Here is a 72,089-nt window from a genome sequence, read left to right as displayed (position 1 = left end):
CTTCACTGGGAACTGCCAGAGCAAACAATTAGGAATACAGCAAGGATATTCACACGACCTGCTTTCTCCAGGACAGTTTGGAATTCTCTGCCATGAGGAGAGACAACTTTGATACTTCAGAAAAGTGATAACAGTGATTATTCATCACTGGCTTTGTCCAGCTGGGGAAGTAAGGCTAAATATCTTTTTGGAAGAAAAAATAGCTGAAGCTTCCTCAGACAGCAGGGCAGTTCATGAAACATACATTGCCTGAGCACTGAACATGAATTAGACCCTAAGTGGGAAATTACCATTGAAGGCAAGCTGTTTAGGAGGTTAACCATCACTATCAAAACTGAGGGGACCTGAGTTGTTTTTATCAAATGGTTTTATAAATGAAAGTGGGAGGGATGGACACAAGTTGCCAAATTCAGCCTCTTTCTACTAAACTTCATGTGGGTGCACAGACTGCTTTGCTGGTGTGCTCTAGCATGCGTAACACCCCCATCACTGTCCTCAAATTAAGAGAGGCAAAGTGGAGTCAGCTGTGCTCAGGGGAATCACTCCTGAGGTTAGAGTGAGCACTGAACCTGTTCCATAAAACAAACCACCTCCTATGTTAGCTTGTGAAAGAGCTCCAAAACTGACATTACTAGAATTCCCTAGAGTATTTCTGTATATCATCTTTTCATCTGCCAATGCACTTGACTATACTGTGCTTCTTCCAGGGAATATCACTTTATCTCAGTACTTGATGGTTATTGAATAAATCCTACAAAATTGAAATAACCACAGTTTAAAAAAATGCGCAGTTCTTCACAAATGTCAATGCCTTGGCAGAAATTGCAGAAAATGTTACAGAAACAAGAACAAAAGTATTTGTTGGTCACAGCTCCAAAATCTCATAAAAAGTGCTGCCAGAGAAACACCATTCAAGCTGAAAAATATGAGATTTCTGAAGAGGCTAACAACAAATTAATTGTGTACCAGCTGCATAATCAGATGCTCAAATTCATATAAAGTTTTTCCCTATGGATGGCGAAGCATCAGGACATGAACATTGTCTAAACCTCATCTAACTCTTGACCTAGACAGTGACCAAATCTTGTGAGGGCATAACTTTCGACACAATTTCTAAACTCCCTGGTTCTATCTGGGTTGAACACTTTCATGGAAAAACTTTTCCTTTCTGCAAAGCTGTTAAATGCTGCTTGCTATTTATCACTCAAGCTGTACTGAGTGTTCCACTATCAGTTTCAGAAACCTGTTCTTGGCAATGACAATTCTATCTCAGATCTTACCAGAATATTATCACAGGGACCTAAATGCAAATAAGAAGAGTGTGTCTCACCAGAGTTTCAGCAAAAATAGGTTTTTAATTTATAGTCATTCAAATGTTGTTGGTTTGAAAAATTATCCAAGTGCAGCAGTATTTATGTTCCTTCAACAGAGCTAAAATACTAATCAAATAAGCTATAGGAGAGAAAGAGAGCAAAAATATAAAGGACAGGGAAAAAAAAGAAGAAATTATTTTATCTGTATTCATGTACTACTAATTATTAATTTTATAGATACAGCTAGATGAATAAGGATGAAAAGAAGGCGAGGAGAAAAATATATGATTGCACAAGATACAAACAGGGATCACTGAGGAGCTGATCTTCAGACCTTTTCCCAGATCATTTTAAATGATCTCACATGAACTACCCACAAGTGAACCTGCCAATTTCACCTCCATTCAGTGCATATTTGAGCCAGGCTTTTACTGAAGCGTTTCTGATTTCTGATCAGAATATTTTTTTGCTTTGCCCTTCTGTTAATGACATTTGGCACACTGCTGAGCTGCTCTATGAAAAACACAGATATTAAATTACTAATGAGAGGGGAATGAACAGTTCAACTAAACAACATAGATGCTTGAAAACCAAAAATTCTTCATAGGGGTTACTGAGAAGGTGTTATTTCCTAGGTTAGTATTTTCAAGATAGCATTTCTTAAGATGAACTTTCTTAAATAGAATTTTTGTCAATTTTAAAAACTCAGCATAATACCAAACCAGTTATCTTTTCTATTCTAGAGTAGCATCTTCTTAGAAAGGGTGGAAAAACACATTTTGAAAGAGATCTTTCCTGAGTTGTGCAGGCAGAGCTATAGATAAGTGCTGTATTTGAGAGCAGGCAGAGAATGATGGTTTCCAGTAAAGGTTTCAAAAGCATTGAATCCACTTTAAGAAAACTTCTGAAACTTGGACTTTTCCTGTGAATATATGGTACATGTCTCAAAAACATAAACCCACATAACTCAATCAAAAGCATAAAATCAACAATAAAAAGCCATTCAGCAGGAGGAAGACTGTTACTAGGATCTGTTTGTAGAAAATGAAAGGCAGCTTTGCACTCTTTCTCTGCAGGCTGAACATGCACTTTGGGTGCCTCTGCATTCTGGCAACATGGCAAGAAGCCAATAAGATAAAACATCCCGTGAGATCATATTTTGTAAATCAGAACTTTTCCAAAGAGTACTGGTAATACAACAGATCTAGAAATTAGTAAAAAATATCAGCAGGTTCCATCTTTAGAAGTTCAGCTTATCTTTAAATCTATTTACCGTCATCTAATGTTATATGAAATTAATAAAAGTTATAAATGCAACAGTTAAAACAGCATTGAAGAACTGGACTGGATAATTAACCTGTCTAGGGACCTGGATGACTAATGCATTAGCTCTGAATGCAAATATAAAGGGATAGAATTCTGCTGGTGTTATACAACCATAACTCTGGAACAGCCCTTCTGAGGCCCCTGGAAATTCTGAAATGTTATAGGAATATAGCAGAGCTCAAAATCCATCCAAAATCACTGTAATGCTATAATTCCTTTCTAAACTACATGAGAATGTATGTATTTACAGGCACAGGAATGGCAAGATTACAGAGAGAAATTCACAAAAAAATTATTTCAAAGGAAAACAAACCTGCAGATACTCCAGCTTGAACACTTTGGAGTTTTAAATAATAACAGCTAACCAATTTTTCATTTTCTTTCAGGTTGACAAGCAGGTTGTGCTCCTGAATTATCTCTGGATGCTATACTCAAAGTCTGTAAACAATGAAACGTAATTAAATTGGTTTGAAAAATGTCTGGTGAAATACTAATGATTAAATTATTTCATCTGTAGATTGGGGCAGCAAATTTCCCAGGGTTGTAAAAAGTACCTACATTATAACATGGATCAAAGTATTTGCCATGTAAAATGAGAAACAGGCCAGCACAAAACTGACAGAATTAATTCACAGTATACACTTTTCCATCATAATAAATGCTGCTTCTGTGCACTGAGCCATCAATAATCTCAATTCTTTTTCCTGTAAGTACTACATTACTGGCTGGATCACTTTGTCCTTTCAAGGTTATTGTACTTTAATTTGAATTGTGCTTTAAACTTCCTCTGCAAGATGCAGTTTAACAGATTTTTATGAAGATGCAACTACATGAAAAGAAAATTATTGTTATGTCTTCATAGTAAAAGCTCTTGAGCCAAAGAACTTTATCTCCTGTTGGCTACATACATTAAAAGTCATAGTTTCTGTAGTGCTTCAGAGCATTGCTATGATATTTCTGTGTCACCATAAATAAATGCTCCTTTGTGGAAAATACTTAGTCAAGCTAATGATTTCTTATTTTTTATTTAATCATCACAGTCACTGCAGAGCCTGAAATACATGATAAGGAAGTAGTAAAAATAATGACAGCAGTGCCTATCCATAGCGCACTGACAACAGCCCTTCAGGTCCTGTGCAAACAGCTTGTGGAGTGAAGCAAAAAAATAACTGTGCTCCATCCCTACAAGGGGATTTGAGAAATCTGGTCTAGTGGATGGTGTCCCTGCAAATGGCAGGGGCATTGGAACAAGATATTTAATGTCCCTTCCAGCAGAAATCATTCTGTGATTCTGTGATTTATTGAAATGTAGCTTTAACTTGACATACACTACCTGCACAAGCCTGCACACAGGCTCACAAATCTCACTTTAGGCTGTGAGATACCACACCTGAATTACCTGTTGCTTTCATAGCTTGGCAACCATTTGTTATGACCACTTGTACAAGCTCCTGCTGATTCTTAGACTGGCCAGGAAGATCCCCTCTTCTGGATGACAGAGACTGTTCTGTTTAACACTCCTTTAAAAGGCTGTGATTGACACCAGTTTTTGTCACTGCACAAACATTAAATGTAATTCCATTACATTAATTTCATACGTGCTTGCACCCAGCCCAGGGACCAGAGATAATAGGGTAACATTAATTCACCTGCATGGTTCCTGCCCTGGTATATGGAAAGGGCTGTCTGTAAAACAGGGACTACAACCTGGATTGCACCATACCTCTCATATTAGTCAGACACCTCTTCCTCTCCCTATTTGTATGAACTGCTCACTGAAAACTTGTTTTCTTCAAAGAAAAATCAAGGACCTCACTTCCCTGTTCATGCAGCAAATTACTGAGCTAGTCTTGAGCCTCCTCCACATTTCTGTTATTGGCTTTGTAGTTTGATCCTTATTGGCATCCAAAAGTTCACTAAAGATGAACTTGAAACTTTGTCTTGAAACTGGCAGAGCTGTTCCAATTTCTCCACTAGTTATGCAGAAAAAAAAAAATACTCAGAGAGTTAAAGAGACGGTCAGTTGCTCTTTTAGATGAACTCCTTCTCTTTTCTTGGTCATTTGCTTTAACTGTATGGAACAGTACTCAAGGAGTGAACGAAAGAGATGCAGGAAAACAGCTTGAAATTAATTAATGCCTAAAACCTAAAATCACACTAGAGATGATTTTCTGGATATGGATTCTGTTCTGTCCCTCTCCAGACAGGATCCATTCTCCCAACAGTGGTCCAGCAGCCATTGACATGGACTATCTGCTCCAGTGATATTCCCCCAGCTAACTCCCGCAGGCCAGCTGCAGAGAAGAGTTAAAATCTGTGACAATCTGAGCATTTTGCAAAGGTCCAAGGATCCTCACAGACTGGGTGAAGCCAGAGTCTCCTCTGCTGCAATGGCAATGGATTCTGAAGTTGCTCAGAGAAGGAAAGGATCAAAGTATTAATCTAGGCTACCCCAAGAAGAAAGAGACTAGATTGAGAAGATGCCAGTCCGTCTGAAATTTTTAGATCACATTGAATGTCAGCATATTCATAGGACATGGGACATTTTTGCAGATGATATATATTGAAAGTGCTCTCCCTTGCTGTAGCTTGAAAAACGTGAGGTAGGTGCTTAAAAACACAACATGCAAATGTTAAAGCAAGTAGATCAAACCTAAAATAAGAAAGAAAAGAACAGGCAGTGTGAGTTTCTTTGAACCTGGTCTAAGCTGTAGGCTGCTTTACTGTTATCTGAATGGGATCAGATATTGTTGGTATAGCAATATGCAAACATCATATTATACATGCACAGTCTCTTTTACCAGTCAGTGCTTTGCAATACTACAAATCACCCTTTCCCCTCTATGACCTTTCTTGAAAAGTCAGCAATCTAAAAGAGGAATTCCTTGCACAGGGAATTTTATACTAGATGAAAAAATAAAGAGGATTCCTGCAAATGTTCCTTCCCATGTTAAATAAAAGGGCACAACATAGATGATACAGCTGAAACTCTCCTTTGGTACTGTGACCTTTCTTGAGGAATTCAATCATTTATTTTACAAAAATAAATCCAACTGTAAGTATCCTGAGATATCCAGAACTGAAGCAAACTACACCTTCTGACTTGAAAAGGTTAGAAATTAAAATCTGTCAATCAGTGCTTTATCTAACAATATTAGAGCTGCTCTCTCATTTTTTTTTCTCTCTAATAAACTACTGGACAACTAGCTAAAAGAGCTCTGAAGAAGGCACTTGGAAAAGCCACTTATAACCAACGGTGAAACCCAAAGTTAGATGCAATCCTGCGGACAAGGGCTCCCTCTGTGCAAGGACACTCCCTGTCACAGGACAGCAGCAGTGTGCCACAGTGAAAAGGGCCAGCAGTGGGAGGAAACACATAAAACAAATTAGCCCTCTCCCCTTTCCACCAGTAAATCCATCTGGTAACAGCTGTTACCTATCCAGTTTATACAAACTCTTCTCCAAAATCTTTGATGTCCAGAAGACTGGAAAATCTAATAGTGTCTTGGAAAAGAGGATAACAAAAATATTGAGAAAGTAATAAAAAACACAAACAATTCCCTTACTGCAATACTTGGTGAGAGAGAAAGTTCTTCAGATCTGGTTAGTTCGCAAACTCTTTTATAAACCAGTCATGAATGGAGGAAATTTACTATTCATGGCTGCAGAAATAAAATTTATAAAAAGGACTTGCTTCTTTCAGCAATCTTGAGAACAATGATGTATTTTCATTTGCTTTCCCAGGGACAAATACAAAATGAGAGCTTTGATGCTTCCTCTGGAAATCTGTAGTTTACAGCCAAGGCACAGTTCAGTCCCTTAGCCCAAGGACTTGACTCGCCATTACATCAGCCATGGTGGAATGACACTTGTGCAATGAAGATGGTAATGAGCTAAAAAAATAAATGACGATATCTCTGGCTCTACTAGATAGCCAAACTGGCCAGGAACCCCACGGTCTGGGAGGTCTGTGGTCAGGCATCAGAAGTGGAGCAGCTTGGCTGCTACCTGCCATGCCAGAACTTCCCAGCTGGAGACGTGACATCCCCAGGGAGGTGCACCAAGCCCAACCCCACGGGCAATGACATAACTGCTCTCTTTGGCTGCTGAAAGCATCTCTTTGGGATGTGCCACCCATGACATATGCCCCACAGTAGTTAAAAGAGGAATGAGAGTCCCCTCGTGTCCCTTTTGCCCCAGACAAGGAGTTGCAGCGTTGCGCAAAGCCGCCCCGCTCGGAGCATGCTAGCAGGATGGGAGCGCTGCCGCTGCTCCCCCTGGGTCCAGTGGCTGCCCAGGGCTGTGCTCAGCCAAGCCTTGGCCAGCGGAGCGGGAAACAAATGGCAGCACCTTCTGGGAAACAGGGAGGGGGCCACTCTCCAGGCACCTGTTGAAACAAGATTATAAGATATAGGTTGGGAATGCCAATGTGCTTTTCCTGCACGGATCCTGCCGGCACAGCTGCGGTACCTAGCAGAGAGTGCAAAACTTCTCACAGAGTGGATCAGTCTGGCTGCTGTAAAATCAGAGCAGTGCTCATACCAGATCAGATATGCAAAGTGAGAGAATATGAATTTTGAATATGAATTTTGAAGCTCTCCCTGTAGCACAATCTCATTCACCTACAGCTCCTGTGCACACAAATCCCCCCAAAAGGCACATCGGTTACACATCAGATAATACTCTCAGAGCATATTTTTTTTTCTGTTTGGAGAATGCTCAGTGCAAACCCTCATTAGCTTATTTTTGTTTTAAATAACTGCAAAATGTCTCTCTGTTTTTGAGGGGGACAAAGGTAGAAAGGGGGGGGGGGCACCAATGTATTTTAGATTTTAAGTGAAAGAGCCCATCCAAAGTGCAAAATCTTTCAAAGACAGTCTTACACACTCTGTGAAACTTGGTTGTGACTGCTCTCTGTAACTCGTACCACACTCTGCCTCCTTCACCCTCTGACACATAACAAGAAAACTGGATTCAAAATGAGATTGCACCATGGTGAATTCATTCCTTGAATTGCATAGTAAGTTTCAGCAATACACAGCGTGGGAACACGTCGATTAGCTCTCGCTTTGAAGAAATTGGATTTGCAAAGGTCAGCAGTGGCTCGGCCCATTTCTCAGCAGATCTCTGGCTTGCTTTTCATCCCAGGACTAGCAGGGAGGAGGTCAGAGAGGAGTGACAAAAAGAGCTTTTTGAAGAGAGCCCAAAGAATCTGACTGTGCTCCCAGCAGTGTGGAGATTTCTTTTGCTCAAAGCTAATAGAAAGGTAGATTTTAAACCAAATTTATGTGAATAACTTTCTGGTTTTACTTTACATATTAAACAATTAATTATTTTGGTATAAACTAAGAAATGCTTTCCAATGTAACTTTTGGTCTGGCAAGAGCTGCCTGAAGCTAATCTGCAGAAAAGCCTGCTCGCCCTCCCCCATCCCTCCCACTTTTTGTGCAAAAGGGTTCAGCCAGCCTGGAAAAGAGGTAGAAAGAGGCAAAGCTCAGCCTCCAGTGGAAGTGTGAGATCCAAAAAGTATGTGCTCTGTATTTTTTCTCTGAAACATGTTTCTCAGTTGTTTAGTTTGCTCCTGTGCCAGTGCACTGAGACAGAGGTAGCTTCATTACCCTTTTGAGCCAGAAAATTCACAAAATATTTTGGCCACTCTCTGCACCTTATTAACAGAAACTGGACTTTCCTTCTGCTGCTGGCAGGGCAGGGTGCTGGGAGTGTGTGATCAAGGCATTTCAGCGGCTGTCACCAACATCTCCTGAGGCTGGCAGTGAAGCATTCCTCCTGGATCCTGAACAGGGGTTTGCTGTGGCCACTTACACTGGAAAGCCACAAAAAAGGGAAGGAGGTGGGGAGAAAAAAGAAAGCAGGTTAGAAAGGAATCTAAAAATACCAGCAAGCCTGAGTTCCTTCACCTCTCAATATTAAACATTTCTTGCAGAAATACAGAACTCATAGACTGAAACATATCTCCTACAAAACTGGGAATAATGGACTCATCTGCTTTGTTAGTGTATTTTCTTTGGCAGCTCACTTTCTCTGGCTTTAAAGCTTTGCAATGTGGGGAAGGAGTAGGCAGAATAGCTCCAGCTGCTGTTGCAGCTCTCCTCAAATTGTAAAAATTTGCTTTTCCCTAGTCTTCCAACAAGCAACATGGCAGCATTCTGACATAAAAATATAATTTAGAAAGTATCCAAATCATAGAAGGCCAAATCTTGATGCTCTGTTGGTTCCTATTAAGTAGCCAGTACTAATCCAGGTGGATTTTTCTTGTTATTAAGTGAGCAATACTGACCTTTGCCCTTGCTAATTTGACTCAGAAAATTCCCTCTGAGTCTGTCCCAGGAATGCCCAGAGGTCTGCCTGCTGCAGAAGGTGCCAGCAGGAGCACAGCAGAAATACTGCTGGAGGAGGGGCATTTACAGCATGTGCAAAAGAGATGCAGGACAGAGTGTGTTAGGCAGATGAAGATGAAAAGGGTGTGGTTATTGTCAAACTGAAAGATGAGTGATGTTTCTGTGACCTAAGAGGAAGTAATAAATGCTGGGTTTAGGCTTTTAGTGAAGAAATGACTTGTTCATCTGCTGCTTCACAGGCTGCATCAGACTTCCACCAAAATGTGATCACCACCACTACAGAGTGAGTCTATGGAGAGCTGGGTAACAACTCTGCCAAGGAGATTGGGCCAGTTCCCCTTACAAGTGCTGTCACCACAGATCGTAAGCCAGACCTTAGAATTTCTCATTACCTCCCATGCCAGCAAGTCTTTAGAAGTGTCTTCACTTTCCAGCCACAGAGGTAGAAACAAGTAGGAGACCTGAGTAAGGTTCTGCAGCTAAGGGGATCTCTCTTCAGATACAGCACTTTGCTAAATATTAGATCCCATCTAGAGGTTTTGTTGAAGAATCCTTTCTAGGAATATAACTTTTAATTTGACAGATTTCCACATCTGACCTGAAGAAGGTTGTGATTTATGAACACATACCTCATTTGCAAATTTTTATCTGAGTAGTTCAGGTAAATATCCACCTAACCCGGAGGAGAGCTTAGGCCTTAGGACATGTATCTGGATTACCTGTGCACAGTTGTTCATGGCCAGCCATCAAATCCCAGATCCAGCTTCTTTTCTCTATTTAGCATACTCTTGTCTCTGTTTTCATTTTAACACTCTTTTATGTGTGATGTTTCTATCAACACTTACTTCAATATCCTTCAGTGGAGAAAAGAGTCCCTGTCACACCTTTCACGTATGAATAAGCTTGGTAACTGAAAACACAATTACGAGGTTTAACTTTGTTTTTTGCAAAAACAAACCAAAGAAAGTCAGGAGGTTAAACTGCTACAGTTGAGGGTACCTTGCTGAGCTGCAATAAAAAAATAAAAGATCATTCTGAACACATATTTTTTTATTAAAAGAGAATGAACATAAATTACAGCTGCTGACCATGTAGCCATTCTTTTTATGAGGTGTTTCCCTATACCCACATATGATTTCCACATATAAATTCTTTGTTGGACTGAAAAGTCCTCACATGAAACTGGTGCTTTTCTTAATAAATTGTCCACAGAATCAGTATTTCATTTCGGATGTAAAAAGTTCATTAGGGAAAAAAAAGCATCCCCATGTCCTTGTGGAAAGCAATACCAGACACTATTCAAGCTAAAAAAATATCTGCCTGCAGATTGTGTAGCCTTTTCCCTCTGCTTTTCTATTTAATTATTTTCCATAATTTAATAAAATCCAATATAACATAGCATACTATAACAGTGCCTGCAGTAACAACCACTTAGGCCAGAGCAGAAAAAAGCAAATCTATTCCATTGAGGATTTCAGTATTTTGAGTTTTGTTTCCTTTGAAACTTTCTTGAAGAAGGGCATCTAGCTCTGAATCAGTGTGAGCACAGAAACCCTGAACTCCTCTGCTCTGAAAGAGCTTGTTTTATGGAATGCCCTCAAACCATGCACTGTGGAAGCCTGGAAACTGCTCCAGGTCTGCGTACTGAGGGCTTCTCACCAGAGAAAATCACTTCAACCAGAATCAGATGTTCCATATGGGGTGCTCAGCTGCAAATCTGTGAAAGCACTAAAAATATGAAATTGTAAAAAATGTCCCCAGAGCACAAATGAAAATCCACGTTGATGATTACCTTTGTTACTCCATGCAGAAAAGAGGCAATGCTGAACTAACCCGGATGGCCATCGATTCAGGGTCATCTGCTGCTGCTCTCACTCTGGAAGCACAGCTGTCTCCTCATGACACCAGGGAGTTCAGCAGAGACTGGGTGAAGAAAGTGCTCCTGAAAGATTCCCCCTTCCCCAGAAGAAGGCTTGGTTTGACAAAGTGCTGGATGTGTGTCAGAACCTGACAGAAGGGGGACATTTTTAGCAACACTTCGCTGAACCAGTGTGCCAGAGTGTGGTCCCCAAAAGCACAGTTGCTTTCATTCCCATAATTTACTTTCATTTGTCTTTTTCAAAACCTTCCCTAATTAAGCTTAATTGCCATGCAGTCACACATTAGTGCAACATTCTGTCCACTTATGGACCACCCATAAAATCCTTCATAGCATTAATCCCGGAAAGTGGTAGACTGCTTGTTTTGTTTTGTTTTCTAATGTGCATAAGTGCCTATAATGCACAGCAATGGCTTTTTGGAACTGATACTTGACTGATTATCATGAAAAAGATTCTTAGTTTATGTCAGAAAATCAGAGAGGTCAGAAGGGTGTTTGTGTTTTGGGAAAAACAAGCATTTATGATGATTTGGAGTCTAGGAACTCTGGTGCGGAACTCAGGCCTGGAAATTCCCACCTCTTTCATATACTTAACTCCTTCTTAGGACAGTTATGAGTTAGTCCATAACAATTTGGATAATTTTGGCTTTGGGAGTTAGTCAGCTTCTCTGCCTCACTAAAGTTTTCAGTGAGTCTTCATCCAAAAAGCAGTGATCTCACGCAACATATGCAAACTATCATTTTAAAACATGGACAAAGGGCTAGTCTGGAGGATGCTTCTAAATAGTTTGTAGGAGCTGAAACCTAACAGAATATTTAGAAATAGTAAACCAAAACAAGAAAACACAATCACAGCGACGTGAGCTGAAATATTCTTGCAAGCAGCTGATTATTTAGAATTGTGGTTTATCTGGGTGCAATAACTCCCATAATGTAGACGTCAAAAAGATCGTTGAATTTCTAGGATGCTGAAGCAAAAGATGCAAGTACCAGGTACCTCAGAAAAGTGTTGGATGAGCTGAAAATTCACATGACTAGAAGGACAACAAACCTAAAAGACAAGAAAGAAGTAGTGTTAGAGAATAAAATCAAAACTTCTGTAGCAAAGAGACAACACCACAACTTATAGCAGAGAGATATAACATGAGGGAATTTCAGCCTCACTAACTTTGGTGAGTGACTCAGGGAGTTGGAGATCACACCACATGGCTAAATTTCATTTACCACTTGCAGTGACATGGTTTCTGGGCACTGGACAATGCCAATATTTTTGCCACTGCTAGAAATACTTTTCTTCATCTAGAAATGACAAAAAGAAAGAGAAAGGGAAGAAAAAAAATTAGGTCCAAGTAAACATTTCTAAATTTTTATTAAATTATTAAGTTACATCTAGTCCTTTCCAAAGCTTTCAAGCTTGGTAGGATGTACATATTGGATAGGGAAAATGAAAGGAGAAATAACAAGGACTCTCTAACCAGCAAGGATTTGTTGCCCATGTAACTTATTAGCTAAGTTTGTCCAGCATACACACTACTGGAGATGCACATTCTGGGAGAAAATTAGGGCTCTTCCATTATGCCTGTGAGACAAAAGTACAATAGAGAACAGGAGATACATAAATTATTGTCTGTGAGTCCAGAGGCAAGTTCTGATGATGACTTAATATTTTAATGTCAGGGAAAATAATTCCTTTCTGTCACACCTTTGTGAATTTCAAAACTAAGCAACCCCCCCCTACTTATAGCTTAATTGATTACTATAAAAATGAAAATATATAATTTTTTATTGTTTAATAAAAGCTAGAAAATTTCAAGTGATGCAAAATTTGTTCAAAGTTTCTTTCTTAACCCCCCCCCCCCCACAAACTCTCCTTGTTATCTAAATTGATACTATCTTTATTTACTGCCCTGCCCTAGCATTATCTCAGTGGCAACAGCACAAGGCAAACACTCACAGGCAAACTGAAGTGACAAGCAAGCAAACAAAACAGAGGAAAGAAAATGAAAAGTGTGTACTTGCTCTGACAATTCTGCTGCAGGGTACTGAGGGTATCATAGCTGCATTGAGTTAGTCCTACAATTATTTCATCATTACAGGAAAAATCTGACAATTATTAAAGAGAACCCCCCAACTCAGAAATGCTGGGATAAATTAACATCCTGCAATCCTACTGACACCACCAACATCACTGTCAAGGAGAAATTAGTGACGTTCTTTTGTTCTGTTGAGTAGGAGTCATTTGTTAAATTTCAAATTCTCTTCCAAACATTAACATATCTAGATGACATAAATGTAGCAGTCCTGGAGACCACCAAACAAGGGGGACAGGATGGTTTGATATGAGGCTTCTGCACCTCAGGTCCCCAGTGTCTGGGGTGCAGCTTAATCCAAAGGGCATAAGCAGCAGGGATAGGATATGTGTGTTGTGGAATATGGTAATCTGGAACACTGTGGGTATTTACTCAGAGAAAACATGGTGCCACCTCTGTGATTGTTTCTTTGCATCTTTCTACTTGCTTTCCAAAATAAGCAAAATATCCATTCGCTAAAAATACTACTAAAAAGTACACAGTTCCTTAGGGAAATGAGGTTTCAACATAATTGTGTCATATGAATGTTTGCCTGTCATCTGCTTGCTCTTTCCCCCCAGTTTTAACTCCCTGCTACAGAAGGGCAGAGGTCTCAGTGAGTCAAGTGTGACAAGTCCTGTGCAAACTGGGGATAGCTGATGGCTGCACACACAGCAGTGCCACCCTGGCCATGGGGACAGAGCTCCCTGCCAGGTGCTGCAGGCACAAAGGACGGGGCTGATGGTGGATGAGAGCTGGGAAGCAGACAGCGAGGCAGGAGAGACAGAAATCCATAGGAAATGAGTTCTCTTTAGCATGGCTGCCTGTGGGCCAACTTGTTACTGGTTTATACAATGGTTTTCCTCTCAGTTCTTGAGTTCTACTGAAAATTATTTTTCTTGCCAGTGGTGCTTTCCAGGAACAGGTTGAAGTGCTTGCTTCAAAACTCCTGACAGCATCATTTATTTGCTGAACAAGGGGGCACAGCAAACAAGCTTTTTCTTATGTTTTGCTTTAACCTTGCTCATGCCTTTTCGGTGAACTACGAGCCAAATTCCTCATTTCACTGCTTTTACAATGTGTAGATACTGACATCTCCAATCCCACTTTCCCAGGTCAAGGTCATGTTTCATTAGAGACCAACTGAACCTGCAGAACCCTATTTTCTCATAAATGCTGGACTCACTGATCTTAGTGGGAGAGCATGTGTGAGCTGGGGGCTTGGTACCCACCTGTGTATGTGCACACTTATATTCAATTCAGAGATGCAGCTATCCTGATGGTTATAATTCTGTCCAATGGAATGCAATAATAAATACAGAGCCTGTTCCTATAGACTCCCTTTGAATGTGGCTAATCAAATGAAGTCAGTACTCCTTAAAGTAACAGAATTCCAGAGACACCAACAAACCATGATTAAAAGTGCAGGAAGCCTCATTAGGGAATGATTGCAGCTTTCCTACTTTGTTTTGCCTAATAAATATTTAATTTCTGCTACAGGCAGAAATAAGTTGAGGCTTAAAAAAAGCATTTGTCCTAATGAAAGTATTTTGCTTGCTAATAGTATTACCACCCAGTTAATAACAAAAGAACTGTGAACTCCATTGATTTAAAGAAACCCCAGAACTATTCACAGAACCAAATATATATTTAGGGCACTAGGCAACAAACAGCAGACACACCCTAGGACAGTAACACACATTCATGATTATATACAATGATACCATTTCATGGCTTGTCTGGACGAAATGAATTAATTAAGTTTGTATTTTCCACGTCCAGACCCTGTGATCTGAATACAGGCAAATATGAGAAATCTAGTCCAAACAAAAAGCATCACCTTTTCACCTGGGAGGAAATAATAAATTCTCTCACCACTCAGCCACTGAGTTCGTGGGGTAGTTTGGATATCCCTGGTGCAGACAGCAGGCAGGAGAAGGCTTCTCACTGCCCACCCTTGCACCCTCCCTGGCAGTCATGGAAGCCCAGAGCTCAGCTCTGCACTCTGCCACTGATGGCATCTAGGTAAGGGAAAAATTACTGACATGAATTGATTAACTGTCAATGCTTCCCTCAACACCTTTGGATTTATGCAAATCTTTGATTTAGAGTAATGGTGCCTCATGTTCAGTAAACGACATCCCGCATCATCTTTCCAAAACTTTAGTTTTGGAATGACCTCAAAACTAAAGTTTGAGTTAGCTGCAATAGCAGACAGAGGATTTCTACCATTGCTTGCACTCAAGCAGCCAGGAGGAGTTACATTCACTGAAGGCAAACCCTAGCCTGATGCAGCTTCTGACACAACTGAAAGTCTATAAACTGAAAGTTTCCAAAAAGCCCGAGATCAATAAATTATTCCTATCTTCTAATAATAAGAAAAAAAAATTGGTGCTGCTGTAGTTTAGGAAAATATAAACTTTGATGACCTACTTCTGATTCTGTTTCAGAATTGCTGTAATGGTTTGCCTGCTCTCCTTATTGTAATGGTTTGTACCACTGCCCAGGAAAAATCTACTGCAGCAGTGTACTTCTTCATGATGAAAATTCCACATGAGTAACACTCAGGAATATTAGAAACAGCCTATATGCATATGCACTTAGATTACAAAATTTAAAAACAAAAATAATAAAAAAGTACCCCAGCAACTCTGTCTTGACCTCAATAAGCAGAGGAGCATCACCAGACTAGAAGTGTATAACTTTCATATCTAAATATATATGTATCTCTGTCTAAATATTCATCTGAAGAATTTTGTCTGCTTCAAGAATACAAGAAAAAAAAATTCAAAGAGCAATTCTTTGGCCTTAGGTGGACTTCAACAGTTAAAAATAGCCCAGAATCCAGAACAACACCACAACCCCCACAGAAACAACACTTATTCTTTGTGCTGAAGCCATTGCCCAACTTCCCAGCACTAATGCTGAGCCTCGCTGTGCTGTAAGTACGGCAAAGGGCAGACGGAGCCGCGGCCGAGATCAGCACCGGGGCTCCTGGAGCGGAACCGGAGCCGGAACCGGGATCAGCTCCGAGGCTCCTGGAGCGGCACCGGAGCCGCGCTCCGGCCGGGCCGGGGCTGGTGCTCCGTGCCCAGGCAGCTCCCGGGACACAGCTGGGCTGTGCTGCCTGCCCCGGGCACAGCCGGGACAGAGCTGGGCTGTGCTCCCTGCCCCGGGCACAGCCGGGATCCGGCGCTCCGTGCCCCGGGCACAGCCGGGATCCGGCGCTCCCTGCCCTGGGCACAGCCGGGCTTGGCACTCCCTGGCCTGGGCACAGCCGAGATCCAGTGCTCCCTGCCCTGGGCACAGCCGGGATCCGGAGCTCCCTGCCCTGGGCACAGGCGGGGTTGGCGCTCCCCGCCCTGGGCACAGCCGGGATCCAGCGCTCCCTGCCCTGGGCACAGCCGGGGCGGCGCTGTGCCCGGCCAGTCCTGCAGGGCAAACCGCAGCCGCAGCAGCTGCGCTCTGTGATTTCACTCGGGGAAAGCCAGAGTTCCAGGAACAGCAGACTCTGTTTAGGGAAGGGACAGACCCTCCGGACCCACAGAGCACTGTGGGAACAGTTCTGGCGCTTTTATTCCCACTGAGCAGGCCTGTTCCCCCAAGCAGACCCAAACACTTCCATGAACTCTGCATAAATAAGGTTATAAAGCTACTAATGTTCTTTAACTATGAAGAGATAATACCAACCATGAAACCTGAGCGGCTTTTTCTTGTCTCCTGCACATATGAAAGATGGCATTAAAAGAGATTAGTTTAAACCACTTGCAATTTCCTTTATGCAATAAAAGATTTTCTTTGCCTGGAATTTTCCTATTTATGGCGTGTATTTGGACTCAGTATAGCATAATACTTTTCTCAGTATCCCTGCTTTTAATGATGCTCACAGCATTTGAGCCATTCATCAAATTTGACAACTGAAACAGCTAGGAGTTAATGGGAGCATGAGCAGTTTGACAAACACAGTCTATTTGACAAGGCTGAGGTCAGGACTAAAAGAACTGCTCTTGGTTAAATAAATAGAAAAGTAACAAAGTAAAGCAAAATCTCTGCAGCCATTTATCAACTTTAAAAGCCTTTTGTTATAAGAAACACTAAGTGAAACTGCACACAGAGATGGGAATTGAAAGGGGTTGGAAGAATTCAGCTGGCTTCTTTTTTAGGTGAAATTAAAAAGCTCAGTTAAAACTGAGGCATTATGTCCATAAAACTGACACACAGCTACATAATACCTAAACCTTCACTTTAGGGCCGCCTGCTTCTGAACTGACTCGCTATTTTAAAGAACCCAGGCTTTTCCTAGATAACAGATTGATTTGGCACTGAAAGTAGAGCAGTGTCACAAGAGATGACTTTGCTGACATCTGCAGAGCTGGAGAGCTCTGTATAGGCATGCTCAAGGGCACAGCTGAGACTCCATGCATCCATTGCTGCTTCCATAAGGAATTTACCTGATAGCAACCTCTGCAAGGGCCCTTCCAGAGAGCCTGCAAAGTAACAGAGCTTTGCATTTAGGCACAATATCGCCTGTAGGAAATTCTTGCATGTCCAATGACTTCTGGAAGCTAATAATTAGTGCAGCCACTAACTTCCTGGCTTTGCTTGGTTCATGGAATTTTTCAATTTTTTCTCTTTTTCACTTGGGGAGATTGGTTTGGGCTCATCTGGTTTTTCCTCTGTCCAAGACTCGAGAGGTTCTAGGAAAGATAGAAAGACTGAATCTATTCTCGTACTTCCTGATTAAAGAGGCTTTCAGAGCATTGCAGCACACTTAGAGAACAAAGGATAATTTCTCTAACTCAATTTTTTTTGTTTTTGAATGAAGTTCACATTGGCAAGCAAAATCAAATCCTTGCTGTTCTGGGTTTGGTCTTCCATTTTATGTACCAAAGATGGTCTCCAGGCATTACAGTGTTGACTTCAATGAAAACAAGACTGATTTTCCTGTGACTCAGATCTCATACTCTTTAAATTTGGGAGTGATATTATACTCATGACCAGATAAGACAATACAAATTAAAGCACTGAGAAATTCTTGGATATTACAGCTGTGCAGAATATTTTCTGATCATTTTCCTACCATCACATTATGTAATCATGTCTATCATTGCCCAGAAACCAACAGTACCATTAGGGAATTTCCATCAGAAATTAGTAATACAGCAAAATTCAGTACACTTTTGCAGTCCTAAAAGTTTCAGGAAAAGTCTTTATGGCTTTGGGGCTGGATCTGTTACCGGATGAAAAAATTCCTTTTCTTTAGAGGCTTCTCCACCTTTTCTATTGCTTTCATGCTTTTATGACTATTGGCACTTCAGAGATAATAAAGAAAAAAGGCAGGTATTGAGTCACAAAGACAGCAAAATGACTATAAATAGTTATAAAATTTACAGATTAATTTTGTGTGTCTTGTTTCTTTAATAACTTTTCTTTTTTTCTTTCATAAAGCAATTTGTACATCGAATTTATATACTTAACAACTCCTATTGCTGCTGGAAAATAATGAAAGACTTCTTTTCCTGGAAGTGATTGATTATAGTCTGGATAAATGAAATAATTTTCCCTCTTCTCTTCTCATTATGCTTTGAGCAAAACACCCATTACAGGAGTACTCTGCAGCCATTTGGAGCTAGGAAATGCATTCCATTTAGCCTGTCAAACACAGTTTAATTCCTGTTGCAACTCTGCCTCTTTTCCAAACCTTCTTTTCAAGACTACTCTAATGTAACCTAATTCTGACAGAGCATTCTGGACTCCGGGCAGCTCTGACTCTTGAGCTCTTTTCCATCTGGAATGTTTTTTTCATTTGCTTAAAACCAGAGCTTTCTGGTTTGTTTGGTTTAGTTGTTTTGTCATATACAACCTACAGTCATCTTATAAAATAATTTATAGCACTCATTTGGCCTCCTTTTTGGAACTTTCTGTTTGGGAAAGAAAATCAAAAATAATCAAAGCATACTCAACCCTAGTTTCCCTTTTAATAAAAATGTTTTTACCCAAAATACTGGTGTGGATGTCTGAAGATTGAACTCTCCTTTCCAATGTCAACAACACAAATGTTTTTTCTAATGGACATAATTGTTACTTTGTGTCATGGCTACATTGTATTTGGGGGGGGGGCGGTTTCTGTGTTAAAAAATGTTCAGTGGGGCAAAAATTAAGTGATAGGATTTTATCTCATCTTCAGTAAAGTGGAATACTGGAACAGACCACAAGAAATGTAACCTTTACCTTAAGATGAAACTTCATGGGTTCATGTAGAGTATACAGAAATTGCATTATTAACATATTTTTTTGCTCATGGAATAACATAATAGTGAGGTCTGGATTCAAAGATTCAAGAGATCTTTTACAGTTTCATATCTCTTGTAAATGTTTTATGGACGGACTTATTTCTCATTGCTATACAAAGAAAATACAATTTCACAAAGGTGGGTTTGTTATCGACTTGAATATTGGGCAGCTTTCTTTGTTTTTGTGATCTGTCCTCAGCATTGTGCTAGACTGCTTAAGGAAATCAACCCCATTCATATTTTCGCCCTCTTTTCTTAACCAAATGGAGTTGGTACTGAGGGATTTTCACCGCAACAATAAAAGTCTCCTCTTTAGACTAGTCCTGGAGAAGTGGAGGCTAAATGGATCAAGAATCTACTTTCACTTTACAACATTACTGCAAGCAAGTAATAATAATAAAAATAATGTTAGCAAAGCCATCATTAGAGATGGTGGTGTATGAGAAAAACCCTGAATAAAAAGCAGCTTGCTCAAATCACAAAGAGTAAGGGAGACAGAAGGACAGAGCAGTTTAGGAGAGTCTTGCTCTGACCAACCCCAGGGTAACACTGTCAGACCCTTAATTGGCCAGATCAAGAACTAAGAAAATATGCAAGATATAAAATATGAAGTGCATCTTTCTGGTTCTCAGGAAGCATTATCTCAATTTTTCTTGTATTTTACTTTAAGAATAGTTATTCAGTACACATCAAACACACTGTTTGCTACCTCTATAATTTAGGGCATTACTAGAAAATACTACTTTTGTGCCAGATCAGGTTATATTGAGTAATAAATCTTATTTTTAAGATATGTGTCTGTAAATGCACTTTTTCAGTGAGAGAAACCATAAAGTAAATTTCCTGGACTGTTACTGATCTCCTAACAACTACTCAAAGTGCTACATTAGAAGCTTTCACTGTTCATGCTGCACAGGCCACAGAGCTGTGTGCAAGTCAGGCATCTCACTTGTCAATCCTGCTGCTATTTATTGTCACTAAAGTCCCAGCAATGTGCTGGGTCTTGTCACACTGCCAACATTGGCAGCCCTTTCCCACATTTAAGAAGCCTTCTGAGTTTCAATTTTACTAAAACTTCTAAGTCACACAGAGCAGGTAACGACAGACACAACAGTAGGTAAAAATTTTGAACTTGGGGTGTGGAAGCCAAGAGAGGAGGATATAAAAAGACACAATTTAGTAGAGGAAAAGAAGGGGCAAACTCTTTCTTTTTCGATTTTATTTTGCTTTTTTTTATCCTTTGGGGGTTTTTTTTGGGTATTATTCCCTGCAGGACAAGCCACGGAGTAGGATTTTACTCAATAGGAACAGAATAATATCCACTGCTCGCCCCCTCATTGTCTCCAAGCAGCATGGATGGACTGACTCTTCAAATGGGATGTGAAAATGTCACATATAAATGAGAGGGACTGCACACACATGGTTTCTCTGAAATTGCCACAGAGATTAAGTTATTCTGAGTAAGTGAGGATATATGATTGCAGATACCTTTAAAGCTGCAAGCAAATGAATGGAAAGCTTTCTTGATCAAACTGTCTTTCAGCCCAGTTTACCTGGTTTCTATGGCAAGTCATAGTATGATCTCTTCTTTTTCATCAAAACATGATTGGGCGGGGGTATCATTATTTGACTCATCTAGGTATTGACAATATTTCAGTACTGTCCACAGAAAATGAAATTATTCTTAAAGATTTAAATGATGGGATGATGTTTAAAGTGCAGTGACTCTGCTTTTTCTATGACAGCAGCCAGAGAGAAATTTTTATCAGAATTGCTACACAGTCACAATAAATTATTTGCTTTAACCTCAAAATATTTTGTAGCTTGAAATTTTCAGCCAGACTTCTGTAATTTTATAACTTAATTATGGTTGCCTTCTTAGAATAAGAAACATTTATTAAATGAGTTAGACATTGATCTAGATTCATTTAATGTAAAAATTTACATAGAAATTAGTGATTTGAGATGGTAATCACTTCCCCCCTCCTTAATCTATTCTGTTAGGTCAATTAATGTGGTCTTTAGAGACTACTTGCCCTTTAAGCCAGCTCTGAGAAAGACCAGAACAAAACCAGGCTGCAGTAAAAGACATTCTGCAAGGATGCTGGCACTTGGGTCATATGTTAGAGCTCTGAAACCTTTCTTAATGTACTGCAGATGTTACTAAGTTTTGAGCCTTTTTAGCTGTGTTTTCATTTACTGTTTAGGTGGTCACTGTGTTACAGTGTTGCCAAGAGAGCTTTTGAATCAGCTTAATATAAGAATTAATTATATTCATTTGTTCAGAAGTAACTGAAATGACTTAAAGGGTCAAAATATCAACTGAATGCATTCTATCCTGAATTCAGTGGCTAAACCAACAGACAGGACACAGTTCAGCCCCTCAGCAAACAGTTTTTATTTGTGCGCAAAAATTGTCACTGCTGGTTAACCCACTGAGGTGTTTGGCTGGAAGAGAACTGTTACAACTGGAGTCTCCAGAGTCAGTCACGAAACAGATGTTCCAGAGAGACTGAAAAAATATTAAGTAAAGACCCATAAAAGCTTCCTTTTCCTTGTACCCAAACCTTTCCAGTGAGAGAAAACTGTGCTTACTGTATTTCTACTTTTGTATTTTTTAAATTCAGTTCTCAGCCTTCACAGCTGTTGTCTTTAGGAGGAGTAGGGAACTGAATCCTTTTGTGCATGAAAGGCAAAAAACACTGGGACAAAGATTTTACCAAACACTGCTTCTCCTTTGAGTGTTAGATGGAAGTGTGACTTTTTGGAAGTGTGACAGGCATTTTGCCTGTAGCTGCAGACATAGCTAAGAAATCTTATATTGAGTTTAATGGAACTTTTCCTTATTTTACACACCAGGGCACTGCTGATGTTCAGACTACTGTCACTGTTCTTTTGTGCTGCCAAGCACTCCCCAGAGGTTTTGGCTACTAAATCAGGCTCGTTTGAGGGGAATTAATTCAAACACCAATAACCTGAGCAAACACTGAAGGAAGCTGAAGGAACATTAGAAAACATCCAGGAAGAAAAAAAGAAAAAGGCTGGTGAAAATTTACTGTCCCCAGTTCTGTTAATAAAATAGGCTACTGAGATAATTCTTCTGATTATTTTTTCTTACAAGGGAGAGGAGTGGTTGGAAGGAGAAAGTGACTCTAATCCAGAGGAATATCCTAGTGAACAACTCCAAAGCATCTGATTTTAGTATTAATAGGGATATCCTTCAGAGAATGACACAGATGTAAAACTTGGGGCCTGCTGCACCAAAAACTGCCTTTAACTTCACCCAATTAAAAAGTAACATTTTACCTACAACCCAACTCTGGTTTTATGTAAAGGACTGTACAATCTGCAAAGAAAGGAGGAAATCAAGTAATGATATTATAATAGAAGCACAGTACAGTGCAAACCAATGACAAATGCAAAATTATTCTTATATATTTGTCTGTTCAATAAGAAATTCAGAAATAAATCTGTATTTACAAAGAAATTAGCGAAAATTCAAATGTGCATATGTGTATTCCTATGGGAGAGACTGCATGTATCATGCACACAGGCTATAAAAATATTCTACAAACCATTTGCAATCGAGCCCTCAATCTCCTGCCACATATGAAAGTCAGATCAGTGTTGACTCAATGGTCAAAACTGTGTTGGGAGAGCAAACATCAGTTTTTCTTATAACATTTATCTGCCTTGGTCATGAAAGATCACCCAAGTATTAGAGCTGAAAGAAATATAGTACAAGAATGTTTTATGCCAAATCTCAAAGCACTAGTACAAAAGAGTGTAATTTATCAGATGCAAAGGAAAACACTATCTGACAGTGCTACAAAAGTACTACTATTCATTACATATCTAAAGGCTACTGATCAATAGAGAGCACTATGCTCTTTCATTCAATAGGTTCAAACTTAACTGATTTTCATGGCTTCTTGAGTGCTTTTATGACTAACAAGGCATGATCCACACAGTGCTTTATCACCCATTTGCAAATAATCTAATAAAGTGACAGTAATAAATCACAAGTATCATTAATAAACCACCATCAAACAAAGCAGCACACTGAAAACAATGTGGAAAATGCACAGATAATTCTCCAACTACTTTGGGGAGTAAACAGGCTAAACACACAGTACTACTTCAGAGCTGTGAGTTCAATTCATAGTAAACATATAGATCTGAGCTGTTAGAGATTTCCTATTGCAGTTGGCAAATATTGCTTCTATGTTTCTTCAGGACAGGTTCATATGGAAAAAAAAAGAAGAGAAAAGGAAAAAAGAGATGAGAGAAAACAAAAATCAAATTGAGTAAACCAGTGCTTGGAACACAAGAATATAATCAGCTTGGTGATGCTTGAATACTGTTAAAATAACATTTTATGCCTGTTTACTTTATAATTTTGTACCTCATAAATACCTACAGTAGCTAAAACTGTCAGTGGTGCCACTTCAAAGGGCAGTGGCCCTAGGAACAAGATCTTTGAGGTTTGGCCTAGCCACAGTGTGGTTAAAGTTTTGACAATGTTTCTTTAAATCTAAATTCTAGCTGGCATAAATCCACAAAAAGCACAAATACCTTCAAATGTGAAATTCAGGATTCATTTACTTACCCTTCAGGTGTGGATTTAATGAAAGCTGGGCATTTAACATGGTAACAAGCTTCTACAGACTTCATAGAAAAATCCATCTCCAACCAAAGCAGTCATTTTGACTCCATCATCTCTACAGAAAATTCATACAAAGAGCAAGTATTTACTTGAGGTGGAATCCTAGAAACGAACTTGCAGCTGTCACACAAGTTATGGTTGAGGTGAACTCTAGACCTTAATAGCACTTTCCTCTATAGTGAATAGAAAGTCAACTTACTTAGCTTTGGATCATTTTGAATGAAAAACTAAAAAAAATGTTTCTTTTGCTTTTAGTTCCCAAATTTAGCAGAGAAGTGTTACAATTACAAGGGGAAGTCATCTTCCCTGGAATTTTTGCCCTGACCAAAATTTTTTGTAAATACCACAAGAAAGCTTTTGCCTGTGTTATTTGCAAATCAGTATTTTAAGGCTTTCCTTCTTCTGATAAAAGGATGAATTCTTGAACATCAACATAAATCAAATTCCAAATAAAACCTTTAGGTGCTTTTCAACCACTTCTCTGGTGATCCTTGAGCAAATAAATGTTTGTGTCAGTGGCATGAGGTAAAATATATGATTAGAGCCAATACTAAAACCATCTTTCCTCTCAGCCTCAGAAACAAACTTTGATTCAATACTAATAGCCATGGAAAAGAAATAAATTAGGTGGTGGCTAATAGCAGAGTGAATAAGGGTTTTCTCTCTGAAGACCAAAGGACTAAACCTTGGTTTGTTACAGCAAAGGGGACAGGTATTACAGATGGCTATTTACAGGCCAAACTCCCAGACTCCAAGGTAAACCGTTCCCTTTTCATCTATTTTGGAAAAATACACATCCTAAATAAATACTTAGTTCTTCTCTTTTAAGGAGGAGGAAAGCTGGTGAGGCAGAACTGAGGAGGAGCTGAGAGTGGTAAGGAAACCACTGAGCTGGAGGTAGGAGGGAGGGACGGAGGGAGGGGAAATCCCAGCAAGCCCTTTTGGCACCTTGGCAAGCGCAGCTCCTCTCTGTAGCAGCCTGAAACAACAACTGATGTCCCCAGCAGCTGCCACATCCCAGTGTCCACATCTGGGAGTCTTAAATGGGTGCCTGTGGAGCTCTCTTCAAGATACCAACACACTGAGACAGCAGTGGGAGAGGGGCTTACCCCTCCCAGGAAAATGCTGGGGTATGTGGGGCCACAGCAGCAGTTCCCACAGCCATGTGCTGGACCTCAGTATCTCTGCATGGGTTTAAGGAAAGCAAAAAACACTTTTGCCAAATGTAGTGCTTCTAGATACATTGATTTTTACCAAAAGAAATTATTGGTCAAAATTCTTGAGAGAAAATTAATTGAAATTAAAAAAAAACAAAAAAACCAAAAAAATCCACACATTTATTAAAAAAAAAAAAAAAAAGAAGAAGAAAAAAGAGGCCCTAAGGAACATTTATTAAAAAAAAAAAAGAAGAAAAAAAAGGAGGTCCTAAGAAACTTAGTGTTAACAAAACAAACCTGAAGCTTAAAGTCAGTGTCACCGTCACACCTCTTATTCAGCATGTGACTTTGTTATTTTTTTATTCAGAGGTCACTGCTTACTTTAAATGTGACTTTAGCTTTTGGGCAGAGATGGCCCTGGGGGCCAGATACTCAGCTGAATAATAGACAGATGCACATGGAAATGGATATTTAAAACCAGCTAAAATGTCTAAAAACATTTTGGGTAGAGTTAGGTTGCCTGCTGACATTTGACCTGCATGTACTTCCTATACAATCATTTGTTTTAAAAGAATGTCCTTCATTAGTTTCATTCACTTAGGCCATAGAATTACTGCTTTTTTTAAATGCTTATTCCTACATCCTCGAATATATCCTCAAATGCTTATTCCTATATCCTCAAATTACTGCTTTTTAAATGCTTATTCCTATATCCTCAAATGAGTTACGAGTCCTCTAAATCTTAGGTCTTTCCTTCTCAGGATGAGCCCCTTCACGAATGTTTTTGATTGCAGTTACAGTCATCTCTCCTTTTCCCTACTTTTCTTCTTTTTCTTTCCCTTTCCCTTTAACAGAAGTTTAAAAGAGAGAATGTCTTTGCACTTCCCACTCAAAGACAGCAACAACCCCCATTTAAGACTCCCATCTTCCCAACATCTACCAGCCGGGCCTAAAGTCTACAAAGGAACCAACTTGTTCCGCCTGTGCAGAAGACAAGATGGGAACGAGAGCTAATTTAAGCAATCCCATCTCCTTTCCCTGCCCGAGTTTCAGCCCGGGGTTTTGATATTCCCGCCCAGGACTCTTTCTCCCAGCGCCCCTCGATGCCGATGCCGAGCAGCGCGGCAGCCGGGGAGGGCAGAGGCTCAGCTCGGCCCAGCCTCGCCCTCTCTGATCCCCCCCGCCTCAGGCTCCGGCGTGCTGCCCCATTGCTCCGGGCTGACACTCTCCCCTTTCGGGGGCCCACACAGGGCTCCCCGTGCTGCTGAGCCCCGGGAAAGCCGGCGGGCTCGGAGAAGCGGCGTTTGCCGCGGCCGAGCCCTGACCCGCCCGCCCCAGGACTCGGTGTCGGCTCTGGCTCCAATTAAGGCAGCGTGGAGGGGAATCCGACACGGGTTAGGGCAGGGTCTGCCGGACCCACACTCCTGCGGCTATGCTGGAAATTAATTCCCACATATGTGCTGCAGATGGGCCACGGCCCCTTTTCCAGGCTGCAGCCTGCAAATAAACTTAGTAGCAGCTGGGGAGGGGAACCAGCAGAGCCTCGTGTGCTTTAATGGGTTCTGTGTTTCTGTATATGGGAGTATTCCCTCCCCTCTCTAACCCGTACAAAGCCTTCTATAAAGTCCCATAAACAAAGCTGTGGATATAATTTTGAATGAGAAACTTGCCACCAGGTCAGGAAAACACAACATACCTTTTTCTCAAAGAGGGTGTTTTGGTGTGTTTTCATAGATTAAAACCAGATTTGGCTGGTTTGAGCAAGCAGGCAAACTTCTGACCTTTTTTCACATAATAAACCATCCCTCTCCGCCCAGCTCTGGTACCTAACCTGTCCTAAAATAGCCAAGTGCAGCATGGAGCCTGGAGGGAAGCCAGCCCCATCACACCAGGTGCAGATGTTTGTCACCACAGCATGGACATGGCCATCTCCGAGCCCTTGTGCCTTGCTCTGGATCCAATAAAGCAGCTGAATGTGTGATCAGCTTTGTGTTTTCAGGAACTGGTCCTCAACAAGACCCAAAATTAAACTTTTACAGGAATGCTTCTCTTGATCAGCCCCATAGTGCTCAGTACTTGCTGGTTTGGGATTCCAGTATGCACCAGAAATGGTTGGGGCTGAGACACCAGGGAGCTTAAAGCAAAGCATGATTTTTACAGCTCCACATGGACTTCAAAGTTAGGGGAATCTGCATGATTCTATTAAGTTTAGCCAAGCAAAATCAAGTTGAAGAAAACTTCCTATTTCCAAACCTCCTTTTCATATTTCCTCCTGGGTGCTTTTCTTCTTGGTTAAATAAATGCAATGAGATAAATAAGTTGACTTATTTTCAGAGGCTTCTGTGCTCAGCAATCTTTGAACCTGGAGTTAAATAGATAATGCCAAAAATGAGGTACCTGAATTATTTGAAAAGTCATTTTTAGGCCAAGTGGCTTCCCTGTAGCAGGGTCTCTACAAAATGTGAGCAGCCAGGTATGTCCCTGCACAGGTCTGCAGATGTGGGCAGGCAGGGAGAGAAGACAGGGTCTGGGGTGTTTGCACTGCCAGCCCTTCTGGGAGAGACCACTTTTTCTTCCTTTAATGCATTCAATTCCTGGCAACAATGAGCAAATGGGGAGATTTTGGATGATGTGTACCTGGTTGCCAAGCAGACCCCTCTTCAGTTTCTTATTCAAGAGAGTAGACAAATTCATCATCTCTCTACTGTTCTAGATTATTGTAACAAGCTTCCTTCTTTTTTTTTTTTCAAGATGTAAATGTAGCAAAGAGGTTACTGATAGAAATGTTGAGACTATAGTAAAGACAGAATCCATTTGTTGTCTAGATTGTCTCATAAAAATCACTGTAAATTTGAGCTATTTAATCAAGCATCAGTAATAGTCTCCCTGATGATTATGTGACTGCTGGAAAAAATCTCATTATTGCCCACATTAATTCTGGATATTTTCTCTTTTAGCATTAAATTAGGAAGACAAAAAAATTATTTAATTTTACAGCTTCTCTCAGTGGTTTATAAAATAAGAGTAGAACAAAATTGATAATCTTTTTTTTGGTACTTTGGAAAAGTTGAAGAAAGAAAAGAACAGGAAGGGCTGAAACAAAACACAACTCCCCCTCCCAAATCAGAGAGAAAAGCAACAAGAAAAAGAAAACATATTAAGGTAGTAGAGAATCTAGGGCCAGGAAGTCATCTCTGACCCCCAGAAGTTTTTGGTTTTTCTTCTTTCCCTAATTTTAAAACCCATTTGGGGTTTTCTAAGTATGTGGGCCAGTGTCTGTGAGGATGCCAGTGAAACAGAAAAAGGACTGAGGAACAGGCTATTTTGAAGCCATAACTACTCAGCTGTTTTCTGTTTGCTTTGGCTGTCAGAGCTGCGGTAGGTGTTTCCCATTCTGGTCTTCACACCTCTATTATGTTTGGGTAGCAAGTCAGAAATATTTCAGATGCTGTGGATGGAGATTTCCTCTTGGCTCCAGGAAGAAAGAGTTCCAGTGTCCTCTGGATTTCCCCTGTGCTGATCAGGAGACTTCACCCACCATTTCCAGGGCTTACCTTTGATACTGGTGTTGGTGCTTCCACTGGCTGCTCTAGCCTGGAGCAGGGACCTGTGAGCCTAAGTCTTATAAGCCTTCAAAATTAAAAAAAAAATTTAAAAAAATGAAAAAAAGGTGTGAGACTCCCAAATTTGATGGATGATAAAAACATCTTTTCATTTAAACCCATAAAAACTAGCCTTCTTCTGGCTACTGCCCCTTGGAAGTCAAAGGTAACTAAGGCTCAGCAAAACCTGTCCAGGATTTGTTCCTGGTGGCTCCACTCCAGGGCAAGAGTGTCACTGTTACACATTTCAGCACAAAATTTGCTCACCAGCTCATTCTCATTAAAAAGCTTGCAATTCACATTACAAAATACCACTTATTAAAACTGCCTACAGAAAACATTTTAAAGCAGGGACGTCACCAATGCTGGACTTCTGTCATGAAAATAGGAGCTTTAAAAGGGAGGGAAAAGAGTCCATTATCCAGTGCCTTCCCACATCTGATAGCTTGCTGTCTGGCTCACACTGACACACTTTGTCACCACAGAGATGGGTCTCCCCAGCAAAGGCAGAGTATCCAGTGTTAGGATTGTTTGTAACCCTCTGCAGCCCTACAAAGCAGCACAACAACCCCAGCTGGCTTTTTTTGCTTTTTTCCCTGTAAAACACACCACAGTAAAGGTAAACAATGCAAGTGCTGGAAGCAGAGGTTAGAGTTCAGAACAATTTAGGGATGTCAGTGCCCACACTGTGCCTGCCAGGCTTGGTGGGGACCTCCTCAGGAGGGGCTGCTGCTGGTATCTGCATTTCACCTTCAAATACACATCACATGTTTTAAACATTCTTTTTTGGCCCTCATTATGCTCGTCCTGGCTAAAAAAGCTTGAAGAGTGTTCTAAAAATCAGAGGAAAAAAGGCATTGCCCCTGTAAATCTCCATGCTGTAGCCCTAACTGGCCTGACTGCCCTGCATCAGCTTCCCTCTGATAGAAGGCAGCAACATGTGTTGATTAAATACAATTCTTTTTTCCTTTTCTCTTTTTTCCTTCACTTATTTTCCCATTTCCTGTCTAGATCTCCTTCCATCTCCTGATACTATTTTATTTTATATTCCTTTTTCTCTTTAATTTCTGCCTGAGATTATTTTTCAATCTTTCTCTTTGTTGCCACCTTTTCTCACAATCTTCTCTTCATTGCTAATACATTTTACTTGTGTATCAAGTCTCTCACTGTGCCCTCTTTCATTTTACCTTTCTATCACTCCTTTTTTTTCTCTCTGACTCTTTAAATGGCCCTATCTCTTTCCCACTTTTCTATTTTCCATTTCTGTTTCCAGTAATGTATTTTAGAAAATTATATTTTTATCAACTTTTTTATTTTTTCCTCTGTAGCAAACTAGGTTAAATTCCTGCTCTTTTCCTGGAGGAAAAAAAAAAGACAGTGAAAATTTAATGGAAAGATGAAGAATGTGGAGATGACATGTCAATGAAAAATACTAGGTTAGCTCACTAGTCATGTAGATATTGTCTAACACAGGTTTTTTGCAAAAGCCATCTTTCCAACATAACAACAATTCTTGTGTTTAGTTTTGAGCCAGTCAGCAGCTATTTCTTAAAGTATCTTGAAAGCAGCTTATAATTCATACAGATAGGACAGTGTTGTTTTCTCTGGGGTGTTTCCTGCCAGTTCAATTATAACTGAAGACTGAATTTGGAAGCACCATTTGTGGCATACAGTGTCTAGAGTGGAACTTTGTTAGGACACTGATAACTCTTAAGTACACTTCATAGGAATTATGAACTACCTTAGCTATGATTTATAGCTATTTCCTCCCTAAATAGAACAGTAAATTGTTTCTGTGACTGCTACAAACACCAAAATACAACAGGAGGCAGAAAATCACTACTGCACCCTTGATATGCTCTCTTCATCTTTCTCAGTGCCAAAAACTGTTTTGGCTCTGTGTCATTCTCTTCAATGATATTTCACAGATACTTGTGTTTTGAGCAGGGATGGGTAATCATCAAATGTTTTCGCTCAGGGTAGCGCTAGCACTGCAAAATCACCAAGGCATTTCCCTGCAGTCTGCTTTCTTCAAAGATGTCCACCTCAGGCATCAGAGATAATTCAAGAAGCAGTAGTTCACATGGGCCCTTGCTCTCTGGGGTGCTTCTAAGCCTGTCTCTCTGTACAACCTGTCCTTTCTTTCCCAGGTGATGCCTCCTGGCGGCAACGTTTCACCTGGGTTTCACTAGGGAAGCATTCTAAATGTAACCATGGAAATTCAATGGCTTTAAACTGCAACTCAAAGCAGAGACCACCAAGGGCAGCTTTGTCTGGTTTAGTGGAGCTGGCTTGTAAAATCACAGCTATTTCCCAAACCAGCTGTTAAACCCAGAGACAGCAAATTCTGATCTGCATTACAGTGCCTTCCTCAGCGAGTGCTGTGCCTGCCATGAACAATGGCACTGCTGCCTCCTCCACTTGTTTAAAGACAGTAAGGTTCAAACCCCATTTGAACATGCACATGGGGATGGGGGAGAAGAGGAACTGCCTTGCTGGGTCCCTGTTCCTGACCGGCATCCATGTTTTCTGGCCCCACACTTGAAAACAGTGGATAGTTCTTGGGCAGCAATGCTCCCAACCAAAGCGGTTCAAAGCTGCTGTGAGGGACTGGAGACAAGAAATTTTTCAACTTGCCTGTTTGCTTGTTAGTCACAAGCAATAACAATACATTCTTAGGGTTTAATCAGCTTCCATTGAACTCCCAACTTTGACATTAACTTGACTGAGACTAGAATTTAACATCACTCTACAAATAAGTAATGATCCATTTCCCTCCTCCTTCTTCTCTTGCATCCAATCACAGTACTGATAAACTGCAATTAAAAATGCAATTGCAGTACAAATTCATAGGCACTTGACTTTGGGAGATAGAAAATTTCTACTCAAATAATTTCAGAAGTATGGAGCAGAATAAAATGATTGTCAGTTCTTCCATATGCTCTTGTTCAGGCAGGTTAGGAATGTCATTGGGAAGTTTTCTGCAGGAACTCATAGCACTAGATTTGAGAGCAGACTTGCGTTTTGAAGTTGATAGACATTTGTCTTTTAGTTTTTACCCTCTGATGTGTGTTAACAGCCAATAAATGAAGTAGGAATATTTCCAATTAATTTTCTTTTTAATCTCCTTATCTCCTGCTTATCTCCTTACTACTATAAAGTAAGTTCAGATCAAATATGGTGCAGAGGCACAGCAACATAATAAAGCATTGCCAAGCATAACAAGCTGCCTTTCAAGGTACATTTTTCTTTAGTGACTTTTCTGCAGCCAAGAATAAAATTAAAAGAATTGGAGAAAGGCATAGAAAGGGAATTAGCACATTTGACTCAAATATAAGCAACCCACAAAATATGTTACTAATCAGCCAGATTCCCATCATCCTACTTATCATCTTGGGCCACACTGCATGTGGTTTCTCCCCAGATGTGCAGGATATTGAGGAAGACATTCTAGGACTACACACAACAGCAAGTCTCTCAGGACATACAAGTGGGACCTACGAACCCCCCTGGCTAAGGCTGTAACTCTCAGCACGCTGCATTTCACACAGCACACAATTAAATTCTAGTACTCACTGATACTGGAGACCAAACTGGATTCAGGGAAGGATTAGACAATTTGGAGACGGTAGATCTGTTACTAGGTATTACCCATAATGGCCAAGATACATCTATTGCAGAAACTCCCTGAAATGTTGACACAATCTGGAAAGAAGCTCTGCAGGAAGGAAACATTGGTTATATGATCTGGTCTTAAGTTTTTCCCGAAGTACCATGCAACAGCAATAAGTGACAGCAAGAGGACGTGGGGCCAGATGGGCGGTTGAACAGACATAGCTCTGTGGCTAAGTAGAAGAAATCAATTAGTCTTTTGTTTGTTTATTGCCTTCCTTTACTCACCGCCATTTCAGATTGCACTCCCTTCTTGCTCTGGTGTGGAAAAGATTTTGCTATCAGTAAGGGGTTATCAGTTCTTTATCAGTAGGCTATCAAAGGTTATCATGCATGGGCCAGAACCTTTGATGAAGGCAAGAGAGCTTTACCAGAAGGGCATCTGAAACGATAGTGGGTTGGATATAAGTGGGTTGGACTCAATTTATTTACTTATTTTATTTATATTTTTAACTGCAGATGCTAGTGACTTTATTTTAAAACTTCCTACTTACCTTTCCTCCCAGATTTAAAGAAATAAAGTGACTGGACAGCACTAATTTTAAATTCCCAACATTGAAAAGACTAAAAGCTTTTGCACAAGCTCTTAAAAGTTTATGTTGTTCCCCATTATAACTGCTAATACTACATGATTGGCTTGTTAATATAGCTAACTCACCAGCAGCATTCACATTAATTTTCACCTTTTACTGTGTAATGGTAGTGCTATTTATTAGCCAGACAGACCATTTTTAGTAATGTTATAGGAACAGAGTGTGCATTACACAACAGAACTAGGTTACACCTGCAGCTGACCATTTCTATATTTATGGCTGTCTGACATCTGTAATGAATGGCAAATGGAAAATATTTGTTTTTTACTTTGGCTCAGTATTTTTTTTTCATGTTTTAAAAATAAAAGTGAAGTGAAATACCTGGCTTTAATTAGGGATTTTAAATATCTTCAAGTCTCTTGCCAAGATGCCCTGGAGAAACAGAACAGATCCTTAGGGCAGTGCACAGGAAAGAAATTGTTAGCCAACCTCAACCATCACTGGAAAACTTGACTGAAAAAGCACAGTTTGCACTTCAGTTCAATTTGTAATCACATCCAGCCCCTTTCTCTTCAAGTCTCAAGTACTAAGTCCCCTCATTGTGTGGGTATAACTTTAGGATGGGGAATTTACCATGTATTTCCAACATGGTAAATTCTAAAATAATTTCTAAGATCAAATGTTTTGCAAACTTTATGACAAACTGGTGGGTTTGAATGAAGTCAGGTTGTTCCTGATGTAATGTTTCATCTCACACTTATCATCTAATTATTATTGTTAACATGAAGAATTTATTTTTTTTCTCCTCTCTCACTCAATCATGCAACCATTTCAGTTACAATAAAAAGGAATCCTTTACAAACCGAATAAAATTCAGGCTGAAACTGTCCATAGTAGCAAATTCTTATCACTTAGAGATTTGAGAATTTTTTGTTTAATTGTAGCAATATTTATGCAGCAGGTGACTGAAAGGTGACTCACTGAAGTAGAGAGACAGAGGAATTTCAATAGTTTTTTTTTAATAGGATTTTAAATAAAAGGATTTTAAAAGAATTTAAAAGAATTAAAGGAATTTAAAAATAATTTTCAAATAATACTTTTTAAAAGAAAAGAAACAAACCAAAGACAGATGCAATTGCATGCAGCACACTCAAAGATAAAGGAGATACATATTGAAATACATTTTTTGGAGAATGCAATGATTAGAGCCAAAATAGCCAGTTGTCATAAAGCTAGAAAGATGGACAGTGGGTAGTCTGAGAAGAATGAACGATGACCTTGGTCTCCTTCGGCCTTGAAATCAGATCTTTGTGTTTTATCTTAAGGAGTCCTTGATCGGATTCAAGCAAAATGATTCTCAGATTTAAGGAATAATCATATTGACTCAATTTGCATGAAATTCTTTTCTTATTTGTAGACAGGTATCAACAGTGGGCTTGTGGGCTCTCCCCTGGTCCACAGAAGGGTAAAATCTCCCCGTAAAAATAACCACAGTGAACATTGCTTTCATGAGGAGACGTACAAAGGCTTTCTCATAAAGAGCTTTGTTCTTCCTATTGCACTACCTTTGGTCAACTGCATGCAAAAGCATTTTAGGGAGACCAGAAGGAGATTTCTCCACTGTGCTGGAGAGAATCCAGAACACTTGAATTAAATGGAATTCACACCAGCTCTCCAGCATCAGCATTTAAAAGAAATCTTTCAAATATCCATGATCAGTTTCACTACTTGAAATGACCAAGATTTATTCTTCCTAGAGGCAAAGCTAGGGGATTTCCCATTCCTACATTCTTCTGCTATTCAGTAAAGAGCTTTGTAACTGACTGACAGGGCTTATATCACTCTCTGTATAGATGCTGATACCTCAGAGTTGGTAGGTGAATACAACCATCAGAGTCTTTCAATCACACAGAGATTTGGAAATATGTGAAATGAAATAGAACAGAGTAAAATCTACCAAAAATTCCAGATTAATTGCTCCTCAAAGTTAGGAAATTTTGCTCTTTGCATTAATGAAAGACATCAACTGACAATGTCTTGGCTTGATTTTAATTTCAGATGTTCATAACCTGCATTTTTAATGACTGTTTTGGTGTGCACCATCATGTGAAGGATTTTATTGTCATTCCAATGCATGGGAGAAACATCACTTTCCATCAACTTCCTTTCCAAAACATCTGATACATGTTTTCCTTTCATGTGTCTGCAGCACGGAATGGGGATTTGATAGACAAGGTGACAAGGTATTGCAAGACTAATCAAAAATTAATGAATGGAAACTCTGCCTTCATTTAATCCTGATGGGGTTGGTAGTAGGGGTGGTTCTTTTGTTACTTCTTTTTGTTGTTGTTGTTGAGGACATTCTTGTGGGTGCAATTAAATTAGTGCCAAATTACCTGAAATAATTTGTGGTTATTAAATAAACCAGTCTCTGTTGTGGAAAGTGCATTGTTCCCTGGCATTCCAGAGGCTTCCTTTTTTTTTTTTTTTTTTCCACAAGAGATTGCAGCAACTGATCTCTGACAATACTACTTTGTATATGTTGCCTCTTGGGTGGTGGAAGACAAGACTAAGCCATGTCACAAAACTGCACATATGATCTACAGCTGGCATGTCACATTATAACCAAAGAAAAACAATCTCATGACTTACAAAAGCTCTTAAGGAGGCATCACTTGCAAGGTTAACTACAGTGGTTGACAAAAGAAACAAGGTGCAAACGATTACCGTATTTGCGTGACAGTGAATAAAGTAAAAGAAGTGTGTTGGATCAGCCTGGTTCTCCCTTGGGTATTTAGTTATATTTACCTGATTTCTTGGAATACACTTCTAAATTTTCCAATAATGGCTATTTCTCGTTTTAGTGTAATATGAACCCTTTGCAACTTATCTTTACATTCAGATGTTTGACTGACTGGTTTTTGTAATAAAGGGAGAGCTCATTTCTACACTAATATGTGTTTTTATGAATGCAGAGCTGAACTGATTTTTTTCTCACAAAACCTGCCTTTCTTGGTTTTTCAGTGCACAAGGATTCTGTAACAGTAATTCTTCATCATTTATGGGTGACAGTTGCTTATGGTTCCTACTGCTTGGCCTCCTGAGGTTATTTAGCTCTCAGTTTTCTTATTCCTGGCTGTTTCACCACCTCCAGTGGATTCAACTGCAGGAATGCTATTCTCACCACTTTACATTAGTGAGGGCACACTGAGGTGTGTCTACATTGGCCAGTCATCCTATATACCAATACTCATGTCTTCTCCCAGTTCTATTGGTCTGAGCCATGAGTAACTCAACCAATATCAAATGCCACGAAGCCAACACAAAATTGACATAAATGAGAGAGGAAACAAAAGCTCATGTTACACTGTTGTGTTTCTAGGGAAACTCCATTAGCATCAACTATTTGAATTTGGTTTGCTCTGGTGCAAAAGAGAATTTAGAAAAATGCTTCACTCTAACTCATTTCACTGCTTGACAAAATGAACTGGAAAATCCCAACTAGTCTGTCAGGTTTTTTTACATTTCCCACAGAAAGTATCCATTTTAACACAATCAATACCTTTTCTAGACAGTTGTCAATCTGTTTGGGCAAACAACATTTACACAGTCAGCAAATTAAGAGGTAAAAGAAGCTAATCAGGACCTCTCCAGGTACTTTCTTTCCACAAACAATGTACAATGCTTAATTTCCTACCAGGAAATTATAGCGTCTACTGAGATTTCAAGATCTGATTAGTTTCAGAGGCTCAGGTTTTTAAAAAACCTGTAAATCAAAGTAAAGGTATAAACATAGCAGCCACCCTATGCCTGAAATCTGGAGAAACCTGGTTACTGCAGCCCCTTGGGGAAGAATGGGACCCTCTAGATTTTTGCAGATAAGGTATGACTAACATTCTCATAAAGCTCAAAGATTGCCAGATATACACATTTAAAATAATTATGGTAATTAAATAGAGTTGCAAGCAGCTATAACTCCAGGCAACACCAGTTAAATGTAAAGAGAAAACATCTTCTGCATATGTTTGTGATTTATGTAATTACATGCTTCTACAAGCTACACACCACTCACTGGCAAACAGCCATCTCTTCTTTCATTCCAGTTCAGCCACAGTAAGTAACATACTTCATCTGTTTGAAAAGCTCCACTTAATAATGCCACCGAGGATGTATACAACAACACTGGGACTAAATGTGAAAAAATCAAATATTATTTGGCTCTGTGTGTGTGTTTGTGTGTGTGTGTGTGTGTGTGTGTGTGTGTGTGTGTGTGTGTGTGTGTGTGTTTTAAAAATAGCTTTTCTGGGCCTGTTTCTGACATACATCATGAATGACTCCATTTCAGACAACTAAATTACACCTTATGTCAGTGAGAAATGAGTAAAATCCAAGGTGTGTTTTGTGTATGAGATTATGTGTTTGCTCTTGAGAATGACTGCTTTTCTCAATGTAGTAATTTTTGAAAATTAAACTGTACTGGGCCATTCTTAGGCAAGTTGTTACCAAATCTAGTGACTGGAGAGCAAATGAAAATGTTGCCCGAACAAAAATGGATTCAAAATTCAAGAAGCCTCCACAGAGCACAGTGCCTTCCCTTTGCCAACAGAAATATGAAGGATTTCCCTCATATTTCAGAGATCCAGCCTCTGTACTACCCTCTCACACTCACTAGAAACTTTTAGCCATGCTTCAATTAACATATTCAAGGAAATAAAAAAGAAAAGGAACAAGAACAAGTAAATACTTTTTTCACATTTCATCAGACTTTCAGATCTTTTACTACTCCGTATCAAGCTAGAGTCCAGTGGGTTACCTGCCAAGTAACCTGCCAAAGTGAGTATTTATTCAGAATAAAAGGCATCTGACTCTTGTTGTTTTTAAGACACAACTGATTTTGCAGTTCTCTATAAAGCCTAGTTTATCCAATCACATGAAAGAGATTCACTAACTACAAGACGCTGTCCAACAATGGGTGTGTAAATGGGAGGAAATAGGCTTGGTCACTAGAGCTGAAATGGTGTGTCTGTAAAATTGCGTACCATTTATTATAAATATTATATTATACTTCTGCAGTTGCTTTTCCATTTAAGCTTACAATTGTGTCTTGAACTATTTCACATTTCAAGTCACGTATAATCTCAAAGTTGCCATTATGGAAAATATTTCTAAGTATGCTCTGCTGCCAATCAAATAGTGCCTAAGTACATAGCTAAGACAGACATTATATTCTATACATGATATTTACAGTCTACATAATCTCAACTGCAGTGTGATATCTGAGACCAAGCTGAAAATTCGTTTCTGCTGAGCTTGAAAATATATGTCATAAATATTTGTCCTTTCCTCAACATTTCATTTCAATGCCAATACACTGTTACTCATAACATACTTTCTGGCTCTTCACTGCAACTCTAAAGGATTCCAGATTAAGATTTAGGATTTCTTGTTTTTTTCATTCTCTGCTCCCACTCAACTGCTGGTAATGAGGAATCTTAGAGTTTAAGGCACTGAAAGCCAGGGGTCCTTGCCCCTGCTTTCCCCTGAAAACTAAGTTCTGCTCTCACCACTAAACGGGAAAATATAAGTCAATCTGTATCTTCAGCTTGTGCAGAAAATTATTATTCTTTTCCTAAAATCTCGGTGTCTTTTATTTAGAAAGCTGACATGCCTTTTTTTTTTTTTTTAACTCTCTTCAAAAGAGAATAACATTAAAAATTCCCCACACAGTTTTCAGTAGTCTCCAGATTAGGATAGTTGAGTTGCCTGTGATAGGAAAAGCCAAACCTCAGTTCTGGCCCCAGTTCACCCTGACCTGAGACCTGCATCTGAATATTGCACATTCTGGGGCTGACCAGAATTTACTCATTACCATAGGAAGAAAAAACAAAAACAAGCAAGGAAAATCTCCCAACACACAAGGCAAACCCAACTTTAGGTAATTTCTTTATAGATAGTCCTGTGATTTCTAAATAATTCCAAAATCTGGACTGATGTGGAAGGAAAAAAATCCAATCTGAAGGGGATGCTGCCTTCCTTTTTCCAGCCAACAGCTGGACGCACAGCAGCCCAGAGAGCAAAGCAAAAAGAGATGCAGCAGCCTGGCCTCAGAGAGGACTCGTTTTAGGTGGATTCATGAAGCAATGTGAAGGCAGCACTGGGGGTTGTACTGTGGCTTGTGGGCCACATGCCATCTACCAAGGCCAAGACTGAACAGCATTGCTTGAAGAGCTCAGGAGCCATAGGGGTCCCTGCAACACCCATGTCCCTGTCCTGTGCTGGCCTTAGAATGTTAGGCTAGAAACAAATTGGACCACACCGTTCTGCACATACTAGACAAGATAATAAACCAGAAGCAGAATGACCCTGGGTATAAACCATTCGGTAGCAAGAGATACCTTTTCCTCTCTATGTTTGTGCAGTACAATGCAGCTGCAGTGTGGGACTGAGCTCTTCCTGCACTGTTACAATGACAAAGTAATTGAGGTCACAACAGCTTAAACTGTAGTCAAATCCATTGCACATATGCTTGGAGTGTTTGTGCTCTTTAGTCCATAGAACAGGAGTTGTTACTTACAATTTCTGGCACTATCAACAAAACCAGCTTTTCCCTGTGGCACTGCAAGACACCCCTCAAGACAGATGGACAGAAGGACATGGCATAGCCAGAAATTGTGGCAATGCTATTAAGAGCAGTCATGTTATCTCTGCTAGTTGTCACCTTAAAACCTGTGGGAAAAAAAGAATTGAGGGTGTGATTCCCAAAACAAAAAATAATTTGAGAATTAGGAATTTAATAAGATTTAGGTGTTTAACAATCTTAGCTAAGAAATAAGAATAAGAATAAGAATAAGAATAAGAATAAGAATAAGAATAAGAATAAGAATAAGAATAAGAATAAGAATAAGAATAAGAATAAGAATAAGAATAAGAATAAGAATAAGAATAAGGCCTTGCGCTATCTTTCTTTTCATTTGCCAGAGAAGAGAAAGTGGTAAAGAAGCATGAAATTATGACACGTCAAAGGCTCCATGAATATCCTGAGCACTCTCTAACAAGCTCAAGTGTTCAGTTTGAGGGGAAGTGTATGGATGAGGGGACTGGAGCCTGCAGGAGAAGTAACATTCAGTGTGTCTCAAATGGTTCCCACCTTGCAAGCATTGGCCAGCAAAGCCTCCCAAGTAATTTATTATTTTTTTAGTGAAGACCACTTGCTTCTGGATTTTGACTCCATGAGAGAATAAAGGTCTGGTAGCCTTGAGGGCACATTGCCATGGCTTTGTTCCTGTTGTGGCAAGAGAAAGGCAGCACTTTGTTTTCCCTTTTCTTTTTTACTTTGGTTCGCTATACTTTTTGTCTAAACCTCTGGGGATCTGAGTAATAAGAGACTTTTTGTAAATTAAGAAAGTAGCTAAATAGAGGCTTTTCAAAAGGCATTTCCCCATCATTCTTTCTAAAGGAAAGCAGGTGTTTGGCTCAAAGGGACTTGTTCTCTTGATAGCACAGTAAGAGAGTAAAACTGCATTTTCCCCTAAAGCAAAAATAAATAACTTCAGAAAACATGAGAACTGAGCCCTTGGTGAGGAGGTGAAATGGGTGTCCACCCTCTTGAACTAATTTATAACACCAAAGCTGTCAAGTGACATGCTGGATGAAGAAATGATTTGTGGCTGAGAAAAGCTTTGCACAGATCTCAGAGGCTTGGCCAAAGGCAACTTCATCTTGATAGAAATGATCGAGTGCCAAACTAAAGAAACTGTTAAGGCTCTCATCTGGGAAAAGGGGGAGAGTTGCATTTTCTAGCTGTGGATCCAGTTATCCATAGCCTTTGCCAGAGCCAGGATGAAAGCATGCCAGGCATTTAGCCTATTAATTTGGTGCCCTTTGGAAGGACATATAAATCTTAAGGAAAGGTTTCAGTACTATATCAACTTTGGAAAACATGCAACAAATGGGTATCTAACTCTCCAGACACTTGGCACAAAGTGGAATTCTACACCGAGAAAAGCTTGTTTAAAACTTGTGCCCAAGCGTGTACTTATTTGAAAAGCTTCCTTACCATCTGATTCTTCTAAGAACCCTGATTTGCATGATCAGAGCTTGTAATTCTCACAGCAGGGTCAAGGCCAAAACCAGTTTATACAATTTAAATCAAGCATGCCAGCTTACACATTCCAGTTCAGACCAGTGGTTACCACTTGCAGTGAGATTGCCACATTTGGGGCCAGATTTGCAGAGCACACAATCAGGCAGCTACACTGTTTTATGTCAGCAGTGGATCAGCCTGTTGGGCCAAGGCTGTGAGATGCTTTCTGTCATGCACATACCCTCCTGCAATTAGGAAAACAGAGATAGTACAACAGAGCACAGAAACACGTCCTGCGATGTAGGCGTGGGCAAAAGATGTCACAAGAGATATAAAATTGACAGTTGTGTGATGTGGTGATTCCTTATCTATTGCAAAAAAATAAATTAACAAGTTAATATTCCAGAGTTAAGGATCTAACCATTCTGGTTTACAGGCTATAATTCAGCCTAGGGTAACGTGTTGCACACCAGAGGAATTTAGCCTTTGACCTGATTAGATGCCAGAATCATCCAGTTCCACTCTACGTGTGAAACTTCACACAGCTCTAATTACTGAAGCCCAAAAGAAAAAAGCCAGAGGTGCTGCAGAGCTGGCAGGTATTAAAAAGAGTCAGGGGTAGCTGCTCCTTATGTTACTCTCTGCCTCCTGAGAAACAATAGTTCAGAAATCATATAGATTTTCTTGGGAAGGCTTTCTAAAGGTGAAAGGGTGAGATTTGATGTCTAAATCCTATCTGTGACTAAGAAAATCCCTGCCTTTGTCTAGAGTTAACAGAACACTTGAGAACCTAGTGAAACATAGATTTTAATTATGATATTTAGGAAATTACTCACAGAGATCTTGTTATTGCTGTTGAGAGCAGCTCATTGTCTAATGATGTTGAACAACTGCAGACAAGAAAAGGTAATTAATATGAACAGAAATGAAAGAAAGGCTCAGAGTTAAATGTACTGACATCAAGAAACTCCAAGGAATCTCCATTCAAAAAAACTGAACTCATACCACTGTATCCATACTACACAAGTAGAGAATTATATTTCAGAGTGGGAAATGAGTGGTCTGAGCAATCACAGGTGCCATCACGGGCTATTACTCAGTACTAGAACCTAGAAGAAAAGAGTAAGGTTAAATTAAAGACCTCTCAACATAAAAGGAAAACAGAATAAAATACACCTGAGGTTTGTCAGAGGTATGCCAAAAGTACACTACACACTGTTATATGAAAAAGGAAATGATCTGGCTTTCAGAAAATAATCAAATATGTTTCCAAAGGAAAAAAAATACTGAGAAGGTGAACATTAGTTCCAGTATTTCAATAAATATAACAAACCAAACAAGAACACAACAAAACACAAACGTGAAGGTCTGGAAGGTTATTAGATGTGCACCTAAAAAACATTAGTTTGGAGCAAGAGTATTTAATACTTTCATTATTGACTTTGGAAAAAATCTAGAGAAATGCTCAGTTCAAAGTTGCTGATCACATGAAGCCAGGGAGCTCTGCCCCTGCTGAGGAAGGCAGGAGTATTGCACAGGAATTATCTTGGTAGCATTCAGCTGCATGGACAGCAATATATCAGCAAGAGAAAAACAGAATTTCCCTTCCAAGCTCACAGACTGTGATTTATGCAACAAAGGAGGAAAATGAGCATGGTATTTTATTTGATCACAGCCAGCACTTAAAAAAAGCAAATGCAACCTCTCAAGACTTCAGGCAAAGTAGAAAAGGGAACTACTGAAACTATTGCACCATGCCCTAGTACTAATGCACCTGAGGCCATGTATATAAATTCTCATCACTGACATTCAAGAACGGTAAAAGACTGGAAAACATACAAAGAAGGTCTATTCAGATGATAAGAGGAATAGGTAGCCTCTTCTATGACAGAAAATGAAGACAACTTGGCTTATTAACTTCCCAAAATCTAGGCCAAGCATGTATGTGTTCAATTATTTTATCTGTGCTTGGTAGCATAGGCAGCAAAGAGTTCAGCACATCCACCAGTGCAACTGAAAAGCAGGAGAATGCTTGAAACTGCCACAGCAGCAGGATCCCGGCCCAACTTTCCAGCAGGGACATGAGATCTATAAACAGAATTACAGTCATGTAGCTGTCTGCCACAGCAAGGGAGTAGAATCAGGGAGCCCAGGCTCCTGCTTTTTTCAGTTTTCTGATAATCAGAGGCTCAAACCCCACGCAGGGCTGTGCTCTGCAGTCAGCTGCTCTGGCTCCGAGCACCACGGCAGTACCAGCACGCTGGGACGCAGCTGCACGAGGCCACAGGCACAGAGGAGCTCTGCACCTCAACACACATCGCTGTTGTACTGCACTAAATAGTTAATTCAGTTGTTGTTTTGCAGTGGATGATTTGAGATTTGCACTGAGTAGTCTTTATATTGCACTGAATAGTTTATGTTATATCACATGGTTTGTTATTCCCCTCTCCCATCACATGGTCTGTTGAGGTGTGATGTCATGGTTTGCCTCAGATACCTCTGGTTTCTCCCAGAGGTAGATTTCTTCCCCAGGTGTGTCATTCACCTTTCCTTTCCCCCACCCTGACCCCTGCTGAGCACTGTCTGTCAATCCTGGCATTCCAGAAGGGTGTCGAGTGATAGGTAGAGTTCAAAAGATGCCTTACACCCCTGGAAGACATTGGGCCATCCATGTGTCATTTGTCCCCTGAGCCTCCCACCTCCCTACCTGGTTCCTGGGATCCCTACCCTTTACTCCCCCTCTCCCCAGGGTTAAAAGGAACAGCAACCGTGCAGTTCGAAGAGTTCTGTTGGAGCAGTTACTGGATTCAGAGGGCTGTGTGCCAGCAATAAAATTCTGGATCAAAACTTCCAGCAGAACCAACTCCTCTCCTTCATCCTCACCTTAAAGCCTCTCCGCCAGAGGTAAACCTGAGCTCCTGCATGTCTGGACTTGTCCCAAGTGCCCAGCTGCAGCATCCAGATAGCCAAAGGTGTCTCTGAGGTGAAACCACCACTGTTGCCACCTTTCAGTCAAGTAGCAAGGGCCAGACAAGCCCAGGCATGTCCCATCCAGCTATATTGGTATTTATTCCAATAATGGTCTCTCCCGCCTCCACCCCTCTGCCCAATACCCCCTGGTGGTCTCTCCCCTGCTCAGTCCCTCCCCTCGCCCCTCCTCACTGGTATCCCATTGGCTGTGCCCCTCTTCCTCCACCCCCCCATGCCCCAGGTATAAATATCTCCCGCCATGAGCTCTCTTTCCATCTGGGCTTTTCCATCTGGTGGCTCTCAAGACAATAAACAAAGGACATTTGACCCCACATGGAGAAGAGCGCTTCTGGTGTTTTGTTGCTGTCCATGTAAGACGGTGTGGGCTGGGGTCCATATCTGGCCAGGCTGGACCCAAACAGCCCATCCCAGACACGCTCTTACAGGTGGTGCCTCTTACACGTCGCCCCTCAGAACCTGAGGCCAGGCCCCAAACCCTACTTGCTGATGCAAATTGCATCCATAAGTTGTCACAGATTTTGGATGCACTGAGAGGACTTGTGCAAGACTGTTTCCTTCAATGATTTTGAACCTTTAATTTCACTTTTTAATCACAGTATTGGTTGCAATCGTTTTCCTTTCTTTTGAATTCATGATGGAAGTCATAATTTTCCTCTGACATAAGGCATTAGAAATAATAAAGAATACTAGGAATTATTCTACATATTGAGAAGCCAAATGTTGCAATGATATTATTTTAAAAGAATTTGTCTTACTAAACTGTTGTTTCGTGGCCTGTTTGGAGCAAATCCATGAATTCTAGCTCTATTTTTCCCTGCCTACACTAGAAGGGATACAAACTTATTTAAGAAAATAACAGATACAAAATGCAGTGCCATGACCTTCATTAAAACCAGAGCAGCCTGAGTATTTTTGTTCACTTTTTCCAGGACCTAAAAAGTTCTGATGAAAAGAGCTGATGCATTGTGCTGCCTGTGCTTTTCATGGAACTTCCTAGCAGGGATCAATGAGGGAAAATAATGTTCAGGGTTGGCTTGATTCAAAGTGTGAACCAGAGTTCCTGCTAAACTAGAGGCACAAATCTTGATCCAGTTATTCGCTTTAGCCATTGGTTACATATGATCCCACAGAATCAGCACGATGCAAAGCTAAAGGGGTTTAGCTTAGTTATGTTTTCAAAACTGTCTCAGCCTTTGAAATGTCACTGTTTTATTCAAAGAGAGGATTAAGAAAAAGTTACTATTCTTTATACTGTTGCAAATACACTGGAAATCTGCTTCAAAGCTTCTAAACCCTGCCTCAGGCCCCCCTGGCTCTGTTTTATATCCCACAGAACTGTCCTGAGGTCCTTCATAAATACTTCGATTTTCTATGATAATGAATGAACAATGAAATGAGACACTTGCTCTCAGTGATACTCTTCGGTATTTATAAATGTGGCATCATTATTTCCACGGGTTACATAGCCCTTGTAGAGAAGTGGGTTTCATTTAATTTCCTAAGAGTGACAAGTAAAGATAGAAAGCAATTGACAGAGATGGGAGTTATTTATAGGATATTTTAAAATTAGCTTTCTGATGATTATCATATGACCCCAGGTTAAACAAGGATTTCCCATAACACATCTGGGTCATTTAATTTCACTAGTTAACATAAACATTAACACTGCATCTGTCTTATGATGATCTAGTAACTTGCTCCCTACATCTTTGGAATGAAATAAAACAGCATATGGGGTAAAACAAAACCAAGCTAAGTTACAAACAGTGAACAAGTAAAGGTGCATTTTCAGCATTTATACTTCTCATAAATGACCATCTAGCCAACTAATAAAATTTTATATTTTTTTCCTGTGAGCAACAAAGAAGAGGAAAGGTGACAAAAGTGTTATATACACAATTACCAACCCTAAAAGCCAGAACACTTCAGGAGGTGTGTAGTATACTGCATAGTAATTCACATAAGCTGAATATAAAAACTCAGATATTACTAGTTTTTGTGAAAAATCTCTCTTCCATTTTTCACTTTTTTTTCCACAAATTGAACCAATTTTATTCATGCTAAAGCTGAGGAAAAACCTCATGACATGGGACTTATATTAATTTCAGTATATCGTCTCTTGAAATTGTCTCTACTGATCATGTGTTCCAGAAACAGAAATACAAACTGTCAAACTATGATAAAAATCAAACAAAATCAGTCTGCAGTGGTATTTGGATTCATTGGATTTTTGTCAGTTTTTCAGTTTGCAGTCCCTTAAAAGACTTTATCTTTTATGTGTGAAGCCATGTGAAAAGCTTTATTTCTAGCTTAAAACCCTTTTTGGTTTTAAGATAAATAAAAAAGGGATCATCACCTCAATCGATTGATAGGAAGTACTTTTTTCCTTACTCGCTCAGATCACTGAATTTATTTCTGTATCTAACTTAAACATTAAATTTTAGTGGGAAGGTCTTAAGACCTGTCAGGACAACTAAGTAAGTAGCATATTGCTTAGCAGCTTCATGTCCTACAGGCTTAAACAGAATTATACATCTGGGAACTGATTATCTTTTTTTTTTTTTTTTTTTGGTGCCAAAAATTCCATGAGTAATTGGGTAAAAAAAGCTTTTGCAGAGCTGTATTTTTTTTCCCTGGCAGAACCATCAAAAAAGACTAATTTCCAGTTCAATATTGGAACATCTATATGTACTGTTTTTTTAAAGGGTGGGAAGCCATTACAGCACAAAATCTATTTCTTCTGCAAATGACACTTGTTACTTATTTCTACTTCAGTGAAAATTCTTATGAAAAGTGGCCAGAAACAGAGTTTTATGTAGAAGCAATATATCCTCTTCTGAATATAAGAGAAAATACTCTTAAGAAAAACACAGTAATTTTTTGTGGGTCTTATAATTTTCCCTAGGTGTCCTATTTTCATAACCTTTGACTATACTATAACTAATTCGTAATTCAAGCAAGAATAGTATTAGACAGGAATCCTGGTAATGTGTCACATAGGCCAAATGATCTTGTTTCTATCAAATACCCTACTCAACCCTTGCCTATTTATTGGATATCAACATTTAGAAAATGGTGGATATTTTTACTGGGGTTCTTCTGTTGGAAAAAATTAAACAGCTGCCTGCTTTTTAAAGTTTTAATTTTGATTTAATGTTGTCTTGTGTCTGACTTATGACAGAATGTCAAAGAAATGTGCTTGAGGAACACATTCTGACAATATCAAGACATTGCATCTAACTTTACAATACACTAATGGCTTGCAGACAACTTCTCCTTCTTTGTTTATTATGCAAGGAAGTGGCTGTCTTCTCATGGGACTCTGGCCCATCTGTTAGACAGCCAGCAAGACCAGCAACAAAGCTGTTTTCTTAGATTAAAAATGGCAAGACATTATTTTCTAGTATTCTTTGCTACATCTTTTAACAATGATTGACAACACTTCACCAAATTGGGCCAAAAGTATGCCAGCAAGTTAAAAATATACCAGGCATAAATACCAAATATAAAATCACAAGAGAACCCGTTTGGAAAACTATTAATTCTACTGTAAAACTGTGCATTTGGAGATTCTGCTCAGCAATATGGAGAGCTTAACTGAAGGAAATAATTCATTTATCAGTTAAGAGATATTTATAAAGCACAGCTGGACCAGACTTTAAACAGAGGATCAGCCACAGCTAAAAGTCTTGAAAAAGAAGTCTTTTGGCAGCAAGTGAGTTTTCCAAAGCTTAACTTTCTTAACATAAGAGCAGAGCTGCATTCACTCTGTGAAACATCACTGTCTCAAAAGAAATTACCTCCTCCATTTTCAAGAAGAGCCTGTGATGGGGAAAGTCAGGATGACAGTACTACACTGGCCCAGTTCTTTTGTGAAGTTGGAAGGTTGTTCTCTGTAACTCACCTCATAATTTGTACAATGGGAACACCAATAGTGTTTTCAGTAGAGAGATTTTGGGAACTCTGTTAAAAATCTAGAGATGGCAAATTATCAGAAGGGATAAAATAAATATTTGACAAGTATCTGTAGCAAATGTCCTTAAGATTACAGCAGAATAAGAAACAAAAAGATTATGTGAGATCAACTGTTTAAAGATGTACATAGAAAAGCACCTAAATACTTTCTTGCTGATTCTTATCCAGATTCATGTTTTATCTTGTGCTCAAATCCTTTCTGAACAGGTGCAGATTTTCTGAATAAACCTCACATTTACAAAATGAGTCCTGAAGCTTTAGCAAGATCAACTTGAAATAATTTGAACATAGCATAACTCTTCATTCAACCATTTTAGAGGAGCATGGGTGTGGGCAGGCTACTGCTGTTGAAAACTTTCATCTCTTACAAGTTTCAATAGTGTGAGCACTCAAATGCTTGTGGGGAAGCAGGGTGAATACCTTCTTTCACCTAACCAAACCTGTACAGGAAAGACCCAGGTCTGGAGTATTATCTGATTCCCTACAACATTTAATGATGAATGATATAATTGGTCAGGAAGAAGTTAGAACTGACTGGAAGAAGCCAAATCCAATGTGCATTGGCTGAGCTAGAAGTAATCTCTTATGGCACTCATACAGAATATGGGAATTTCAGACAGTGAAGCTTAAGGAACCAATTCATGAATAAAGAACAAAGATAAAAATATTTTCTGCATGGCTTTGAAAGCAAATCTGGAGAAAATTTCAAGAATATAAATGCAGGACCAGCAAGGCAGTAGGCTGGATGTATTCATCAGCTGTGGGGGCATAATCATCATATATAAGCTGTGATGTGATGGTCTATAAATTGCAGAATTCCATCTGAAAAACTAAAATGAAAGCCACACATAGGCAGCACCTGAGAGGAACTGAAGGAAGATGAAAAGAATAAGCAACTTTCCCAATCTCTCCTCTTTCACTGCAGACCCAGTGTTCCTGCTTTCCTGTTTCCAGCTACACTTCAACTCCCTGACTCTCACTTGGGGAAGTTCCCAAAACTCCAGACCACAACATCCCTCGAGTGCAATGAAGAGGAAGACAAGCAAACAGAAGGCATGTGATGAAGGTACAACTCCATGAGAAATGTAGATGAGCCAAAGTTTAACTGAGAATGAGCACAATGCTTCAATAGACAAGGTCACCATGTAGTGCTTGCCATAACCATGTGCCAAGGTTTGGTTCAAATCATTATGCAGAAATATTTGACAAGACAGACATGTTCTGCAGTCACCACACCAAGCAGTAGGGGCCATCAGAAAGCTGGAACTGTAGCAACAGGCATGGAAAACAGAAAGTGAAAAATGGGAACTGAAAGCAGCCAGCTTGGCAATAGATACCTGCCTGTATAATGAAGATTTCTCCAGAATAAACAGCAAGGACTCTGCTAAACCCAGGGCCTCAGGCAGAGCCTTCCAGCCCTAGAAGTTCTCTGCGCAGAGTTTATCTTGGTGTTGCCAAGGGGCTTTTATGAACACACAGTAAATCTGTGCTCAGTCCCCTTTACCACGTTTCCTTTCTCGATGGCATGCTCTGATTTTGCAGGATAGATTAGGAGTGTATTTCTGTGAATCCCTTCCTGCTGGAGCAAGAGTGCATAAACATCTTCCTTAGTGCACAGGCTTCAGGCCATCACCCTTTAGCTGCCCTGAGCAACTCTGGGGCAAAGCTGCTGGAATCACACACTGTTCATGGCACAAAAACAGCGTCTGTGGAGAAATGAAACCCTTTCCTAATTGGCACAGAAACTGCCTATCAGCTGGCCACATGTGCATCTCATGCCATCTTAAAGATTTCTGAAAATAAGATTGATACTTCATTCTTTTATTGGACTTTGGAAAAGGTGAGCAGATTTGAGTAGTCCCAAATCATCTTGTTAACCAGCTCTGTATTTTCAGTCTTAGCTGGGCTTGACATTGCTCCTGAGAGCACGAACCAGAACTAGCACAGACAGTAGTTGTTTTAGCATGTAAGTACATTTGGAATCAAGGCTTTTGCATCTCTTTCATCAGGAAACCTATTCTAAGGAATGCTGCTCTTATCTAGCAGATGTTTTGCTAAAGAATTTGCTTTGTCCTTCACAAAATATGGCTCAGAGCCCATACGCACTCCACAGTGGAGATAAGAGTGTTGTTTTAAGGTAATGAGTGGACGTCTCTTTCCCCATAGAAAGCTCTTTAGGAATCTTTGACTGTGAAGAAATAAGCATTTCCCAATGAGGATCTGGAATGTCATTTGTAAACAGTTCACATTTGGATTAAATTTTTACTACACAAATTACTCTTTCCTTAACTGAAAGAGTGAAGTTGGATATGTAAAAGGATAATTAAAAAATTAGCTGAGCAAAAAGTTTGCAAGAAACAGCTTTTCAAACTGATTTAATCCCTTTCTCTGCTCAGAAATTATCTACAGTCAGTCTTTTGTTATTAATTCCTTTGGTACTCATCTTTGTTAGTCAGAAGTTTTGTGCAAACAAATGTCTCCCTACTCATTGCACACCAAATGCTGACTGTAAGTGTTCTCTTTAGCATTTTAATATGTTCACCACTTGATAGGTTCAAGCTGTGCAATTGGGTGTCTAAGTCACATGGTGTTGTTTATGTTCTCAGAATCCTTTTGCCCCTAATGATTTTCATATGGTTGAGACATAAATTTTGTTTTATGATTAAATGAAACTTGGCTCAGAGAAGCCAAAATTAATTTTTCAGGAGCATTTTGTACAAACAAAACTCCACTGACATAAACACATTAAAAAGGGGTTGTGAACACAGCCAGAGTGGAAAAAAAATCTATTTAGAAGATGCCAAAGTGCAAGAATATTTTTTGTCCAATAGCCATTTTTGTTCTTATCAGTGCCTAAATGCCATAGATTGCAAACTTTTTTGATTCAGTATGAGCCTGAACGTAATCTGTGGGTTTTACATAATGTAAACCTTCACACAGAGCAATTTTACTAAAAATCTGAAGAAAAATATATAATTTCACACCACTGTTTATGCATAAATATTTCCAGAGCCAGCTGTACTTCTGCCAACTCTACACAATAAATATTTTTTTTTATTTCCACTCTCCTAGGAAAGCAGCTTTCTTTAAAACAAACCTTCACAATACATGTTGTTTGCTACCATTTCAAGGCCTGCTACACTAATGGAAAAGAATGTGCTAAATGTAGCATTATCATGCAGGTCAGGCAGGGCAGCCCGGTACACATTTTCCCACAATCTCTGCTCATTAACATCTAGTTCCCCCATTGTGCAGATTTTGGCTCCGTTCCATCAGAGCAGAGAAGAAAAATGTTTACAATATGCAAACTTGGAGGGACACACAAAAAAAAGGGGGGGCTTTGAAATGTCAGTCCTTTGGGATGAAAAGTTTCAAAGGGGAAGGTAAGTCAAAGGTTACTAATGGGATGTCTGCAACACCTGCTTTCAGTGGAGGTTTCATAAACAATCTTTACTTCTCAAGAGCAGTTTGGCCTAGACAAAAAATACCAGCTAAAATATCTATGGCTGGCTCGAGCAGCCTGGTACCTACGAACAGAAAGGTCAGGTTTGTTATATCCTAACATGGCCTTTCACCCTGCTTTTATTGATAAAGTGAGATTGCCTTGGTGGGCAATGTGTCTTTTCATGTGTTGAAGCGGAAGGCTCTGGACGTGGCGTGCTCAGCCTCTGCAGGCAAGGAGGAGGAGGGGGAGGGGGAGGGGGGGGGAGGGGAGGGGGAGGAGGAAGGTGATGCTCAGCATCACTGCTGTAGAAAGCCCTGCTCTCTGAAGAGGAGCCAAACTGCTGCATGTGGGAGTGAGTTCTGCAAATTTCAGAAGTTTCCCAGCTCAGCTAAATGTTCCTCATGAGGCACTTTTGGTAAGTGTGAGCAAGTTTCATAACCGTCATAACAACTCAGACATCTTCAGTACTAATTCTCCCCCGAAACAACCAATGCATATTTCTAAATTTTTAACATGGAGAAGGCAAGAAAAGTGAAATCCTGCTAAATATTCGTCAGATCACTACAGAACCTTAATACACAGCCTTTACAAATGTCTTTTACTGAGAAAACATTCCTGAAACTGAAAAGCAATACCTTCCTCTCAAAGGCAGTGACCCAGGAACAGGGTTGTGTAAAATGCTTGTCCTACACCAGAGAGATCCTCCAGCAAAATTGGTATCCAAGCCCCTAGAAACAACTTCAGGGCACTCCCCAAGACATCATTCTTGTTGTCCTGCAAAAAAAGTGCAGCAGCTTCTACAAAAACTTGAAAAAATTCCATTTTAGTATAGAAAGAAGGAGAAAGCAGCGTGATTGATAAAGCCACAAACTGGCACTTGGATCTGATTATACATGAAAACTATAACCCTTAAATCTTTCTCACTTTTTTGTAACAGAGCTAATTACACTTACATGAAGTTGGTATTGCAATAACAAAAAGGATGACATTTTCTCCACAGTAAAATATTATCAAATGTTATCTGCTCTCCTGTTATATTATCATATAAAATTTCAGATCAATAGCAACCAGTACAATTGCATCAACAGGAACTCTGTTATTAACCATTACCAAATCAAGTCAGTATTAAAACTCTGTGTTTGTCCCCAAAGTTGGAAAGAAAAAGCCCCAAGATGATGAAGATGATGGTGGCTATTAGAATACATGCAGGAACAGATAGAATTCCAGGAAGTTTTAGGGAAAATGGCTTTTAGGCTTTACTGTACTTGACAGTTTGGGGAACATGCATGTTTGCCACAGGTGACAGGAAATCAAATCTGACCTGATTACTTCAGCTGCATTTCATTTTCACAATGGTAATCAATCCCTGTTTCTCCAGAGAATTGCCAGCACCTCATATGCCATACAGGACATATCCACCTGTACAGGACACAGATGTAACATGAAGTTTTTAAGAGAAATACCAAATGTATTTCTACACATGCATTTATTCAGACAGAAATTTTTCTATTCAATAACTTTTTTGAAGTTGTAACTGTCCTAAAAAAGAGATCAAGTACACTAATCTGGATACATCTTTGTGGTAATGATGACTCAGTCACACTATGTCTAAACTGGATTGTATCTGGCCAGCACAGGTAGAACACAGAATATTTCAGGACCAACAGTCATGAAGAATTTAGTATCTCTTTAAAAAAATCAGACAATGGATGCTTTTAATGTAGTTTAGAGATGACAGAAACCATTTGTTTCGTGTGAAAACTGAAAGCTGCACAGCAAAGTAAACATAGAGAGTGCTCTCTGTATGCCTTACAAATATAATCCAAGTTTATTTATAAATACACAAGCAGATGAGAAATGTCTTCAATAAACTATTTGCATTTTTCATTTTTCTTGTCTGCAGATATGCAACTTTAGAACTTCATCTGGAGAGCTTAAGATAGTTTAGATATGTTTGTAAGGATGACCCTGCTTATTTCACAGAAGTTTTCCCTCCCATGAATTCATTGAGCTTTCAATATGTTCACTGGAGCTGTTTCTTTTTACACTGGACTGAGATCAGATTAGGCCCTTTTGTAAATGGTATGTCAAGAAACATGTTTTAGTCAAATGTAAGCCTTTAAAGCAAAGGTTCTGCTTTTGGTTTACATAATGATATGCTATGGAGAATAGCTTTCCTATTTTATATTCCTTCCCTTCTTCTCATACCGCCCATGACTCTTCTCTTTATGTACTGCTTTAGATCTTTCCTTCTTGCTGTTCTTAGTAGAAACCACATTTCATTTGTGCCCTTGAAACAGCATATCAATGTGTTCAAACTTCCTGCTTTTTGACTGGAAAAGCATTCAGAATTTCTGGTAGGACTTTCAGCTGGCCAGATGGCTGAACAGCTCACATTAAACTTCTGCACAATGATGGGAGGAAGCACAGAAGAACCAGCACAGGCTCCATCACTGTCTGCTCAGCAGGACCCTCAGCATAAGAAATCACTGTGGTTTGGCCCAGGTTGTTACAAGGAAGTCAGGTTCCAGTGTACAGGTGTTAAATCTGATGATCCCATACACAACCAATGCCATTCCCTTCACTCTGTAACAAACAGACCAATTAAAAAAGATTTGAACACTGGCCTAAATGCTCAGAAATGGAAGCACAAACACCTGGACTATCAGTGTGTTGCCAGATAACTACATTGAGCTTTCTTCAAAACTTCAGGTTTTAATATTCTGTGCAGAACAGAAATGCTGACATATCACTAGGTTTTTTTGCGTGCAACTGCTCAGAACTAAAAAATACTACTTGAACAATCAAGAACATTGCCTATTTTCTTATCAGATTCAGCATCTGAGCAATATTCATCTGCATCAGTTCTTTCAGTAACCTGTTTCCCTCTTCAATACTGGAATTTTTGCAACAAATCACTCTGCAAGGGTAGGGCTCTGGAAAGGGGCCTAGCAGAGAAACATGAATATGTGGTATGGGAAGCCCACCTCCCTTAGGGCAAAAATCTCAGCTAAAGCACCTTGGCAGCACATTAATAGCTATAAAAGACTCTTTCTTTGCTGACCACAAATATGCTGTGGTCAACAAGAGGTCTACTCACTGTTTTGTTAAAAACACTGATGATTTATTTTGCTTCAGCCATGTGTGAAACTAGTCACCACATTGTGAATAATAATATCCTCTTAGTCTCAATGGAGCTCTTTTCATACAGAAAGATCTGCAAAGCATTTAGCTAAATACTTGATATGGCAATCCACTGGCTGACCACTAAAATATAGCCATATCTGGGGTGGAACAGTGCAGGAGAACAACAATGCATGGCAGCAGAGGAGACAGCATAGAAAAAAGAATCCAGTAGGAACCAAAGCAAGAGCTGGAGTAAAATATAACTACGTCAATTAAGCATGAGCAGCAAACAGAGCTAAAATTATAAATCTGAAGAACACCCTGGAATCTCTGGCTACAGGAAAAGAGGAGTTTATATAGTTCCTTGAGAGGATGAACTCCAACTGCACAGTGCCCTCTACTGTGAGATGAAATCCATAGAGGCTCAGAGGGGAGAAAATTATGTATTAAATCACTTGGCCTGCTTGATTTCTGCAGGACTATCCTGAGGTTGTAAAATCTCAGAAGAACTGAACTGGGCAGGCAGGATCAAGCTAGAGTGGTCTGCTCTGTGCAGGATAGCTTGGCATCTGCTAAGCCTGCTCTCCACAACTCTTTCCAAAATGGCAAATGGATGAGTACCAGAAGATACAGTGATTAAGTGCTTTTTAAACATCTACAGTTCTAGTAGTTTTGGTATTGAGTGTTATCCATCTCATTAACAGTTTGCAATACAGGCAAAATTACAGAACTGTATATTTTTTACACCTTTGAGAGGCAAACAATGCCCTGTTGGCTAGGTCTTGCTCGGTGAGGGAAAAAAACAACATCACTTCAGGGGAAATAATAACAAAAAATTAAATTAATTTAAATTAAAAAAATTAAAAACCTCACATCACATTTTGTATCTGATGATGCAACTTATTCATGCTAAAATTATAACAGTCCACCTATATTTCTGATATTTAAAATAGCTTCTACTTCACATGGGCATGTTATTTTGGTCTTCTAAAGCATCCTAAATATCTTCTATTGAGTAGAATATACAGCAAGCTAAACTCATAGGGTTTCCAGCAGGGTACATGAAGAGACCCAGGAAGGTTTAAGCGCAGAAAACATCTCAGGTGACCAAAAGAAAGAACAGTTAGTTCAGTAGCAAAGGGCAGATCCTGTGACAAATCTCACCTCTGTTCAAGTGGCTCATTTGAGCCCTACACTGGTTTCTTGTGGTAAACCCTGGCAAGTGTTTTATTTCTCCTACACCTCAAACACACAGACTCTGCCTCAAGAGTTGGGAGATCCCAAGAGGTTTGCAGCTGGTCTAATGTTTTTTCCCTACCACCTTCTAGCAATCTGCAGGAAACAAAGCTTCTTCAGGCAGTTTGATTCATTAAAAAGGTGCCTTTAACTCCATCCTAAGGCACAGTTCTTTTACCCTTTTATTCTCCAAAATAAACATAAAACAAACATGAGAACACCCATTCATTCCAGAACAGACATCCACATGAGCATGGACAGGGCAAAGCTGTGGAGAAGGGCACCAGTGCTGAATGTTTTGCTGAAAGTATTCAAATGGAATAAAAGTCTGTACAGAGCAAAAACAATTTTCTGAACAAATCTTGTTGAAGAGAGGAGACACCCAGAAGTGCCGTCTGTTTCAGAACTCTCTGCCCACCAGGTGGGGGAAAAATTACTTGTCCAGAGCTCTGCACAGTCCTTTGGTGGATTTAAATAGTGCCAGGCTGAGCAAGGAACTTGTTGGACTTCAATTGCCACAAGACCCTGAGCCACACTTTATATGCATCTAACTAAGGAGATGCATAAACTGCAGTTCAGTCCTAAAAACACACATTTGTACATATCCTTTTCTGTGCATTGTAGGTTTCTCAGCAAATATCATTGCTTTAAAGTTGCATAACAAGTGAAATTCAAGCTAAAAATGTGAAAGGAATCAAAGTAAATAAAAAGAAAATCTAGAGAGCTGTAAGGACTAATTTGGAAACATGACTGTTTTCCTAGTTGTGGAGTTTTCCTATGAGAGTCCAAAGAGGATTTCAAGATGTATATGTCCTGTACATTTCAAGGAGTGGTTTTAGCAATCTAGTCATATCTGGTGGCAGTGATTTTGCTGGAGATGGGGTCTAGCCAAAGGAGAAGGTAAACAGCCCAATCCTGAAAGTCACCTGTTGCACTCCCTCTCTAGCACACATGCAGACATTGCTGCTGCTGTCTGTATGCAAAGTGTTTAAAAACACTCTTCTTCCCTATTTTTTTTTAATCCTTGGAAAGTCTTTGTGGTGTGGCAGGGAAATATAGAGCTGGGGTAATGCAGAGAAAGAGGGAAATTTCTATATATGCTGTATATAAATAATTCCAGAAGGTCAGATTACAGCTTGCTTTACTGTGAAAGGAGCAATGTTTTGTACTTCCTGCTCTTTTGAGAAATCAGACCTCCTTTAACATGCTCAACCAAGATCCCTTTTAAAATTCTAGGCTGTACATGAATTTTATATGTAAAATCACTGTCAAAAATATGAAATCCCTTCTTTATTATACTTGAAAACCAATCACAACTTCTTATGTTACTATCTTCTGGCTAACTGATTTGCTTTAATTTTCTACCAGCAAGGAAAAGACTGAAAAGAAACAGATGATTTGTACTTTAGAAAGGCTTTGAAATAAACCAAACATTTGCTGCATTCAATAATGTTTTTTCACTGCTTCAGTCATAACCCAATAAGCACAATACCAGTGGAGTTTTTGGATAAGTAAAGAGCCTTTTTTAACACAGAAGAGAAAAACAACTTGTTTACACTTTAGCAGCTGCTTAAAGATAACAAATGAAGTTTAAAAAGGCACATACTAATATCAACACATGATGTTCCCCAGGCTTGAAAATAAAAAATCAGAGCTCCATTAGGCTTAGACACTGATATTAGATTAAAAAGAAAAACAGTGTTTTCCTCTTGCATTTCTGGAGACAGACATTGTTTGCTGAAGAATGTAAAATTCAATCCCCCAGGGAATGCCAGAGGCTTTTTGGCAGACTCTCTGAAACTCAAGTCAACTCCTTTCTATAATAACTAACATTAGAAAGAAAAGGGGAAAAAAAAGGAAGAACAGGAGGAGAAAGAGACATAATTACTTTCAATGTTTACATGGCTCTGGCTTTTTAAATCTGAAAAAGTATCAGACTGCAAAGACTGGACTTAATCTAACTTTAAGCAATTGACAGGTAGACTTCAGCTACTAATTATTCTAAGTGGTCAGTTGGTCTTAGCTCACCTTAGAACAACAATGGGAAAGAACACTCAAGTTTATAAGAAAAGAAAAAACTGTGATGTCTCATATTTGTTCTTGCTCAAGCTCTGTGCCATCTAACAATATCAACTTTGTGTTTAAAAAGCCAAGTTAACCAGCCTAACATCAGGGTGGGCATGCATTTCACTGTGAACATCTCTACAAACATGGTTTAACAAATGTTCTCCATTCAAGCTGAACAGATGCAAGAAAAATTACTCTAGGCATACATTTTATGGATGCTTAGCAATAAGAGTGCTCAGGCCCAGGGGAAAAGATGTTGCTATAAAACTGACTTGCTTACTTGGGTGTGCAAACCAAGGCTTTCTCAACCGCAAGGAACTACACACTAGTGATGCCTCTCCCATATTTCTGGGGCACACAGAGCCTTATTGGTGATTTTAAAAATATATCTTGCTGAAGAGAATTCTATATCAATGTCAAAGGAGATTAACAAATCACAAAGGCTCTGGTTGTGCTACCCTCCTGTATAGTTCTTTTTAATGTTTAAAACTTTAAAAGTGTAATTCTAAGTTAGATCAAATCCTGTGAATGTGACTAGATCTAAACTGATCTCCTATAATGACATCAGTGAAAAGTTTTGTTCACTTACAAGAACTTCCTGAAAATAGATGTTCTTACCACATATTACTAACAATTTATAACATGCATCAATGCAAAGCTTTAGAAGCAAGTATGCAAGTACATTAGTTCAGCTAATTTTGTATATGTGCTTTACAGTACTTACTGGCTCTATTTGATTTCTTCAGACTGTGGTTAAGGGATTCTTTTGACTTGCAATGGTCACCTCAAGCAAAACTTTTGGGATTACATGAGGGAGTTTTCAAGCAATCCCAGCAAGGCTGCTGTTCAACAAAATATTGCCTAAATAGATCATTAGCTAGATTATGCAGTAAGAATACCCACAAGACGTAATTAAAGCAAAAAAATACAACAGCTCTCCATGCCCAGAAGAAGCATCTGAAGCACTTCTGACTGTATTTAAAGATTTAAACAATCTAAGTTATTTTTGCACAGAGGAGGTGGTACACTGGTCAAATAACTTGTGGCAGATAGTGTGCTGAAGGGCAGCTTAGAAAAACATAAAACTGAGCTGCAACTGAGGCTAGGCTTTTTTTTTTAACAGTGTGATTAGCCTTCCAGAATGGCCAGTTCCTGAGACATTTTGCTAAGAAAAAATAAAAAAGGAAAAAAACCCAAACCAAAACAAAAAACAACAAAACAGGAAACGAAACAGAAAAACAGTTGTTTCATTTGCATTTCTTAGACTACTTTGAAACATCTGTTGCCTAGAAAAGATAAGACAGGGCATTATGGAGTTTTACCCAGCTTTCATGTTAACTTATGAAAGAAAGAGAAACAAATATATTTTCTTAAAGGCATACCAATCCTCCTTGTGTACTGTTGTAGAGGTCCTAGTTGTTGGTTAACAGCATCTTTTAGCAAAGACAATACAGCAGCATGGATGGGCAACTCAGATAGCAAAAGCTCAGTAGTAATCTATAGGAAGAAGGAAAAAAGTTTTTCACAGATTCTGAGATTACATGCCTATCAGTAATTCTAAGTACACAGGAAAGGTTACTGCACCAGGGATTCATATATTTATCAGTTAATCTGTCCCAAAGCCATGGAAAGTAATTAATGAAAAAGATAGTCAGGCATGGCTTCAGGCAGTAATTCAATATTACTCTAAATCTCTGCATGAGCAAACCTGTGAAGCAAAGAGGAAATGCATACTGTACAAGGACACTTGGGCTCTGAAATGTGATCCCCCGTGGAGTTTTCAGATGAAGCACTTTTCCAGTGATTAACTCAGTACATTTGAATTTCATTATTTAATGTTTTAGGTGACTGGTTATTTGTGGTGCACTGAGAGGAAAACAAGTTTTCCATGAATAAAATCAGAGTAAAAGGCAGATAACCACTAAGCCATCTCAGATCATTCCAATTCCCATTGCTCCTTGCAGAGCTAGTAGGACATTCAGTGTGTGTTCTTACAGCTGGGGTTTTTTTTAATAATTATGCCATATTTTTCTTATATTCTGATGGCAAAAGATCCATGCTAAGATACATGGAACTTCTTTTGCATACTGGTAGACACTCTCCCATAGAGTCCATTAAGAATCAGCAGAGAGAGTCATTTGGGCTTTTCAGAATTTTTCAGTGTGCTCTAGAAATGCCCCATTTACACCAAGTTCCAACAGTGGCACTGCAAGCTTCTGCTCCAGGGCCCTGCATGCTCTCATCATTTTTATAAAAGATGGGATGCCTCAAAGCTGCCTCCCAGGGGAGGTGAGGAATATGGTTGGCACACACCTCTCCATGATTTGGAGACAGGCAGAGTTATTTATCTCTCTGCCTATTTATTCCTAAACAAGAATCAGCTGAGATAATCTGAGGTGCTCTTCAAATTAAAAGATCTCTGCAGAGAAGCCTACTGGATGTGTACAACCTTTGCCAACAAAATTATTTTTTCTACCATACTTCTTTGGAAATAAAATACCAATTATTGAATAATGAGACTGAAAATCCAGCAAAATATTCAGATAAGGGTTAGTTTAGAAATTAAATCAAATTTCAGAGCTTTGAAATTGTCCCTTTACTGCAGCATAAATCTCCCTGCTAAACTCACTGGGCTCTAAATTTTGTGGGATACACCCCATCAGAAAGTGATATTTTAAACCTGTTTATGTTCTTTTAGTTCAAGAGTATTTTCATGGGCTGCCTTTCTCTTTTAGAGATCAAAGACAGAATTCAGACTGCACTGACAAACGCAATTCTGGATTACATATGGATATGAAGTGGTGTTTCTGTACCATGAAATATTTTCATCTTTCAGGGAAAATCTTTTCCTGTTTCCTGTTGGGATGAAAAAAGAAGGCCTTAAAATTTTATGCAAAAAACCAAAAGCTCAGGAGAGAATGGTGCAGTCCTATTTAAAAACCTGGTGGTCTATCTGATTTGGACTAAAGACTTGACTAAGTTTCCACAGATGAGGGAACATTGGTAAATAAAGGACTTATGAAATCTCTATCAGCAGAAATTCTGTCCTGGAACAGAAAAATCCTGGTAAAAGTCTAATCAAAATCAAAATCATAGCATTTGTATAAAAATATAAATGAAGGACAAATTCAATCAAATGGTGCCAGTTTTCATAATTCCCCTCACCAGAAGCAAAGCAGACATTCACTACAGATTATGAGACACTGGAAAACAAAACAAAACAAAGGAAAAGCCCCTCAAACCCAGAAAGGCAGCACCTACACCCATTTCTACCTCTACTTCTGGTATTCTGATCTGCAGTACCCTTGACTTTCTAGATTTATAAATTACCAGGCAGTAATGATTACATTTTCAAATGTTACATATAAAGACTTTCAGATTTTGGGCATGAACATTTCAAAGCATTATCAACTTAACTAAAGACTTGGAAAAAGTTTGGTACTTAATACACTTTCTGCACAAACAAACAAAAAAATATCTGCCTTTCTGACCTTAACTCCCCAGAAGGTCAGGACTGGAGCAGCACCTCTGCCCTCCACAGAAAGCCCCAACAGAAAGCCCCTACCTGAGGCTGGCTTTGCCCCCAGGCAGCACCACAGAGGTGCCTCTGTGGGATTCTGGTACCCAAGGAGATGAAGGGGAGGCAGCTCTAGACAGCAAGGCCCTCTCAAGAGCTGCATCTGTGTTTAACAAGGTGGTGCAGAGTGATGTGTTTGCTTTCTGCACTGCCAGGACTGTCCCAGGTGATCCTGATTTCCATGTGGAGCCCCAGGGCAGGGCACAGCTGTGCCCCAGCCAGGAGTGCAGCAGGAGCCCTTTGCATGGAGGGCACTCATCTCATCATGGCAACAAGGGCTGGGAAAGCTTGGTCCATCTGCATTATACTGAGAGCTGGCATCTGGCACAAGGACTAGATGGTGGCTTTTGATTGGCAAAAGATATACCTAGAGTGCTGAAACCTTCGAGATGCTCTGACAGTTCAATTTAGTTAATTTTAAAAAACCTTTATTTAGATATGTAAACACCAAGGGTTCTATTTTTTTTTAAAATGAAAATCATGATATGGCACCACAAATCTAAGGCCCCTATGACTTATTCCACAGCTGGAAACACTGAGCAGGACCTTTTTTTAATATTCAAGTGATGACCAATGTCACTCTGTATCATTCAAACTCTAAATAAGACTCATCATAATTTAAACAGAAAATTCATTAAAAGTACTGCTACAATTTTCATAAAGGTAGTGTTTTAATAAAAAAAACTAAATGTCAGAGTGTAACTATTGTGATGACTGTACAGTTTCCACATTATAAATAAAATACATGTGTTTTTGAACAAAGACTAGAGCATGCTTCACATATTTCTTCAGTTGTTGCCTAACATATCTGGAATATATTAAAAGTCCTATTCAGCTGTAACTCAAGCAATGCACATAAGCCATGAAATAGACACTTTGTACAGAGAACTGGTGTGCATTCAGTATCACTTTTTCAAAGGGACACAATTGCTGTGTGAGTGACCCAGAACCCAGAACAGACACACCAAATTGCATGTTCAGCTCCTGCATTAGGTGAAAATTCTTCTCCAAAAATTCAACTTTCCAGGCTGAGTTCTCATTCCAAATACTCTCCTTAAAGAGTAAAGTTTGCTACCAGCAGAGTTTGCTTTTACAATTCTGTTATGACAGCTTTACTCAACCTGAGGTTAATGGCACAAAACTGGAAAGACAGAATTCCTGTAAAATAATGACAGTAAGTTTCCCTTGTTCACAGGCTGTTCATTCATAGCCTGCCAAGTCAATGACAAAGATTCCATTGATTTTAGCAATGACAAACCCTTATCCATATGAAACACGGGTTTTGAACCCATCTTTAGAATTCATATATATTCTTGGAGTTATGTATTTCTCAATAAAACTTTGGAAAACAGGCTGTATCAAACTACAGGAAAATGTCTGTATTTATCTCCCTGGGGAAATCACTTAGATGCACAGAGAAACACAAAGACTGTAGGGACTTGCTTATTTGCACACAGAGATGTTTGTCCTCCAATTCAATTCACAAACAAATCACAAATCTAAAAGGCAGTGAGATAGCAATGTGATTAATCATATCTTGTTTATCTTTAGTGCATCCTGGGAATGCAGATCAGCAACACATTCCCCTTTGGGCTTCATTCAGCCTCCTCTGAAAAACAATGAAAGATGCCAAAGACTTCAGTGGTGAGTTGAAATTGGACATATGATTTCTGAGATGCAGCTAAGAAGTCAGGGCTTCAGATAGGGGTTTTTTTCTTAAATAATTATTTGTACTAAAATAAAATCTCACTTCCACTATATTTAAGCTAAGAAGGCCTTCAGTGCTCAGTCCTGGGGGACTGTTTGTACTTGATCAGAATAATCCATGTACTCACAAAAGAGATGTAGTAGAGAATAATCCTCTGATTTTTATCAAGAAGAAAGACTAAAACTGCTGCAGACTTTGGAAGTATGACATAAACATTTATTTGTTTCTTTCAAGAGTTTTATTACTTCCTTGCTATTTAACTGCAAATTTCTTTTAAAAAGGGGGCAAATACTAAAGCGCTTTTGTAATAACTGCAAACTTTTAACATTAAAATTGCAGAAACAATCCATTTTTAATAAGTCTGTCTTGGTAACCTTGTATTTTGACCCAAGGTGAAAGGTGAAGATTAAATCTCTTCCACCTTTCTGAATGCAGCTGCTGTGCACACAGACTTTAATTGATGCGAGGCTCAGCTTTGTAACCCAAGCCCATCTCCCGCCTGCAGCACTGAAAACGTGCGATTCAGGGCTCAGTTACTGCTGATAGCAGGGCCCTCTCAGCTGACGGTGTGGACAGGAGAATAAAGTCTTTGTCACTATCTATTCTCCATCAGAGTGACTTTTTTCTTCTTCATAACTCCAGTATTCATGTCAGGCCTATAAAGGTGGCCTCTCGGCAAGCAGTGATATAAAGTGAGGCAAACTGAAAAATGAGACAAACAACCCCTGGGTGAGCACAGTGGGGATGTTGAGCAGAGACCCACCCGACATGCCCTGGGCAGCATGTGTACGAGTTTCTGTGGGAAGAGGGGTTTGGACAATTCTAACACCTTTTTCTTTCAATTCTCTTTTGCACCTGACTGAAGATATCCCAAATCTGAATTCCTTCTTTTTCTCCCTAAGTACAAATACCTGTACATAAGGGGTGATGCTAGTAGCCTTGGAATCATGGCAGCTCTAGCAAAGTAATTCTTTAGGTTTTTTAACCATAGTCTTGACTGCTTGAACAACATTAGTACTCTGAGTGCTGGCCTAGAAATGTCTCTCTGAAACCAGAGACCAAATCAAGACACAATAATAGAAACTGACAAAACAGGTAAGGTTACTCAAGCCTTTTTTAAACTTAAACCATATTTTCTCGTATGCAAGAGTATCTAAAAGCATCAGGAGTTACTCAAAACCATTTTAAAAGTCTAACTTGAATTTGAATAAACTACATACATGAGGGGCTAGTCCCAAAGCAGCATCTCTAATACATGGCAACAAAAAACACACTTGCTGAGTTTAGATGGAGGACCAGTATGTCCTACACACATTGAACTTATTACCTTAAAATGAGAAGAAATCGATTTTTTTTTTAATGTGTACTGGCAAACATGAAAATTGTACAAAAATATTTCCACATTATCACATTCACCTTTTACACTGAAGACTTTAAACTGAAGATGTAATATATATGCATGATATAAACAATCTGAATTTTTTGCACTTGAAAAAGAAAGAATTGGGAGAAAAAAAAAAGGACCCCAAAGCCACAGAGTAGAACCAAAGAACAGCATGTTCTTCCAGTCTAGTTTTCCAAGTCATATCTTTCTGGCAGGTCAACTTATTTTAGAGAAACTTGGCTTCTATCACTTTGTGATTTTAATTCCAGCATTTGGCAAAATTTAGTTTTCTAATCACTGGCTGAGTTAAGAGGTCCAAATTACAAAAGTGAGGACTTTTGCCTACCTCCTGCCAGGGCCAGGTGACAGCAGTGGGTCTGCTCGGGGGTTTCCAGAACAGCCGACTCCGTGTGTAGCTAGACAGCATCATGTTTAAAGGCCAGTGTAGTATAAACTGTGCTTGAACTAGGGGACATTTCTGAGGACTCCCAAACCACTCCAGTAGTCCCCTGAGATTCCAGATGCTTTCATAGAGCAGCATTTCCAGAGGATCACCAAATGCTCCAAGGCTTAGCGTAGGCAGTTCAGAGAGTGACTGCTTTTTTCCCCTCCACTGTGAACAGAACCATTTTAATGTGAGAATTACAAGCATTTTAAGATTAATCACTCTCCAATTATGCCTTACTATTCATTATACATCTCAATAGAGAAAAAAATAAAACTGAACTTCACCGCTCTGATTGTTAAACTCATGAGACAAGAAAATGAAGATGTCTAAGGATGCAGAGCATTTGCTAAGTACTGCTGGATTCAGAAATGTTTTTAAGGGCCCTAGGCAGTCAGTTTGGTCATTGACTTTGTCAATACTTGCCTCTTTTTTGGACAGTGGCAGGAGCTGTGTCACTTAGGAACCTGAAAGACCTTGGACAAATGTCTGTGAAACAGTGATGGAGTGTTTGTAAAACTTCATTCCCATGCAGCTGGCAGGTATGTACCAGCACCAGCTTGCAGGCACAGCTGGAGCCTGGCCTCTCCCTGCTGCTACTTAGATGGTCATAATTATGACATCAAAGTTATCACTCCATGAGAAAATGTTTTTTTCAAAGGCTGTGGCATTTTGTGCACAACAATTATTCCTGCAGCCTCCTCAGAGCTAACTGCCAGTCAATACCTGATTTTAGATGGCACAGATTGGATTTCTTTTAAAGGCAGAAAAATATCTTTCTAGGGGGCTTTCTAAGAAGAGTTACACGAAATATAACTTACTGTATGAGCTGATTCCAAATGACTTGCTAATTAAGCACCAAGTAATCTGTTAATAGAAGTAATTACAGAGGGTTCAAGAGACCTTGAATCATATTATTATTCACAGCCTGAAATCTGCCATCCTGTTATGCTATGAAATTGATGACATATTGTCTACAGAGGCCAGAGATGGAGGTGAAGTGACAAACTTAACACCACTAACCTAGTCCTAAATTACCTCCTGAGTCATTACCAGCATCAGCTAGTATCTGAATAAAGGACAGGAGGAAAAGATAAAAATAAAATCATTAAGAATAACTCCTATTTTAATACAAAACCTAATTCAGGAAATAGGCTAAGGTTGTGGGGCATTAATACGTTAACTCAGGGTTAAAAGGCAGCCAGTTACTGAAAAAAAATTATGTACCTATAGGGTATAATATGATCCATTTGTCAGAGAAGTTTTGCATTTAAAGCCCTAGCCCACTACAGGGCTGTTATGGGGCTCAAACTAGCTTTCTTCAGACCAAAAGCTCCTTATCCCTTTTCTTTTCCTAGAGATGTAATATGCTACAGGACAGGATTTAATTCATGAAGGTCCTGAGTAAATGAGGTCTGTAAAATCAGAAAGAATAAACTCACTCCTTTTTCTCCATTCCTTACACTAAAAGGGCAGCTTCTTGTTTACCCCACAGGGTTATTACCTTTAGGAAGGAAAAAATTCTTGAGAAAGAAACCATAAATTGACCCATCATCTTTTTTAATACAGAAATACTGAATTAAATGAGGAGGTAGAAGTACTTTTACAATTCTATTTGTACTAACTGCAGTACATTTAGCCTTGCCTTAGTTTCTATGATCTTGCTCAATTCCATTTCTCTAGATAAGAGGATCCAGCAAGGTTCACCATGAGTTTGTATAGGGGCCCTATATGTTACTGAAGAGAGAAATCCCACATGACTTAAATATAATTTTCTTACTGTACCTGTTCCTCTGTTGGTTTATTTGTCTGAGAAAAAGTGAAGTGTTCTTGTACTATAGATGGTTTTGAGCAGTCCACATCACCTCTGAACACTAAGGGCTGAGGCTGTACCAAAGCACTTGCATAATGAGACAACTGTTAGACAACAGAACATTAGCCTTGTTTTCTCCAAAGTTCTGAGCCCTCTCTCTAAGTTTGTTCCACTGCCTGTACATCAGAGCATTTCTGGCCAGGGTATTCTTAAGCAGCTTATGACCCTTGCATTTCTCAGAGTAGCAGACTGTGCCACCTCCCAGTCACTTCTGTTGTGCCCAGCCTACAGACAGGAGCACTTGGACCTTGCTGTTCACAGTGGTACCTTTGGTACAGGGGACACTGAGAAAAGAGGGACAGTGCCAAGCACCATCGTCCCAGTTGCTTCACCACGCCAGCTGGTACAGTCAGGCTGGTAGAAGAAGAGACCTCTTTAAGGCTTGAGCAATAAGCAAGGTGATAGAGACATTTCAGACAGAGACTTCCACTGAGGTGACATGGAAGCAAGTGTAGAAGAAATTGCTGAGGGGAAGGTTAATTATGCGTCTTAGGGGGCTGTTGTTGGGCTTGATAGACTAGAAGCTGAATTTGAGGTCCTTCCAACCCATTAAACAATGTCTTCCCAAGAAGGCCTAATTGAATAAGATCTGAGATTAGCATTGAAGAATCTTCTACTGGACCTCACTGCCTCACACATCCTACAAGGGGTCAAAAGGACTCAAAAGAAGACAGCTGCAATCAAGGGCACTTACTAATGATTGGAGTAGCAGAAGTAGATCATGAGGCTTGAGTGGGATTCTAAGGTACCTAAGGAAAAAAAAAAAAGTAAGTTTTACTCTAATTTGCAGATTCAGAGTTACTTTTGAGGCAGATAGAAACAGTTACACACCCTCTTTTCCCAGGAACAAACAATCGTCACTGAATAAAAAAAGGAAGTAAATGTAAAGACCAGATGTTATCCATAAATGTGGCTCTGTATGATTTAAAATCTCTCAGTTTAACCTAATAAAAAGCACTTCTTAGAATTTCTTAACCCTGAAATAAAACATGTGTGATACAGAATGTGGAAACTTCCAACCAATAAACATCAATAAATTTCTGGTATCAAATTCATTTGGCTACATAATTATTTGCAATGCAATACAGAGTGAAAGACACTCTCTTTATTCATCCCATAGACCCAGTCCACAGATTAATTTAAATGCTTGTCTCTCAGTGGGAGTTGTCTGTTTAAAGTAGTTTTGAGGGTCTGGGCTACAGCTCTCAGCTCTTCATTGACTTAAAAAATGTGGTGTGGCTGCTTTATGCAGAAAGGGACTTTAACCCAAAACAGCATCTTTGTAAGAGGATTAGAAAAATTCCATTCTTTTAATGACTGGCTAGATGTTTGCTCTCCTTTACTTAATACTCTTTGTCTGTTATTCTTAATTATCAACATAAATGCTTTCAACCAATGTTGTAAGTAATCTGTCATTTTATCCAAGTTTTTGTTGAATGGTTCTTTTGAAATGATCTGATTATTGATTTCTTTAGGAGACCATTCAGCTAAATCCTCATGCCTGCCCATATAACAGCCCCTCTGCTGCTTTTGGGAGGTTCCTCTAAGATTCATGGTGGTGAGTTTAGCTTAGTGCTAGCCCAGGCAAATCAGGAACTTCAGTGGATGGTAAGGTAAAAAGATGTGCTTAGGACTGTCAGTAAATACTGGAACAAAACCTATTTCTAAATGGCATTAATAATACCAGGCAATTTGTGCCAATTTTTTCCCCCAAACATTAATGTTTTCACAGTGCCTTCATAAAGATGGAAACTTTTCCCCCCAAAATCTCATATACCAATCAACTCCCTTGGTCCTAAGTAACTTAAAGCTACTATTGGAGACATCAGCAACGAATATAACTCCTTAAAAAATCCTGGCTGAGGACTAAATTTCACACCACTAATATAGTCCTATGTTACAGGATACTGTGTGATAACAGGCCTCTTAAAACAGCCAAGATATATTTTGTAATTTAGAAAATTACTCTGAGGAACCATTTGTCAGTTTAATGAAAATCTGAAACTACAGGTTTGTATAATAGAATTATTTGTAATGGCTCTGCTGGAATGATTTCTTTCAGATAGGTTATTTGAAGGATTGAAAGAGGGATTTCACAGCTGAAAGAAAGAAAGGATTTATCCTAAGACCCATGTAAGCAAAACACGTTTAAATTTCATAATACAGTGCCTTTGACTCTGTGGGACTATTGTTTTCACATGTCTTGAGATGCAGGAGATACTTCTATTCACAAGTCTATTCAAGAATATATTGAAAGAATTCCATGCCCTCCTAATACAGGTGTTCATCACCCACAGAGGACAAAGTGCATTTACTTATTACATTGTGACCTTATAGAGTTACAAGGAGTTACAAGGGGTTGTGTCACATCCCTGCCAAGACGGAGGTGTACAGTATAGAGAAAACCTGTTCCTGAGACAGAGGAAAGACTCAGGTCTCAGAAAGGTGAGGTGGATGCAGAAAAATTTATAAAAAACCACATAGCTCAGAGTAACAACGTGGTCATCCAGAAAGTTGCCAAGAATCATCAGTCTCTAAATTTAAAACATAATTTCACAACAGGGGTGGTGACCTTATGGGAGAAAAGGAGTCTTTTCAATCCCCATGTGTAAGTTTGCTGCTTAAGCCCTCAGATAGCATTGTTAGTAGCAGCACCTCACACTGTTCATTGCTCAATGTTAACTTCAGAGCACAGTGTGTGTGTGCATGGTGGTGGGGGGCATCTACAATACTTTGGGTTGGGGGTCCCTCTACCTATGTGATCATTTCCCTCCAGACCTTCAAAGGAAGATAATTTCCACTCCTTATTTTATTTCTTTCACTGCAATTGGAATGGTTTTGTCACCCATTTGGTGGGGAGCAAAAAAATTCTATTCTGACCATCCAGGAACATCCTAGTGCCAGGTCCATGTTAACAACAGGCTGCAAAAAGTGTTATGAAGCAAAACATTATTATGAAGCACTAAAACAGAAGAGTTCAATTCCACACAGCTCCTGCTCTCACCAGTGACTTCTTGGCCAGTGAGCCGTGCCCGTGGCTGGAGAGTGGCACTTAACAGACAGGAGCAAATTATATGGGCACAGATGCAGCAGCACATCTGATGCACTGAGAAAAGGAGCAGGTGGGATGGTGGTCCCAAAGCTCTGACCGGAATTGCAGCAAATAAGCAGCAACAGTAGGGAGAGCGACATGTGTAAAGGGTGAGAGGCAGCACAGTTTGACATCTTTGCCATAAGGGCTGGCTGGGCCAAGTGACAGCTCATATCCTGGCCTCTCACAGCTGCAGTTACCATATTGTACCCATTCTTCCCCTAAAATACTGCTGAGTAGTCAATATGCAAACATTGCTCTTTGGATTCATGGCAAGAAGTACTTTTTGGGGCATGGACTACCAAAGGATATTGAAATACAAGTTCTGCTATTGTTATGGGCCTAATTCCCTACCTCTTGTATTGAAACCTTCTCCACATTACACAGACTTTGATTGTACTATACAAATATATTTTCAGGATGTGCAGTGTTGCTCTCTGGCCTGTTGTAATGAAAGTGCCAATGTGTAAAGTAAGGTGTTTACTTGCCTTCTGCTACTTAGGCTATAATTTTCTCTGGGGAAAAAAAATTTTAAACCACATTTCTGAACTAGAAATCTAAAGTGCTATTATGGTCACAGCCATAGCAACACTAGAACTATAAGAAATGTAGCCACCTCCAGTATATGATTTAAAATAAGAACATAATTATCATACTCTTCTGGTAGCTAGGTAGAAAATTATGCATTGCATTTGTGCCACTTGTAATTCTACACAATTTGTTCCAAATCTGTTATTTGACAAGAGTGGGAAAGCACAACCAGTGGCTGGTATGCAAGGGAGTGTCTTGGGAACTGCCATAAGGTAAATAGATGTTAGTGAGTCCCTGGCCCCAAAGGCCACTCTGCAGAAGCTGAGCAGTGTTAAACACAGTGCACTTGCCAACCTGCAAGCCACCTGCAACTTCCTCCCTCTGAGACAAACAGCAGTGCTCAGCAGACCTCAGCTGCATGGAAAGTATGTTTATGCGCAACCTGTTTTCCCAGAAGGGTACAAAATACTGATTTGGAGCAGCTTAACAATAAAGCAATGATAATAACAGGACATTATCCTGCTTAGCACAGTTCTGCAGCTAGAGAGTGCATTTTCGGTTCAGCTGCCTTCTATAGGAAAAAAAAGGTTGCCTCTTGGATTACAATTTACCCTGTATTACTTTGTTTATAACATTTCTCCACCCTCCATGCCACCCAGAGTGAAAGAGAGTTCATGACACTTTTGATGTGTATTTTACAAAGAGTGCATTTCAAATAAGCCTGGGAGGTTAACTCAAGATCCTTTAATCCCAGCATATATCTTTGTTAAAGAAACATAGACCAAACCATTGAAAACCCCAGCCAGAAAACAGGTCTGAGTAAATCCCTCACTCTGAAAAAAAAAAAAAAAAAAAAAAAAAAAAAAAATCCATCTCAGACCAAATTTAGTGATGTATATTTGGATTCTTTCTGCAGAAAAACCCTTGGAGGCAACAGGAGCTGCGGCTCTCCTGCCCCAGAAGCAGCCTGGCACAGCAGAAGAGGATTCTGTGCCCTCACAGGTTTGCAGAGCTTTGTGGGTGCCTTGGGTGACCCCCCCAGCTCCCTTCTGTCCCCAACAACCTCCTGGTGCGCTGCCTTGCAGAGGAGGCCATGGGATCTCGGGAGCAGCACAAGGTCTGACAGCAGAGCATCCCACAGCCCTCAGGCAGCTCTCTGACAGGAAAACTTGCAAAGATGAACAGGTATCTATAATCAGGACTGACTGAAATCAATTAGCCTGTCCCTCTTCCCTGTTTTTTTTGTACTATAATGTTTTTTCACTTAAAGGACACCAATATTTATGCATGTAAGTAGGTGCTGCCCTAGGTTGATGTTGACCCTAAGCCCTGGAAAAACAACCCATTTTGATACAAATGACCTCCCTTACCTTCACTGACAGCTAAATGTAGGTCTTCTATTCATGAAGTGAAAATGACTGGGCTAATGGGCTAGCACTATTGTGTCTCTGTCTGAAGAAGGATCCAGTTAAAATGGTCCCCAAGACCTTTTGAAACCTCAGTATGTCCTCCTTCTGTATTTGCCTCTATTTTGGAACCATCAGTCCCAGGGAAGAGCAGGGCATAACTGCACAGCAAGCTGGAATGTTTTGAGTCTCCAGTTTAGTTATTCTGCAATGTTTTTTACTAAAGTACCATAAATAGCATGGTACTTTTTACTAAAGTACCAAAACCTGCATAGTTTTCAA

General features: G+C 39.6%; 1 protein-coding gene and 1 long non-coding RNA gene across 2 annotated transcripts; both read right to left on the bottom strand.

Annotated features, from left to right (window-relative positions):
* Window positions 1-11,764: 11,764 nt before the first annotated feature.
* Window positions 11,765-24,409, bottom strand: LOC115902670. The gene is made up of 3 exons (XR_004060622.1): window positions 23,849-24,409; window positions 12,046-12,176; window positions 11,765-11,928 (listed from the first exon to the last, which is right to left on the bottom strand). It is a non-coding gene; the product is annotated as an uncharacterized LOC115902670 (long non-coding RNA).
* Window positions 24,410-32,098: 7,689 nt separating this feature from the next.
* On the bottom strand, window positions 32,099-67,094 carry LOC115901591. Its single transcript, XM_030944306.1, has 7 exons — window positions 67,047-67,094; window positions 66,692-66,823; window positions 64,808-65,074; window positions 59,175-59,289; window positions 39,444-39,595; window positions 33,251-33,301; window positions 32,099-32,718 (listed from the first exon to the last, which is right to left on the bottom strand). Exons 1-6 carry the CDS (start codon window positions 67,092-67,094, stop codon window positions 33,257-33,259), a joined length of 759 nt encoding a protein of 252 aa, XP_030800166.1. The 3' UTR covers window positions 32,099-32,718; window positions 33,251-33,256.
* Window positions 67,095-72,089: the final 4,995 nt, after the last annotated feature.

This window comes from Camarhynchus parvulus, chromosome 3 (genome assembly GCF_901933205.1).
Source record: "Camarhynchus parvulus chromosome 3, STF_HiC, whole genome shotgun sequence".
NCBI lineage: Eukaryota > Metazoa > Chordata > Aves > Passeriformes > Thraupidae > Camarhynchus > Camarhynchus parvulus.
This window is presented reverse-complemented; position numbering and strand designations above follow the sequence as displayed.

Coding starts and splice junctions, on each gene's coding strand:
- LOC115901591 (XM_030944306.1), bottom strand. CDS start 67,094: ATGGTGCTTGGCACTGTCCCTCTTTTCTCAGTGTCCCCTGTACCAAAG. Junction 66,824..67,046: donor CAGTGTCCCCTGTACCAAAG/GTACCACTGTGA, acceptor GTTGTCTAACAG/TTGTCTCATTATGCAAGTGC. Junction 39,596..59,174: donor ACAGTACACAAGGAGGATTG/GTATGCCTTTAA, acceptor TTTTTCCCACAG/GTTTTAAGGTGACAACTAGC.